This window comes from Pipistrellus kuhlii, unplaced genomic scaffold, assembly GCF_014108245.1.
Source record: "Pipistrellus kuhlii isolate mPipKuh1 unplaced genomic scaffold, mPipKuh1.p scaffold_m20_p_122, whole genome shotgun sequence".
NCBI lineage: Eukaryota > Metazoa > Chordata > Mammalia > Chiroptera > Vespertilionidae > Pipistrellus > Pipistrellus kuhlii.
Genome location: NW_023425430.1, coordinates 35,044 through 107,132, shown reverse-complemented (window position 1 = coordinate 107,132; position 72,089 = coordinate 35,044). Strand labels below are relative to the sequence as shown.

Sequence of the window (72,089 nt, the reverse complement as noted above, 5' to 3'; positions counted from 1 at the left end):
ATCCCATCACTGCAAGTAGTGACTGCCAATGCCTTCCTTTCTGGAGAACTCCTCCCAATGCTGGGCCTGGTTTTCAGTATGAAGGGCAGATGAAGGTGCTGGGTATGGAGCCATGTTTGTGTTCCACGGGCCCTAACCCCTCCCTAGCTACAGATGATTAGCCCAGGGAAACCTCTGAGCCAAAAGGATCCAACCAGATTCTGCTAAGAGAGAGCAATACCCAGGAGGGCTAGTTAGGCTCCACTCCATTTTATTTTATTTTATTTTATTTATTTATTTTTTTAGATGAAGGCTACTTTTATTAAATGACCGAACCATGTAACCGCCAAGGCCACTATGTACAGGTAAGAGAGGGGAAGCTTTATTTCTTGGTTTCTTCCTCCTTGGACAGAGTCTTGATGATCTCCTCCTTCTTGGCCTGGAGCCGCTCTTCCCGGTGCTTGCGGGCCTCCTTGGTCTTAGACCTGCGGGCCTCGGCCTGGTCAGCCAGAAGCTTCTTGCGAGCCTTGTCTGCCTTCAGCTTGTGGATGTGTTCCATGAGAATCCGCTTGTTTTTGAACACGTTACCCTTCACTTTGAGGTACAGGCTGTGGTACATGTGGCGGTCAATCTTCTTCGATTCCCGGTATCTTCTGATTAGCCGGCGAAGAATTCTCATCCTCCTCATCCAGGTTACTTTCTCAGGCATTCGAGCATTGGCAGTACCCTTTCACTTACCGATGCCCATATGCCGGCCCTTCCTGCAGGCCAAGGTGTTTTTCGGCATCGAGCCCGGGAGTGGACAGTCACAGGCTTCCGGATGATCAGCCCATCTTTGATCAGCTTCTGAATCTGCTGCCGGGAGTTGGCATTGGCGATTTCGTTGGTCTCATTGGGGTCCAACCAGACCTTCTTTTTGCCACAGCGGAGGACGCTGGAGGCCAGCCTCTTCTGAAGCCTGAGCATACTCATGGCTGCTGCCACAGCGGCGAAAGGCTATTTTTTAAATCTTTATTGAAAGTATTATGTATGTCCCACTGACCTTTTCTACCCACCCCAGCCCCTGCCCTAGGCCTTTACTACCCTATTGTCTGTATCCATGGGTTACACATAGATGCATAAAAGTTCTTTGGCTGACCTCTTCCCATCCATCCACTCTCCCTCACCTTCCCTCTGAGGTTCCCCAGTCTATTCCATGATGCTATGTCTCTGGATCTATTTCGTTCATTAGATTCCATATGACTGAGATCATGTGATACTCGACTTCCTCTAACTGACTGATTTCACTTAGCATAATACTCTCCAAGTCCCTTCATGCTGTCTCATAGGGTAAGAGATCCCTCCTTTTTACTGCGGCATAGTATTCCATGGTGTAAATGTGCCACAACTTTTTATCCACTCTTCTAGTGATGGGCACTTGGGCTGTTTCCAGATCTTAGCTATTGTAAATTGTGCTGCTATGAACACAGGGATGCATACATTCTTTTTTATTGGTGTTTCTGATTTCTTGAAATATATTCTCAAAAGTGGGATCACTGGGTCAAATGGCAGTTTCATTTTTAATTTCTTGAGGAAACTCCAAAATGGTTTAGACATTGGCTATACCAGTCTGCATCCCTACCAGCAATGTACTAGGGTCCCTTTTCTCTACATCATCACCAACACTTGTTTATTTGTTAATGACAGTCATTCTGACAGGTGTGAAACCTCAGTGTCATTTTGATTTGCATATCTCAGATGATTAGTGACTTTGAGCATTTTTTCATATGTCTCTTGGCCATCTGTATGTCCAGTTTGGAGAAGAATCTATTTAGTTCATTTGCCCATTTTAAAGTTGGATTGTCTTCCTTTTGGTAAGCTGTGTAAGTTCCATGTATATTTTAGAAATAAATCCTCATTGGATGTATCATTATCAAATACTAGAGGCCTGAAATATGAGGTTTATTTGCATACTCACTCCTGACTGGCCTGTGGATATAGCAGAGTGATGGTTAATTTGCATATTACTCTTTTATTAGATACGCTATTTGGTATTGAGAGCCCTGCAACTTTCATTCTTCTTTATCAGGACTGCTGTGGCTATTTGGGGTCTTTTTTTTTCATCCCATAAACAATTTTGGAGTTTATTTTATATTCTTTATATTCTCTCAAAGCTGATCGATCTGTGAAATATTCCATTGGTATTTTAATACAAATTGCATTGAATCTATAGATTGCTTTGGTAGTATGGACATTTTAATGATATTGATTCTACCAATCCATGAACATAATATATTCTTTCACTTGTTTATATCTCCCTCTATCTTTTTTCAATGTCTTGTAGTTTTCCGAGTACAAATTTTTTACCTCCTTGGTTAAATTTATTCCTAAGCATCTTAATTTTTTTTGTTGCAATGGTAAATTTATTTTTATTTCTCTTTCTGAGAGCTTATTATTGGTGTATAAAAATGCCATAAATTTTTGGGTGTTAATGTTCTATACTGCTACATTGCCAAATTCATTTATTAAATCTAGTAGTTTTTTCGGTGGTCTTTAGGGTTTCTATGTACAATACCATGTCATCTGCTAATAATAAGTTTTACTTCCTCTTTTCCAATTGGATGGCTTTTACTTTTTCTTCTTCTATGATCACTATGGCTAGGACTTCTAATACTATGCTGAATAAGAGTGGTGAAAGTAAGCATCCATGTCTTATTCCTGTTCTCAGGGTAATCGTTTTAGTTTTTGCCCAATGAGTATAATCTAGTCTGTAGGTTTTTTTACATATGGCTTTTATTATGTTGAGTTATGATTCCTCTACTCCCACTCTGCTGAGAGTTCTTATCAAGAAAAGGTGTTGAATTTTGTCAAATGCATTTTCTGCATTGATCGACATGATCATGTGATTTTTGTATTGCAATCTGTTTATGTGATATACATTTATTGATTTGAGGCTATTGTTCCAGCCTTGCAGCCCCAAGTGGAATAAATCCCACTTAATCATGGTGGATAATCTTTTAATGTATTGCTGGATCTGATTTGATAATATTTTGTTGAGGATTTTAGCCTCTATGTCCATCAGGGATATTGGCCTGTAATTCTCTTTCTTTGTATTACCTTTATCTGGTTTTGGAATTAGTGTAAAATAGAAAGAGCTTAGAAGTGTCCCTCTTAATTTTTTAATAATTTGAGGAGGATCAGTGTTAGTTATTCTATGAATGTCCAGTAAAACTGTTTACCAAACCAACTGGACCATGGCTCTTGTTTCCTGGAAGTTTTTCATTACTGCTTCAATTTCATCAGTAGTTATCATCCTATTCAGGTTTTCTGATTCTTCCTGAGTTTTGGAAGAATACATATTAATACATACATATTTTTCTGTATGTCCATTTCATCCAGATCATCCAGTTTGTTGGAATATAGTCATTTATAGTATTTTTCTTACAATCCTTTATATTCCTGTGATGTCAACTGTTACTTTTCCTCTTTCGTTTCTGAATTTATTTTGGTCCTTGCTTTGTTTTTTGATCAGTCTGGCTGAACATTTATCAATCTTGTTTATCTTTTCAAAGAACCAGTTCTTGGTTTTATTGATCTTTGTATTGTTTCTTTGGTCTCTATGTCATTTATTTCCACTCTGGTCTTCATTATTTCTTTCTAGTACTTACTCTGGGCTTTTCTTATTGTTCTCTTTCTAAATCTTTAAGTTTTAGTGATAGACAAGTTACCACAAGTTTTTCTTGTTTGTTTTTTTTTTAGTTTTGTTTTTTGTTTTTTTTAGATAGGACTGTAGTGCTATGAATTTCCCATTCAGGACTGCTTTTATTGTGTCCCATAGATTTTGGATTGTTGCGTGTACATTTTCATTTGTTTCCAGGATGTTTTTAATTTCTTCTTTGATATCTTTGGTAATCTAATTCATTGTTTAATAACATGCTATTTAACTTCCATATGTTTGTTTTTATTGTAGTTGATTTCTAGTTTTATGCCTTTTCATCTGAATAGATGCCTAATTTGATTTCAAACTTCTTGAACTTGTAGAAACTTAGCCTGAGTCCTAACATGTGGTCTATCTTTGAAAATGTCCCATGTGCACTTGAGAAGAGCATTTATTCTGTATCTTTGGGGTGAAATGTTCTGAAAATACCAATTCGAACTGATCTAGTGTGTTGTTTAGGATCACTGTTTCTTTGTTTTTTGGCTAGATGATCTTTCCAGTGATGTCAGTGGGGTATTAAAAGTACCCTACTATGATTATATCACTGTTGATCTCTCACTTGATTTTCTCCAGAAGTTATTTTTTGTATATTTGGATACCCCTGTATTAGATATACATTTATCTTTACCAGAGTTACAGCCTCTTGTATCAATCCATTTAGTATTATGAAGTGGTGCTACTTATCTCTTGTTATGCCCTTCACTTTGAACTCTATTTTGTCAGATGTTAGTATTGCTACTACCCCAGCTTTTTTTTCCATTTCCATTTGCTTGGAATATTTTTCTCCATCCCTTCACTTTCAGTCTGTGTGAGTCCTTTGTTCTGACATAGGTCTCTTGTAAACAGCATATATATAGGTCATGTTTTCTTAACCATTCTGCTACCCTATGTCTTTTGATAGAACTTAAGCCATTTATATTTAAGGTTATTATTGATAGGTACTTACTGCCATTCTTATTCATTTTTTAAAATACATTTTATTTATTTCAGAGAGGGAGGGAGAAGGAGAAAAAGATAGAAACATCAATGATGAGAGAGAATCAGTGATTGGCAGCCTCCTGCATGTCCATGCCTGGGAATGGAGCCCAAAACCCGGGCAAGTGCCCTTGACCAGACTTGAACCTTTAGTATGCAGGCTGATGCTCTATCCACTGAACCAAACCGATTAGGGATGCCATTCTTATTCTGTATGCCTATGTTCTATTTCTTCTTTTTACAGCAGTCCCTTTAGCATTTCTTGCATTGCTGTCTGGGTAGTATTAAAAACTCTTTTAGCCTCCTCTTTTTCCTGTGGCATTCTTTATTTCACTTAGATTCCTTTTAAATATATTGATTTTGGAGAGGAAGGGAAGAGATAGAAACATCAATGATAAGGAAGAATTATTCATTGGCTGCCTCCTGCACCCCTCCACACAGTGGGGATTGAGCCCACAATCAAGACATGTATTCTTGACCGAAATCGAACCTGGAACCCTTCAATCCACAGACTGACGCTCTTCCCACTGAGCCAGACTGGTTAGGTATCTTTTGATTTTGAATGACAATCTTGCTGAATAGAATAGTCTTGGGGTCAGTCCCTTGGTTTTCATTTTGTAATATATTTCATTACATTCCCTTCTGGCCTGAAGTGTTCCTATGGAAAATTCAACTGACATGCTAATGGGAGCTCCCTTGTAGGTAACTTTCTGTCTCTCTCTGCAGCCTTTAAGATTCTTTCTTTGTCTTTAATGTTTGCAATTTTAATTAATGCGTTCCTAGTTGTGGGCCTTTTGGGTTCATCTTGGCTGAGACTCTGTTTCCTGGACTTGAGTGACCTTTTCCTTTGCCAGGTTAGGAAAATTTTTCTGCCATTATTTGTCCAAACAGGTTTTCTATTCCTTGCTTCGATTCTTCTTCTGGCACCCCCATTTACCATCACAAGAAAAAAATTAAGATACTTAGGAATAAACTTAGCCAAGAAGGTAAAAGATTTGCACTCGGAAAACTAAAGGATATTGAAAAAAAAGGTAGAGGAAGATATAAAAACGTGGAAGAATATACCATGTTCATGGATTGGGAATCAATGTCATTAAAAAGTCCATACTACCAAATGCAATCTATAGATTCAATGTAATCCCTATTAAAACATCAATGACATATTTCACAGAGCAAACACTTCAAAAATTTATATGAAATTAAAAAAGACCCCCGAATAGCCACAACAATGTTGAGAAAGAAAGAGAAATTTGGAGGAATCACAATACTAGATATCAAGTTATACTACAAAGTCACTGTAATCAAAACAGCTGGTACTGGCACAAGAATAGGCATATAGATCAATGCAACAAAACAGACTTCAGAAATAAGTCAGTCACAGAAAGACAAGTATAACATAATCTCACTTGTATGGGTACTCTAATGAACAAAATTAAACTAATGAACAAAAGAGATCCAGAGGCATAGAAGCATGGAAAGATTGATGAATCTCAGAGGGAAGTGGGAGTGAAAAGAGATCAAAGAACTTGTATGTACAAATGCATAACCTAGGGGTGTCAAACTCAATCAGAGAAGGGGCCAAAATCGCGGTGCGGGCCACATTGCAAGGCCTGGCGGGACGGATTTGGCCCGCGGGCCTTGTGTTTGACACATGTGGATGGACACAGTGTGGTGAAGGCCTGGGGCAGGCAGTGGGAGTAGGTTAGAAAGGGGGGGGGGGTGGATATATGTAATAATTTCAACAATAAAGACTTAATTTTTAAAAAATGATGGTGGATGAGGTCAACACCACAAAAAAAATGGGCAGAGAAGAAACTGATTGATATAAATATGCAAGGGAAGCTACTGCTCTCAAGACATTAAAGATCCAGAAATATTGCCTGTAATTTTATGGAACAGGGATATCATTTAGGGAGGCCTTTGACAAAACTTACAGTTATGGGTTTCAGTGGGTGATAGTCTCCAAACTCCAATGGCACAGTCTCCAGACGGCATGTTGCAAATTCAGCCTTATAGTTCCTATTCCTGGAATGCCTGGTAAACAGCAAAACCCAGAAACCAATTAGGTAATGGAAATATATAACATTACAAAAATTTGTTGTTGAGCCTTTCTCAATAATGAGGTGGTTTATAGAAGATCAAGCAGAAATGCTAAATGAAAAAAAAAAATTTAATCAATGTGAAAGTAAAGGAGCTACTAAGGCTTATAAGACTTGCCAGGCCAGACACCAAAGGAAGTTCACCAAGGGGAAGCCAGCTTCCGCAGGGCACCTGTTTATTCTTGACATGGATGAGAGGCTGGAACTAGGAAGAGAGATGATCTCTCCAGTCCTGTAAGGTTTCCTTAAAGCCTCTTTCCAGGAAACCTTACAGGACTGGAGAGTTCATCTAGGGTTTGGGGCTATGGAGACAGCCAGGGCTTGAAGGAAGAGCTTATGAAAAGAAGGAAGTCCAGAGAACAGAGAAATCCTGGTTTCCCCACAAAGTATTTGCCAGTTAAGTTATGTAGAACAAAAGAGAGAAGCCAAGCAGAAAGTAGGTGAAGAGCAGTTTTCATCAGTCTTGTGAGGGCTTAACAAGTTGAGATGACAATATAAGGGAAGAGAGTATATACACTGAAGCAGGAATAAAACAAAGGCAGGAAGTACATATAAGAGTATAGAAGACATAGAGACATGAAGAAAATGTCTAACACAAATACAATTGGAAACCAAAGAGGAAGAGAGAATGGGCAGAAGCAGTTTTTAAGAGATAAGACTGACATTTTTCTCAAACTAAAGACAGACATCAAACTACAGATTCAAGAAACACCTGGTCCGCAAGTGAGCCTCAAAAACAAAACAACCATACTTACAGTCTTCGTGGTAAGAGAAAGGGGCATCCTTATCACTGCTGTGAAGGTGGGAGAGGCTCCCGCTACCTCCGCTGTGCTAGCCAGATGTAAACCCAGCTCTGGCTGAGTGGCATTCCCAATGTGGGAGTGCATTGACCAGCAGGAGACAGCTCCTGTATTAAGTGTCTGCCCCGTGGTGGTCAGTGCGTGTCATAAGGACCAGTTGTTCCATTGTTTGGTTGATTTGTATATTAGCCTTTTACCAATATATAGGATGTCAACCCAATAAATTGAATAAAAAAATAAAGTAATAAGAAAACCCCATAAAAAATAAATAAAAATAAATAAATAAATAAATAAATAATAAAAAAGGGGGGGGTGGGAGAGGAAGAAAAAAAAAAAACACCCAATAATAAATAAGTCAGAATAATAGCCCATCATGAAGTTTTTAAAACAGAATTACACTTGTTCTCCTTTCAGATCTCCTGCTTGATCAACAGAATGAGCAGAAATCTGACCTGAAATTCAGCTGCAGATATGATTTAATCCCTATTACAATTAACAAGTCAATCAACAGCTGAGAAAAGCACTACCTCAAAAGCACTATATGACTTGATATGCAACAGTATAATAATAGTTCCCATGTACTAGGTGATTACTGAAAACCAAGAACCAGGCCAACTTTTTTACCTCTATTTCCTCATGGAATCAACCCTAGGAGGTAGGTGCTGTGGAAGAAAAGGGGGCCATATACTAAACTTGACAGCTCAAGGGAAACTACACGGTGGCCTTAAAAACTCAGAGAAACAGAAGTAACAGTATAGGATGGGCTAAACAACAACAACAAAATCCTAACTAAAAGCCAGTCATGGCAGGTATTCACATGCTAAGCCTGCAGCTTCCTGACAAAGGTAAATCTTTACCTATCCTTTTGCAACTAAAATAACTTGTCTTTGGAATGTCAGAGTAATGACCTTTGTTTTTGTTCCAGACCTCTTAGGGCACAACCTCCCCACCAGAGCAAGAGACCAAAGAACCCCTCATTGTTACCTTGTTCTCTGCATACCATCTCTATTTGCTGTAAATGTTAAGTAACTATCCTGTACCCACCAAGTAAAAGCAGTATGCATCTCTCCTTTAATTCTGCTGTCCTCTGCCCCATTTTACCACCAATGAATTTCACGTAACCTTCCTTACATCTCCTCCTTTGATTCTATTGTGCAAAATACACTGTACCAGTCTCTGAAGCATTTTCTCAGTCTGTTGAGATTTTGCTTCTCAGCAATTGTTGTAAGGTTGGTTCAAATAAGCTCATAAAAATTCTCCTCAGGTTTGGGTGTTTCTTATGTCGACAATGCTATGATGATGCCCATTTTTCAGAGATGCTGAAACTTGTTAGTGTTGGTAACTTGTCAGATGACAGCAGCAAATGAGAAAGAGATGCAAACCAAGGTAGTCCAATTCTCGAATTCAAAAATTCGATAGATCACCTATTAGTTGTCTTCAGAACCTAAAAAAATTAAGCAACTGTCTACCTTTCTTTTAAAGGACTGAGCTGTGATATAAGTGTATGTATATACATATATATTTTAAGTTTGAGGGGAGACAAGTCTTTGGAAAATAAATGATGACTTCTAGGAAACCTTAAAAAAAATAAATGTTTATCCTTCCTAAAGTCCTGTCAAGCTGCTTATTTTTTTCTATCACTTCTTCCATTATTTCCTCAAATTTACTTTTTGCTCCTCAGCATTTCTTGCAGTTTGAGACATTACAGCATTTTCTATAATGCCTGGGTCTTTGGTAAGGTGAACAGCGACCTCTAAGTGGATATTTTCATAAAAAGCCTTTCCCTTTTCCTGCTAACAGAGCTGCTCAGCAGACACCCACCCATAATCCCAGGCCCCAGAGATGCAAAAGGCTCCTCTGGTTCCTTGTCAGATGCCACAGGAAAAAAAAAGGCCAACATCTCACACCTCTACTCCTGGCTGGGTCTAGCCCAAGGCTACTCCAAGTGTGGTCCCTGGGTCCCTAGGAAGGGCATCAGCTGGGGAGCGCTGAACTACCCTACAGAATCAGGAACTGCATTTTAACAAAATCCCTAGGTGACATATATGCATTAAAGATAGACAACACCCTATTTTTGAATAATTTACATCTGAGAATATGATATGTAGAAATTCTGCTACTCGTTACCAAGTTTACCTCCTTATACTGGAGATGCCAAAATCCACTACATACTTTTGTCAGCTATTTTAATTATTGAGTGACTTTTTAATTTACTAATGACAATCTGGCCACATAGTTTTGTTCTCCCACAATCCCAACCTCCCTCACCAACAGTAAAATTTTTAAATGATGTAAAAATTTAGGTTAACCAATTGGTGGCGATTTTGAGGGTGCTGTAACAAGGGAGTAAACAGGAAATGTTATGTGCATGGTTTTTTAAAAGTTTGTGAAAAGAGGGATTCTGAGATCCATGACAACACAGCTGGACTTGGGGAGCCCACAACTCAAAAGGAGTAAGGTCCCAGACTCTGGGCTGAAAAACTTCAGCACTCCTGCTGAGTGAGGCTCTCTGACTAAGTGAACAGACTCATCCTTCTGCTTTAATTTCCTCATCTGAAAAATGGAGTTGTTCTGAGAGTTAAATGAGGTAGTGTCAGGCACAAAATAAAGGCTTGATATATAATACGTCAAAAACAATGACAGACCCCAGATGCTAAAAGGCTAGTGGCTCCTCTCGTAATTTTAAAATGAAAAACAGTAAAGATAAAAATATACTGAGAGGTAAAAATGAAAACAGCAGCTTCTTAAATTTTCTGATGACAACATTCCAGATAACTGAGGCCAGATGTTTCTCCTGTTTTCTGTGCTTGAGCTTTAATAATTGCCTAAAAGCTGCTTGGCGTGACCAGGTCAAAGAAAAGTCGGGGCGAGAAGCTCAGTGGCACCTCATCCTGCTTTAGCGTGCCAAAGCTTTGGGAGGAAGACAATGAGCTGGGTGAAAGGAATGCAGGGAAGATAGCTGTGAATCAAGCAGGAAACCAGAAGGTTGTACAGGCAGACCTCATTTTACTGTACTTCACAGATGTGCTTTCTCTTTTACAAACTGAAGGCAAGATACTCCACTTACCACAGAGGTCTGGAATCCAATCACCAAAATCTCCAAGGTGTGCCTGCATCTGATTATTTCTAAGGTCTAGGGCTGTATAGTGTATATTCTTTCATTTGTTCACTCGATGTAAAACCACTTCACATTATTTGGAAAGAACTATCAGAAAAGTATCGCCCTTTTTGAAACATCCGGGAGAGCTCAATCCCAAATGTTTCCACTATCACCATCACAACTTGGTCGCGTTCTCCACACACTCGGAGCACCATGGGGGCCTGAAAGCCCCGAAAGCCCCGCTAAGCCTGGAGCCTTCGCAGATGCCACTTCCTCCATTAATGAGCTCCTATACATGCTGCAAAACCCAGTTTGACTCTGCCTCTCGGGAACCATCCCTGAGCCCCCGGGGGGCATCCAAATGCCTTCTTTGGACCCCCTTCTATCCTGTGAATCGTTCTCACGGGACTGTCAGCTCCGCGAGCAGAACAGTCTACGAGCCCGGCCTCCCAGTGCCCAGCACAGGGCCCGCACCCAGTAGGACGAGAGGCGCCTTTTTCCGGACGAGAAACCAAGACTCGGCGAGATGAAGAGGAACTCGGGGAGCAAACGGGTCTCCGGGCCGGCCAGCCTCAGGGCGGAGTCCGTCGTTCTTGGCCTCCAGCGCCCCTAGAACCCACCCCAGCTCGACTCGGAAAGCGGAAGCCGGGAACAGTTATCTCAGGGCCGGGGCTTGGCGCGGAGAGAACCAGGCCCTCCCGCCGGCTGCAAGGAGCTCGTCTGGGTCCACACGGCCGGGCCGGGGCTCCGCCTGCACAGAGACGCGCCGGGACCCGCACCGCCAACGACGACCCTCCCCGAAGCTCGGCGGTGGAAAGCGCTTACCAGGGAAAAACCGCCATCTTCCCAGTCACATGACCGCCTCTTCCGGGGCGGTAGGCCCTGTGCTCCCTGCCAGGCCCCGCCCCGCCCCCAGAGCGTCACGCCCCTTGCGTCGCTCACTGTCCCTGGCGTCGCGCCCCCACCGGTTACCCTGGGCCGCTCTCTGCCTCTCGGGCTGCGACCTCTGGGTGCCAGGCGGGGAGGGTAGAAAAGGCCTCCCGCCTCGCGGCGGGCGCTGGTCTCTGGCCTCCTGACCCAGAAGCTGGGAAGTGCAAGCGCCGGTCCCCTGGCTCCAGAGGTGTGGGAACAGGCTCCTTCCCCAGAGGGCGATAACCCTGAGCGAGGAAAGCCTCCAGCCTTGAAATGGGCCCCTCCTTAGGGAGAGGGGCTCCCCCAAAGCAAAGGGGAGGGTCTCCCTCTGTAGAGTGGATTTCCTCCCCAGAGAGGGTTCACTTCTTAGTGAGGGATAGGGAGCCCCCCAAAGAAGGCGCTGGCCTTCTGGAGAAGTGCTCCCACTAGAAAAAAGAAAAGAAAGACCCCCTTAGCCTGGGCTCACTCCCTGGAAGGGCCAAGGGAGTCCACCTCTCCAAAGAGTAGGTTTCTCCCTACACCAAGCCTGTCAGACTCCAAGGTTAACACGGGCCAGATAAACAAAGTGTAAGTTACGTGGGCTGCAAAAAAAAACCCAAAAGCTTCCATTTTCATAGAAACATAGGTTTATTCCAGGATAGAGACATGCTATATACAAAGGACTGAAATAAATGAATCCTTGTTAACATAAAATAATGGGACATTTTAATAAAAATTAACTTTTTTTTTCTTGAACATCAACTTACCAGACATTGAATAGCTACACAAATTCATAAATGTAACACAAATAAACCTATTTTTCTTGTTCTCCGAAAGCAAAATATTTCCTGTTACGTACACTGAACAGGTCAGTCCAAGACTAATGATGTGACCTGAAATATTCCCTGCTGGTATTAGTGGAGGGAAATGGTGCGCCTGCGAGTAAAGTGCATAAGGGAAATGAATGCAACGCGATTGTGTAATCAGTCATTAGCGAATGTTGTAGTTCGTTATTAATAATTATGTATAACAGGATATTATAAAAATTAAGTTACAAAATTTTTATTAAAACATTTCTTACATACCGTTATATTGGCTGGGCTGTGAAAATATTTGTTATGTGCTGCATGCAGCCCTTGGGCTGTGAATTTGACATGCTTGCCCTAGAGCCTCCTTTCTAGAAAGAAGCTCCTTTATTCAAGAAGTGGAGTGGCCTCATTTACTAGGAATGAGTTCTCCTTGCTGGGAGCTCCCTCTACCCTCCTCTCTAAGGGGAGATCTTCTCTAGGGAGGGGAGCTTCTCTATGGCAGGAGGCTCCCCTGTCCTCTATGGAGAAGGCCCTTCTGTGGAGCCATTAGAAGGGAGAGCTTATTCAATGGGCCATAGGTTCAGACCTTTACAACAAGAGGAAAGGCTCCCCATCCCAGGATTTGTCACACTTCTGCTACACACTCAGCACAGAGACTGGCAGCTAGGACCAGGGATGAGACACATGTCACGCCAGCACCACTGTGACAGAGTGCCCAGAACTTCCAGCAGGACTTAGTAGTGCACCCTGAGGGCATAAATGCTGCATATCTAAGCTAATGTTTCAAATCCAGAATCTCAGATCTCAACATCATTATTCTCAGTCTTTGGATACAAGATTGATTTTTAAATGACCTGTCCCCACTATCCAGTCAATAGTGAGCATTTCAAGTTGCAAAAAACAAAGAGAAAAACTGTGGCCCTATTATCAGTTTCAAGTACCATCAACACACATTCTTGCCATTTCTGTGCCACCAAAGTTCATGCACAAAGCATAAAATGTGTTTTATATTGGATGAATTACAACTAACAGATTAAGACAATTTCAGATTTAAGAAACTATATTTCTAAGAATATAATTATCGATTTCATAAGTCTCTCTCTCTCCTCGTGTATGTACATAGCTTTCTACGCTGGCTGAAAGTAGAACATTCCCAGAAAACCTCCCCTGAGCCAAGATGTTGTAAAGCAAAAATCAACCATACTCACACCATGCTCACAGATACACAGCATCTGTGGCAATAAAATACAGATGCTCACAGACACGTTCAAAACTAGTGCAGCCTGAGGCTGAGACGCTGAGTCTGGTCTTTCAGGAAAAAGCTTGAAGGGCCATTCTTAATCTTGGCAGTTTCATTACCTCTATAATGGGTTCTGCAAAGTAAATGCTGGATGCGATTTTTAATTTTGCCTCTTTTTTTCTTAAAATAAAAAAATCCTTTTTGAAATTATCTTGGCTTATTTTAAGAGATTATGAATGTCTCTGTGTATTGGGTAGAGCTGCTCTGTCTTCTGGAATTGTCAGAGCGGCCTTGTGTAGTAGGCGTTCTGCAGGGCCCAGTGGCTCAGCCTCCCCAGTCACCTGAGCTGGACACTCTACGTGCACCTCTGTGTGGGCTTTGCGCACAATCTTGTAGTTGAGCCTTGGTTTTTGTTTGTGTCACTGGGAGGAGTTGACCTCCAGGCCAATTGGCTGTGAGGACCAGCTGTGCCTACAGTGGGAGAGCTGCTGTGCAGGTGACACCCCTATGTAGCAGGACTTGCTTCAGAAAAACTTTTCAGGCCAGAGGGAATGACAAGAAATACTTAAAATGATGAATAGCAAGGATGTTTAACCAAGATTACTCTATCCAGCAAAGCTATCATTTAGAATTGAAGGTGAGTTTTTATTTTTTTTTATTTTTTTTATTTTTAAAAAATAAATCTTTATTGTTCAGATTATTATAATTGTTTCTCCTCCCTCCATAGCTCCCCTCCACCTGGGGAACTCCACTCTCTGCCCTTACCTCCCCCTCCCCCCACTGTCCTCATCCATAGGTATATGATTTTTGTCCAGTCTTTTCCCATACCCCCCACACAGACACCCCTTTCCCTGAGGATTATCAATCCCCTCCATTTCTATGCCCTGGATTCTATTATGTTCACCAGTTTATTCTGTTCCTCAGATTTTTAATTCACTTGACTTTTAGATTCACTTGTTAATAGATATGTATTTGTTGTTCATAATTTTTATCTTTACCTTTTTCTTCTTCCTCCTCTTCTTAAAGAACACCTTTTAACATTTCATATAATACTGGTTTGGTGGTGATGTACTCCTTTAGCTTTTTCTGATCTGTGAAGCTTTTTATGTGCCCTTCAATTCTGAATGATAACTTTGCTGGGTAGAGTAATCTTGGTTGTAGGTTCTTGCTAATCATCACTTTGAATATTTTTTGCCACTCCCGTCTGGCCTGCATACTTTCTGTTGAGAAATCAGCTGACAATGGTATGGGTGCTCCCTTGTAGGTAACTAACTGTTTTTCTCTTGTTGCTTGTAAGATTCTCTCTTTGTCTTGTGCTCTCGGCATTTTAATTATGATATGTCTTGGTGTGGTCCTCTTTGGATTCCTTTTGTTTGGTGTGCTGTGTGCTTCGTGGACTTGTAAGTCTATTTCTTTCAAGTGGGGGAAGTTTTCTGTCATTACTTCTTCAAATAGATTTTCAGTACCTTGCTTTTTCTCTTCTTCTGGCACCCCCCATAATTTGGATCTTGGAACGCTTGAAGTTGTCCTAGAGGCTCCTTATACTACCTTCATATTTTTGGATTCTTTTTGCTTTTCTGGTTGAGTGCTTTTTGCTTCTTTGTATTTCAAATCTTTGACTTGATTCTGTGATCCTCTACTGTGCTGTTAGATCTCTGTATATTATTTTTTAATTTTCGAACAGTATATGCTTAATTTCTAGTTAGTCCTTTTTCATATCCTCGAGGGTATCACTAAATTTATTGGCCTTTTCTAGAAAATTCTTTGAAAAAAACCTTTATAACCATGATTTTGAACTTTCTAGCCAGTCGTTTGCTTTCCTCCATTTCTTTCATTTGTGATCTGTTTCTTTGTCTCTGCAATTGGCTGCTTCCCTGAGTTGATAGTGGCTTTGTGCAAGAAGTCCTATAGGGCCCAGTGGCTCAGCATCCCCAGTTACCTGAGGTGGACACTCTTGGTGCATAGTCTTGTTCTAGTTAAGTATTGATTGTTGTTGATATCACTGGTAGGGATTGAATTCAGGCCAATTGGCTGTGAGGATCAGCTGTGTCTATGCTGGGAGAACTTCTGTGCTGGAGACACCCTTATGAGACAAGACTTGCAAAAGCCTCTATGTTCAGCTTGGATGGGGCAGAATCTCATGGTGGAGCAGACAGCATTGGCTTCCTGTCAGCCCTGCCCTAAGAGGCCCCTGTGTCTCTTGGTAATTGCTGCAAGCATCTCTAAGCAAAAGCCACCCTGGTGTTTGGTCCTGGTGATAGTAAAGTGTATGTTGGGCACAAGGCCACTCAAGCCAAGTCCCAGGAACACTCCTTCACTTTCTGCTAGTGATTTGGACTGACTGGTCCCCCTGTGCCATGATGATGGCAGAAATGCCCAGGACACAGACGTTGGAAAAGAGGTGAGCTGTGGCTGTGGAAGCAATAGAAAGAGTGACAGAGCCTAGGGACACACCTCCCATACTCAGGAGAGCAATCTTTGAATAATCCAGGATGGAAACTGTCCCAGAGACTCTCTATGAATGGCAGTAGATGGTGGGAAAGAGCCAGGCAGAGCTGAGGCAGAGCACTGCCCCAAGAACATTCCAAAATCACCTTCTGGCCAAAACTGGTTTGGCTCAGTGGATAGAGCATCAGCTTGTGGACTGAAAGGTCCTGGGTTCGATTCCAGTCAAGGGCATGTACCTTGGTTGCAGGCACATCCCCAGTAGGAAGTGTGCAAGAGGCAGCTGATCAATGATTCTCTCCCATCGGTGTTTCTAACTCTCTATATCTCTCTCTTCCTCTCTGTAAAAAGTCAATAAAATATATTTTTATTTTTATTTTTATTTTTCTCTTTTTTTTTTAATTTATTTATTTATTTATTTTTACATATTTTAATGATTTTTTTTTGCCCCCTCCCTCCCTCCCCCATATCCCCTCCCTCCCCATAGTTTTATGTCCATTGGTTGTACTTATATGCATGTATACAAGTCCTTCGGTTGATCTGTTATCTCCCCCAGATCCTCCTCCCCTCCCCGCTGTAATTTGACAATCTGCTTGTTGCTTTACTGTCTCTATATCTATCTTTTGGTTCATCAGTTTATAATGCTCTTTATTATCCACAAATGAGTGAGGTCATGTGGTGTTTCTCTTTCATTGATTGGCTTATTTCACTCAGCATGATGTTCTCCAATTCCATCCAGGTTGCTGCAAATGATGAGAATTCCTTCTTCTTTATGGCAGCATAGTATTCCATTGTGTAGATGTACCATAGTTTTTGGATCCAATCATCTGCTGACGGGCACCTAGGCTGTTTCCAAATTCTGGCTATTGTAGATTGTGCTGCTATGAACATAGGGGTGCATATATCCTTTCTGATTGGTGTTTCTAGTTTCTTGGGATATATTCCTAGGAGTGGGATTACTGGATCAAATGGGAGTTCCATTTTCAGTTTTTTGAGGAAACTCCACACTGTTCTCCACAGTGGTTGTACCAGTCTGCATTCCCACCAGCAGTGCACGAGGGTTCCTTTTTCTCTGCAACCTCGCCAACACTTGTCGTTTGTCGATTTGTTGATGTTGGCCATTCTGACAGGTGTGAGATGGTACCGCATTGTTGTTTTGATTTGCATCTCTCGTATAATTAGTGACTTTGAGCATGTTTTCATGTGCCTTTTGGCCTTCCTTCTGTCTTCTTTTGAAAATATTCTATTTAGGTCCCTTGCCCATTTCTTAATTGGATCATTCATCTTCCTTTTATTTAGTTGTATCAGCTGTCTGTAGATGTTAGAGATTAAACCTTTATCAGTGGTGTTATTTGCAAATATGTTCTCCCACACAGTGGGCTTTCTTGTTGTTTTGTTGATGGTTTCTTTTGCTGTAAAAAAGCTTTTTATTTTGATGTAGTCCCATTTGTTTATTTTCTCTTTAGCTTCCATTGCCCTAGGGGCAGTATCAGTGAAGAAGTTCTTTTGGCATACGTCTGAGATTTTGCTGCCTGAGGATGCTTCTAGTATTTTTATGGTTTCCCGTCTGATGTTTAAGTCCTGTATCCATTTTGAGTTTATTTTTGTGTATGGTGTAAGTTGGTGATCTAGTTTCATTCTTTTGCATGTGTCTACCCAATTTTCCCAACACCATTTATTGAAGAAACTGTCTTGACTCCATTGTATATTCGTGCCTCCTTTGTCAAATATTAATTGAGCATATTGATTTGGGTTGATATCTGGGTTCTCGATTCTATTCCATTGATCTATATGTCTGTTCTTGTGCCAGTACCAGGCTGTTTTGAGAACAGTGGCTTTGTAATACAGTTTGAAGTCCGGTATTGAGATCCCTCCTACTTTACCCTTCTTTCTCAGGATTGCTGTGGCTATTCGGGGTCTTTTATTGTTCCAAATGAACTGTTGGAGAGTTCTTTCTAGGTCAGTGAAATATGCCCTTGGTATTTTAATGGGGAGTGCATTGAACCTATAGATTGCTTTAGGAAGTATGGACATTTTGATAATGTTGATTCTACCAATCCATGAACATGGTATGTTCTTCCATCTCCTTACATCATCCTCTATCTCTTTTTTCAATGTCGTGTAATTTTCTGCATATAGATCCTTTACTTCCTTAGTTAAATTTATTCCTAGGTATCTTAATTTTTTTGGTGCGATGGTAAATGGAATTGCTTTTTTAGTCTCTGTTTCTGTAGTTTCACTGTTGGTGTATAGAAATGCCATGGATTTCTTGGCGTTAATTTTGTATCCTGCTACATTGCCAAATTCATTTATTAAGTCAATTAGTTTCTTAATGGAGTCTTTTGGGTTCTTTATGTACAATATCATGTCATCTGCAAATAAGGATAACTTTACTTCTTCTTTTCCAATTTGGATGCCTTTTATTTCCTCCTCTTGTCTAATTGCAATGGCTAGTACTTCCAGTACTATGTCAAACAGGAGTGGCGAAAGTGGGCATCCCTGTCTTGTTCCTGTTCTTAGAGGGAATGGTTTTAGTTTTTGCCCATTGAGTATAATGTTGGCTGTGGGTTTATCATATATAGCTTTTATTATGTTGAGGTATGATCCTTGTACTCCCACCTTGTTAAGAGTTTTTATCAGGAAAGGGTGTTGGATTTTATCGAATGCTTTTTCTGCATCAATTGATATGACTATATGATTTTTATCTTTCAATTTGTTTATGTGATGTATCACGTTTATTGATTTGCGGATATTGTACCATCCTTTCATTCCTGGAATAAATCCTACTTGGTCATGGTGTATGATCTTTGTGATGCTCTGCTGGAGCCGATTTGCTAGGATTTTGTTGAGGATTTTGGCATCTATGTTCATGAGGGATATTGGCCTGTAATTCTCTTTCATTGAGTTGTCTTTATCTGGTTTTGGTATTAGGGTGATGCTGGCTTCATAGAAGGAGTTTGGAAGTGTTCCTTCCTCTTGAATTTTTTGGAAAAGTCTGAGGAGGATAGGTTTTAGTTCTTCCTTGAATATTTGGTAAAACTCTCCTGTGAAGCCATCTGGCCCTGGGCTTTTGTTTGCTGGAAGCTTTCTGATGACTGTTTCAATTTCTTCCCAAGTCACTGGTCTATTGAGATTTTTAGATTCTTCCTGATCGAGTTTTGGAAGTTTGTATTTTTCTAGGAATATGTCCATTTCCTCCAGGTTGTTCAGTTTGTTGGAATAGAGTTGTTCGTAGTATTTTGTAACAATCCGTTGTATTTCGTTGGGGTCTGTTGTTATTTCACCTCTTTCATTTCTGATTTTGTTTATTTGGGTCCTCTCTCTTTGTTTCTTAGTTAGCCTGGCTAGAGGTTCATCTATCTTGTTTATTCTTTCAAAGAACCAGCTCTTGGTTTTGTTGATCTTATGTATTGTTTTTTTGGTCTCTATGTCGTTTATCTGTGCTCTGATTTTTGTTATTTCCTTCCTTCTGCTTACACTGGGCTTTTCTTGTTGCTCCTTTTCTAACTCTTTGAGTTGTAGAGTTAGATCATCTGTTACCCTTTTTTCTAGTTTTTTGCAATAGGCTTGTAAGGATATGAACTTCCCTCTTAAGACTGCTTTTGCTGTGTCCCATAGATTTTGGATTGTTGTGTTTTCATTGTCATTTGTTTCCAGGATGTTTTTAATTTCTTCCTTGATTTCTCTGGTAACCCAGTCCTTGTTTAATAGCGTGCTGTTTAGTCTCCATGTGTTTGATTTCTTTGGATTATTTTTATTGTAGTTAATTTCCAGTTTTATGCCATTATGGTCTGAGAAGATACTTGATATGATTTCTATCTTCTTGAATTTGAAGAGACTTTGCCTATGACCCAAAATGTGGTCTATCTTTGAGAATGTCCCATGTGCACTTGAGAAGAATGTATATTCTGTGGCTTTGGGGTGGAGTGTTCTGAAGATGTCAATTAATTCCATCTGGTCTAGTGAGTCCCTTAGGATTGATATTTCTTTGCTGATTTTTTGTTTAGATGATTTGTCGAAGGGTGACAGTGGGGTATTAAAATCTCCTACTATGATTGTATTGCTATTAATCTCTCTCTTAATGTCCTCCAGCAGTTTTTTAATGTATTTGGTTGCTCCTGTATTGGGTGCATATATATTTACCAGGGTTATTTCTTCTTGTTGGATTGTTCCCTTTAGTATTATGAAGTGGCCTTCATTATCTCTTATTATGTCCTTCACTCTGAGATCTAATTTGTCAGATATAAGTATTGCTACCCCAGCTTTTTTTTCATTTCCATTTGCCTGGAAAACTTTTTTCCATCCCTTCACCCTCAGTCTGTGTGCATCTTTTTTTCTGAGGTGGGTTTCTTGTAGACAACAGATGTATGGGTCTTGTTTTCTTATCCAATCTGTTACCCTATGTCTTTTGATTGGAGCATTTAATCCATTTACGTTTAAGGTTATTATTGATAGGTACACATTTGATGCCATTTTTATTCTATACCCGTGTTCCTTCTTCACTTCCTATTTCTTTATTTTTACAGTAGACCCTTTAGCATTTCTTGCATTGCTGGTTTGGTGGAGATAAATTCCTTCAGTCTTTTTTTGTCTGTGAAGCTCCTGATTTCCCCTTCAATTTTGATTGATAGCCTTGCTGGGTACAGTATTCTTGGATTCAGACCCTTCCTTTGCATGACTTTGTATATTTCATCCCATTCCCTTCTGGCCTGGTAAGTTTCTGTTGAGAAATCAGTTGCTAGTCTGATGGGGGTTCCTTTGTATGTAACTTCCTGTCTCTCTCTGGCTGCTTTTAAGATTCTTACTTTGTCATTGTTGTTTGCCAATTTGATTATAATGTGCCTTGGAGTCTGTCTTCTGGGATTCATTTTGCTTGGGACTCTGCGAGCATCTTGGATTTGTGTGGGTTTTTTCTTCTCTATTTCAGGAAAGTTTTCTGTCATTATTTCTTGAAATACTTTTTCCATGTCTACCTCAGTTTCCTTTCCTTCTGGAACCCCTATTATTCGAATATTATTTTGTTTTGTAATGTCCCAAAGCTCCCGTAGGCTCTCCTCCTGCTTTTTAATCTTTTTTTCTAGAAGCTGCTCTACTTGGGTATTTTTTTCCATCTTATCTTCTAGCTCACTGATGCGGTCCTCTGCTTCCTCTAGTCTACTCTCAATGCTTTCTATTGAGTTCTTCATGGTAGCGATGTCATTTTTCATTTCTTCTTGGTTCTTCTTCAATTCCTCATGGTTCTTCTTCAGTTCCTCATGGTTCTTCCTCATTTCTTCTTGGTTATTGTCAAATTTCTCTTCCATTCTTTTTAGCCATCCTATGATCATTATTCTGAATTCTTGCTCTGGTAGGCTGCTTACCTCGGGCTCGTTTACTTCCTTTTCTGGTGATGCCTGCTTTTCTTTCATGTGCGGACTATGTTTTTGTCTCCCCATGGCCTCTCTTCTCAGGATGTCTGGTTATGTGGTGTTCCTTCTCCTGCGTTGATTTAAAATTTCAAAATACAAACACTACCTGGTACAACACAAGAGGCACTTAACAGGAATGTACTTACAATATTAATAACCTTTAGTAAAGGTGACCACTAGAGAAAGGCAACTTAGGGGATAGGAGAGAAGGAAGAAAGGTAAAAATAAAATAAAGAAAAATTTTAAAAAGTAAAAATTAAAATTAAAAAAATTTAAGTAAATAAAATAAAAAAAAGAGGGATAAAGAGATAGAAAAAGAGGAAAAAAAGTAATGACAAAATAAAGTTGGAAAACAGGGAAAAAAAGAAAGGAGAGAGAGAGAGAAAGAGAGAGAAGAAGCAAACTAAAAGAGAAATGGGAAACAAACTATATATATGTGGAGAAAACTGCCATAGAACAACCACTGAACCCAGCCAATGCCAGTAACAATACTTGGAGATTAATACAAACTACAATATCCCCTATTATTAAGTAAGGCTATGATATACAGAAGTAAAAGATACAAACAAAAACAGAGTATTTAAAAAAAAAATACAAAGCAACAATAACAACACAGTAATAAGCATAACAATTTCACTAACAAGCCTAAAAATTCACAATAATCAACCTTCACACAAACAATGCGAAAAGGATAGAGGGGAGAACAATTTTTCTTTCTTTTTTTTTTTTTTTTTTTTTTTTTTAACTAGTTAATCTAGTGCAGAGATTGGTATTTATACACTTGGATCAGGGGTTGGAACATAGGTCTATACGTATAGTGAGAGTTTTAACAGGGGGTATACAGAAAGAATAGAGGAAAAACTAAAGCCAGAAAGGGATAGGATAAACTGTAGACTAAAAGGGTAAAGTTTAGCAAGAGAGTGATGGTGTAAAGATCGAGTTGAGATAGGGTTGAATGATGCTATAGTAGAGATTAAAATAGAATGAAGGTTACTCCCAAGGTAAAATAAAGAAAAAAAATAAAATGGTACTGAAGAGGGAAAGAAAAAAAAAATTTACAAAATAGCAGTAGTAATAGTGATGATAGAGATTGAAAAATGTAATAATTAAAAAGGTAAAATCAAGTAAGAAAAAAAAATCGTTTCTTAAGTAAAAGATATAAAAAATGAAGATTAAATAAAAGAGGTAAAAAATGAAAATAAAATAATAGTAAAATTAGCATAAAAATGTCCAGTAGTGGTCATTCACTTCCTCTGTTAATGTATTTGGCACTCCTGATTCTCGGCCCAGAAAGTCTTGCAGTTCCCAGCATTTCACTGCACCTCAGATTTGTAAGGTAATCCTTAATTTTAAGTAGACTATATCTTAGTTATTTGTGTCCATTTATTTTTGATTAATTAAAAGATAAAAGAAAAGAAAAGAGAAGGAAAAAAAAAAAAAAAAAAAAAAAAAAAAAGGCAGTTTGTAATTCAGCTCTTAGGTGTCAGTGTTACTGGTTTGACCTCCCAGTCTTTTGGTTGCTCTGGCCTTCTTTCTCTATGGCTCTAGCTGGCAGGGTGCCAGCTGGCTCCCAGACTATCTCTTCTGGTACAGATCCCTTGTTTCCAGGAAGGCAATTTCCCCCTGCAATTTCCCCGGATATGCCCAACTGGGCAGTCCTTCCCTAGTATTCAGAAGCAAGGGGGTGAAGGGGATCAGGCACCAAGGTGTCCAGATGTTCCGCCCTTGGCGAAACAGCCGAGATTCTTAACGCTCTGTCCAGTGACCTGTGGCGTTTTAAACAAGTCCCGCTTCTGGGGAGGATTACGTCAAACCCAGCACTAGGTGTCGCTGCAGCCTTCTTTGGGTGCTGCTTGCGGGCGGTAGTGCGCGCTCCCGGCTACCCTGAGGGAGGGATTGGAGCTCCCCGGCTACCGTAGCTGTCTGGGCCGCGGGACCCCGGTCCCCTAGGCTGTCCCCGCAAACTCTGACCTTTCCGTGGGTGACCGAAGAACTCCCCGGATTCCACGCGCCCGTGTCGATTCGGGCGTCTCAGCTGCTCAATGGACCTCCCCGCTGTGTGTTTTTCCAGGCCTCAGGGATGCTCCTCCTTTCCTGGTAAGATGGCGCTGCCTTCTCTCCGCGAGAGCTCGCTGGGAGAGCCGCCGCAGCCGCGGCAGTGCTGGCCTCTTGGTCGGAAATCCTGTCCAGCGGACCTTTCCTTACCTTCCTAGAGAATTCCGAAGCCCCTTAGCTGCCAATCAACATTCCCTGAGCGACTCAGATGCTGTTTCTATCTGTTCTGGGACCAGAGTCAGAACAAGTCCAACTGTTCGGTCGCCATCTTCAAGCTCCGCCAAAATATATTTTTAAAACAAAACAAAACACTTTCTCCTACAGGAGCCGTGGAATACATATTTGGTGTGATCATGTTGAGTCCCAGGAAGAAAACAGCACAAACCCACGCAGGGGAGCCCAGTTACAGCTGCTTTCTGTATGGATGCGGGAGATGCTCCTGGAAGAGGGATGGGTGGCTTATGGCCTGAGGCAGTGCATCGCAGTTCTTCAGCCAGACAGGGAGCACATCATACTGATGGCGCACCAGGTCTCTTCCAGACCTCACACATGAACTTCTCCATCTTCTCCAGGGCATGGAGTGCATGCAGCAGAAGGGTGAGGACCGCACCTCCTCCTCCTTGGCATGCTTGCTCTTCCTTATGTGGGTCATTGATTTCCCATTTGCAGTTCTTCTCTATCAGTGGCTCCAGTTTTACCAGCTCCACTGTGTCAGTTTCCCTAATACTAGCAGGATTGCACTGTGCCACCACCAGCCCTTTGTGAGTAGACATCTTACTGGTCCCTCAATACCCTGTAGCTTCGGCATGTTAACAGGCTGGATGTCTCATTCCCAAGAGGCAGAGATCTCTCTCTCTGAAGGTAGACACACCTAGTGGCAGGCTCAGCTGGAAGCTAGGGCCCTGCACCACACTCCAAAGCCCAGCAGGTGATTGGTTGCCCACTGGCTGGGATCTTCGCACTCTCCCAGGCTTTGTTCCTGTGCTGGCAGGGGCCACTTACAGTGAGGCTAGAGTTTCTGAGCACCAGATAGGCCTGTGCTCATTCCAGCTCCCATTCCCTCCGAGCTCCATCAAGGACTTGTACAGAGAGCAGCAGCTGCAGTGGGCTGCTTTCATGTGAGTTACTCCAACTTCACAAGGATTTATGAAACATCGTTACAGACATTTTTATAATCAGGAATTGTTACTTAGTATGAACAAATTATCTTTATAAAAACTGGTTTCTCCAAAGTACTTAAATGGCTATGCAAAGGTTATAAAGAAAATTCAAGATCCTACACCAGTGGTTGGCAAATTCATTAGTCTACAGAGCCAACTATCAACAGTACAATGATTGAAATTTCTCTTGAGAGCCAAAATTTTTAAACTTAAACTATATAGGTAGGTACACTGTTATTAATTTAATTAGGGTACTCCTAAGCTGGCCTTTGGTAAAAACTCAAGGGGCCAAAGAGCCGCATATGGCTGAGAGATGCAATTTGCAGACCACTGTCCTAGACCAAAGGTCAGCAAGCTGTTTCTTGACCAGCCAGAGTGTAGATAAATGGTGTTTGGCCTGTTTTAAAACTGCATTCAAATAAATCTTTAGTTGTGGATACTAGAGTGTGAATTTCATATAATTTGGATGTATTAGGCTACAAGGCATCATTTGAACTTACAGGATAGATGCCCAGGGTGCAGGCTGCCCAGGCACTAGGCCTCATTAGGAATCTCTAAGAGAGAGGCCAAAGGCCAGGGATGTTGTGGCCCTGAGCATCTCTGGGACTCTCCAAGAGTAAGGCCAACAGCTGAGCTACTGGGACCCCATGTTCTTTAGACTGTCTGAGAAGAAATCTTGGTCTTGGGGACTATTTGACTATGACAGTTTAGACACCAAGACTAACATCAGTCTTTTATGATATCATGAAACACATTGACAAGTCACAACACAATTCTTGTGTTGTTAGTGGCAACTTACAATGAGTATAAATGGTCTGAACATTATATTGGCCTGCAGGGACCAGACACTCATTCAAACACTCCCATTGCTTCTGAGATCCATCATGAGCCTGTACAGCACATGTGTCAAACACAAGGCCCGCGGGCCAAATCAGTCCCTCCAGGCCTTGCAATGTGGCCCGCACCGCGCTGTCATCACTGCGCTCCGCTGCGTTTCCATCACAATGACAGTTTATGACTGTTCAGTAAACCATTCGGCCCGCGATTTAGGCTGGATTTTAGATTTTGGCCCCTTCTCTGATTGAGTTCGACACCCCTACTGTACAGAGAGCAGCAGCTGCCATGGACTGGTCCACTTGAGTGTACACTACCATCACATGAAATTATAAAAGCATATGCATAGATTAGAGGCCCAGTGCATGAAAATTCATGCACTGGAAGGGTGGGGGGGGGGGGTCCCTCAGCCCAGCCTTCTCCCTCTTATAGTCCAGGAGCCCTCAGGGGTGGGAGGCGACCCAGCAATCAGGGGAAGGCGATGCCCCATCACACCTCTGCTGCTGCCACTGCCAGCCCTGGTTACCTGAGCTTTGGGCAGCCCTAGGTGGCTGGGCAGCTGCCATCCAAGGCTAGCCTATACCACAGGCTGGCCCTTGTGGGACTAGGGGGCTGATAAGACAGGGGAACTTCAGAGGCAGGTGGGGCTGAGGGGACTATATGTCTCCATCATATGGCTGTGGACATCACCATTTTTTAGGGCAGGGCAGTCAATTAGCATATTCCCTCTTTATTGACTGTGGGTGCCGCCATCTTTGAAATGGTGTAAGGGTCAATTAGCATATTCACTCTTTATTAGGTAGGATGTTCCAGAATGTTTCTATATCCATGAAAGTCAAAAGCATAGTTATCTATCATGAAAATGATTGTTTCTAGTAAAACAGACCTCACCAATGTTTCTAAAGAGCTATGTAAAAATTATAAAGGGAATTCACAATCTGAGATCAGATGTCAGCAACCTTTTCTGCATCATAAAGTAAATGGCTATGGTCTCTTTATTTTTTTTTCTTGTTTAAGATCTTTATTTAAATGCACACTAACGTAATTTACATTTTCAATGGCTGTTATGATACAGACCTCTGTTGGATTTTTATTACCTAATGCTTTACTAAATAATGAGCTAATGAAATCTTAAGTCCTCAGGATCAATATCTAGAAATTGGACAGTAAGGACAAAGACTTCTGATTCAATACCAAAATGCCTTCTGAAAACCAAATGGTTGCCAACTTATTTCCAGTAGCAAAGTTCTTGAGCTAGCTTATAGTCTCTTTAAAATCCAATTCTTTTTTCATAGTTTGACTGTCATAGACAATATGCAAACAAATAGGTGTGACTCTATTCAAATAAAATTTGTGGACAATAATCTGCAAATTTCATATAATGGTACTAGTTACCACGTGCACGAATTCATGTACAGGTGGGGTCCAGCTGGCCCGCCCTAATCAGGGCCAATAAGGGCCAGGATGGGAGGGGGAAGTGAGGGCCCTGCAGGAGACCAGCCAGCCCCAACCTGGTGTGGGGGCCAATTAGGGATAGGGCCAAATGGAGGAAGGGGCTGCAGGAGGTTGGAGGGCTGGCTTTGCCCCCGATTGGGCATCATAGCAACTGGTCATTCCTGTCATTCTGGTCTTTCTAGTCGCTTGGCTTTTATATATCTACTAGTGGCCCAGTGCACAAAATTTGTGTATATTAAAGGGGAATATATATACATTTTAATTTTTTTATTGATTAAGGTATCACATATTTGTCATCATCCCCCCATTTCCATCCCACACCCCTGCCCACGCATGCTCCACCCCCTTGTTTTCCTTGACCACTGCTTAGGCTCATATGTATGCATGCACCCAAGTCCTTTGGTTCATCCCTCCCCCTTATTCCCACCCTCCCCTACCTTCCCTCTAAGGTCCAACAGTCTGATCCATGCTTCCTTGACCCTGGGTCTGTTCTTATTCATCAGTTATGTTGTTCATCATTTCCTCTAGATGAGTGAGATCATGTCTTACTAGAAATACACTTATAAGAACCGAAAATGAGACAAGCAATAATGGTTATGCTGAAAGGCAAATGAATTTGTCTATAGTGTGTTTTTTTCTGGGCCAACAGTTCTTTTGAGACCCAATTTCAATGCCAAACAGTTCCTTATGAGTACATGTCAGCAATGATATTTCAGTTCTGGATGGTGGACAAATGGTAGTATGTAGGTCTGACCCTCTCTGATTTGGTCCTGAGCAACCTGCAGTGACACACTAGTTTGGCAAGGTGAAATGTCAGTGTCTTCCATCTCTGGAATGCTTCTCTTTTGAATTCATGGCTGGAGTAGTCCTGTCAATTCCTCTCTGTTGCCAGAATCCACAGGGTCTCAGAGTTGTTTTATGAAAATATACAAACATATTCTCGACCAAAAGTTAGTAATGGAATATTTTCTATAAAATTGGCTTAGGATCATGTTTCATTTCTTGCCCAAATGATTTCCCTCTGTATTGTTTTGATACTGTAATTGTTTTTCATGGGTGTCTTACTGTGAGCATTACACTAAATTTTCTAAAGTAAAAATTTTCTAGATGTAATTTACTTACAGGATATTTTTCCTTACATGATATTCTTCTACCATCCCCCCTTTTTTGATTTAAATTTTAGGGGGCTTTTGAAATTTTTATAATGTAGTCTTGATAGCTTTTAAATTTTAATTTTTTGCACTATAATATCACTGCTTTAGGTTCATTACATGTTATGCAATTTTATCATGAGATGAACTACCAATAAAAATTTTAGTTAACACTTTAGGAACTGTTTTGTCCAGTACAATTAATTTTTCTAGAATATTCACTTATTTCAATTATCCTATTTAAATTAGCCTGAAAACTTGTATACTATTTACCATGTAAATATTAGTGGAAAGGATTATTTGCCTTCTTGATCAGGCCCTAAGCATTCCTGGTGGTAGGCTGGATTTAGATATCAAAAACCACTTCCCCTCACCATGGGTACAAGACAACTCAAACAAGTCTTAATGCAGTAAGAGAGTAGCTGCTGTCAGCCAAGTCTCTGTCTGTTACCCAGGTCACGATTTTAGCTGGGCATGAGAAGGTAAGCAGCCGTGGGGGCAGGAGACTTTCCTCAGAAGGTGTAAGGGTTGAAGCCCTTGCAAAGTTGGGGAGGTCGAGGGTCTGTGCCCCACCTTTGTTGCTCCCCAAGTTCTCTCCTGATGGTCCCTCTGCGACTGTGCCTGTCTTAGGTTGTTTCTTCCTTGGTGAATCTTACCCATCTCTGGCTAACCAGCCATCCTCCTGGGCTAAGCAGGGTAATGTGAGGTTCAGTTCTATTTCCTGAGTAGCCTATGGCCTCCATGCCAAGCATCTGCCTTGGGATCGCCTTGCCTGCTGGTGAGGCCCCAGCACTGATCACATAACTTGTGAAACCCAGGTTTCTTCTCCAGGGAGGGCCCTGCTCACCCCACTGGGCCAGGCAGATCCATGATACCAGCCATCACGAGGTTTCAAACTCGGCATAAACAGAAAGCTCAGGCAACAGTTATGAGCACCTGGATTGTGAGAAGGAGGTCCCTCTTGGCCAAAAGGACAAGAGGGACTAATATAGAATGCACAAGTGCCTTCCTAAGGGTCTCTCTACACAGTGGAAAGGATTAAATCCATTCATGTCCTTTTCAAATTGCTGCCAGATATTCAAAGAATTTAGTTTGTAAGTTTGTTTGGGATAATATGCTATTGTAATTCTAAAATATCTAGAGATGTGTTACCTTTGTCTCCAAGTACCAAAGAAAAGATTTTTTATTGATACCCAAGGGTCCGAGGTACTATTATAGGTAATGGGGGTAATACAAATCTGAGAAAAAAATTATAATGTCATTGTAGAATAATATCATGTAAGAATATTCTTTGCTCTAGGCCATGGCAATTTCCATTTAAACTGGCTGCCAATTTCTTTTTATATAGACAAGGTATTTGTTACATTGTCTATACCTCTCCCAGGAGCAAGTAATGACAGTCCCTTCCTTTGGTGTCTGCACAAGCCAAAAATCTCTCTTTAATTTTACATACAAAGGAGCAATGGTTTGGTTTTGTGTCATACAAAAGGGAAGCTGGATGGAGACACTTGTGTAATTATATTTCCTTGTCTCACCCAAGGTCTTCCTGTATGACCAAGGTGTTTGATGTTATTGGTGACTACATCAGGAGGGGGATCAGCCCATGTAAGGGGTCTTAGCCATGAAGGGTCAGGAGCATAAGTCCAAAATATTTCCTCATTTGCCCCAGGTAATATTACCATAGGTCTGATGATTGCTAGCATGGCTAGGAAGGCATTCTCAGGCATTCTTGGGTTTTTGATTAACTCACAATTTCTTCCCTGAGGTTTGATGTTCTGATGGATGTTTCTCTGTCTCTGGATCTATTTTTTCCCCGCATCAGTTTATGTTGTTCATTATATTCCACAAATGAGTGAGATCATGTGATATTTATCTTTCTCTGCCTGGCTTATTTCACTTAGCATAATGCTCTCCATCTCCATTCATGTTGTTGCAAATGGTAAGAGCTCCTACTTTTTTACTGCAGCATAGTATTCCATTGTGTAGATATACCACAGTTTTTTTTTAATTCATTCATCTGCTGGTGGGCACTTAGGCTATTTCCAAATCTTAGTTATGGTGAATTGTGCTGCTATGGACATAGGAGTGCATATATCCTTTTTGATTGATGTTTCTAGTTTCTTGGGATATATTCCTAGAAGTGGGATCATTGGGTCAAGTGGGAGTTTCACTTTTAGTTTCTGGAATAAACTCCATACTGTTCTCCACGGTGGCTGCTCCAGTCTGCATTCTCACCAGCAGTGCACGAGGGTTCCTTTTTCTCTGAATCCTCAGCAGCATTTGTCATTTGTTAACTTGTTGATAATTCTGACAGGTGTGAGATAGTACCACATTATTGTTTTGATTTGCATCTCTCTGATGATTACTGACTGAGCAGGTTTTCATATGTCTCTTGGCTTGCCTTCTGTCTTCTTTCAAAAAGTGTCTATTTAGATCAGTTGCCCATTTTTTTATTGAGTTTTTTTTTATCTTCTTTTTTAAAGCTGCTTGCATGAGTTCCCTGTAAATATTGGAGATTAAACCCTTATCATTGATATAATTTGCAAATATGTTCTTCTATGCAGTGGGCTTTCTTAATGTTTTATTGATGGTTTCCTTTGCTGTACAAAAGCTTTTTATTTTGATGTAGTCCCATTTGTTTATTTTCTCTTTAGCTTCCATTGCCCTAGCAGCACTATCAGTGAAGATGTTCTTTCGGCATATGTCAGAGACTTTTCTGCATAAAGATTCCTCTAGTATTTTTATGGTTTCCCATCTTATGTTTAAGACCTTTATCCATTTTGAGTTTACTTTTGTGTATGGTGTAAGTTGGTGGTCTAGTTTCATTTTTTTGCACGTATCTGTCCAATTTTCCCAACACCATTTATTGAAGAAACTGTCTTGACTCCATTGTATGTTCATGTCTCCTTTGTCAAATATTAATTGAGCATAGTGATTTGGATCAATTTCTGGGTTCTTTATTCTATTCATTGATCTATATGTCTGTTCTTGTGCCAATACCAGGCTGTTTTGAGAACAGTGACTTTTTAATATAGCTTGATATCTGCTATTGATATCCCTTCTTACTTTGTTCTTCTTTCTCAGGATTGCTGTAGCTATTTGGGCTCTTTTTTTAATTCCGGATAAATTTTTGGAAAGTTTGTTCTAGGTCTGTGAAATAGGCTGTTGATATTTTAATGGGAAGTGCATTGAATTTATAAATTGGTTTGGGTAGTATGGACATTTTGATGATGTTGAATCTACCAATTCATGAACATGGTATGTTCTTCCATCTGTTTATATCTTCCTCTATCTCTTTTTTCAGTGTTGTGTAGTTTTCCACATATAGTTCCTTTACCTCCTTAGGTAAGTTTATTCTAGGGGAAATGGTGAATAAAGACTGATGAATAAAAACAGACCCAGGGTCAAGGAAGCATAGATCAGACTATCAGACCTCAGAGGGAAGGTAGGGGAGGGTAGGAATAAGGGGGAGGGATGAACCAAAGGACTTGGGTGCATGCATACATATGAGCCTAGGCAGTGGTCAAGGAAAACAAGGGGGTGGAGCATGCGTGGGCAGGGGTGTAGGATGGAAATGGGGGGATGATGACAAATATGTGATACCTTAATCAATAAAAAATTAAAATGTATATACATTCCCCTTTAATATACACAAATTTTGTGCACTGGGCCACTAGTAGATATATAAAAGCCAAGCGACTAGAAAGACCAGAATGACAGGAATGACCAGTTGCTATGATGCCCAATCGGGGGCAAAGCCAGCCCTCCAACCTCCTGCAGCCCCTTCCTCCATTTGGCCCTATCCCCAATTGGCCCCCACACCAGGTTGGGGCTGGCTGGTCTCCTGCAGGGCCCTCACTTCCCCCTCCCATCCTGGCCCTTATTGGCCCCGATTGGGGCGGGCCAGCTGGACCCCACCTGTACATGAATTCGTGCACTGGGCAACTACTGTGTTTCTCTGAAAATATGACATCCTCTGAAAATAAGACCTAGCGCATGGAAAGATAAGACATCCCCTGAAAATAAGACCTAGCGCAACTTTGGGAGATAAAATTAATATAAGACACTGTCTTATTTTCAGGGAAACAGGGTAGTACAATTAAATGGAATTTGCAGGTTATTGTCAACAAATTTTATTGGAATAGAGTCACACCTATTTGTTTGCATATTGTCTATGACTGTCAAATTATGAGAAAAGAATTGGATTTTAAAGGGACCATAAGCCATTTATTCTCTGATGCAGAAAAGTTGCTGACATCAGATCTCATTTGTTTATTTTTTCTTTAGGTTCTATTGCTCTAGGAGCAGTATCAGTGAAGTTCTTTCAGCATATGTCTGAGATTTTACTGCCTGTGGATTCCTCTAGTATTTTTATGGTTTCCCATCTTTTGTTTAATTCCTGTATCCATTTTGAGTTTATTTTTGTGTATGGTGTAAGTAGGTGATCTAATTTCCTTTTGTTTTTTTTTTTTGTATGTATCCGTATATTTTCCCCCACACCATTTATTGAAGAAAATATCTTAACTCCATTATATGTTCATGTCTCCTTTGTCAAATATTAATTGAGCATAGTGGTTTGGGTTGATATCTGGATTCTAGATTCTATTCCATTGATCTATAAGTCTATTCTTGTGCCAGTATCAGGCTCTTTTGAGAACAATGGCTTTGTAATACAGCTTGAAATCTGGTATCCCATCTACTTTACTCTTCTTTCTCAGGATTTCTGTGGCTATTCAGGGTAATTTTTTTATTCCAGAGAAATTTTTGGAGAGTTCTTTCTAGGTCTGTGAAATATGCCATTGGTATTTTAATGGGGAGTGCATTGAATCTGTAGATTGTTTTGGGTAGTATGGAAATTTTAATGATGTTGATTCTACCAATTCATGAACATGTTCTTCCATCTGTTTACATCTTCTTATAGCTCTTTTTTCAGTGTCCTGTAGTTTTTCAAGTATAGGTCTTTTACTTCCTTAGTTAAGCTTATTCCTAGATATCTTAATTTTTTTGATGCAATGGTAAATGGGATTGCTTTTTTAGTCTCTTTTTCTGTAATTTCACTATTGGTGTATAGGAAGGCCATAGATTTCTTGGCATTAATTTTGTATCCTGCTACATTCCTGAAGTCATTTATGAAGTCTATTGGATTTTTGATGGAGACTTTCAGGGTTTTTTTTTTTTTATGTACAATATCATGTCATCTGAAAATAAGGACAGCATTACTTCTTCTCTTCCAATTTGAATGCCTTTTATTTCTTCTTCTTGTTTAATTGCAATGGCTAATACTTCCAGTACTATGTCAAACAGGAGTGGTGAGAGTGGACATCTCCTGTCTTTTTTCTGTTCTTAGAGGAAATGATTTTAGTTTTTGCTCATTGAATATGATGTTAGCTGTAGGTTTATCATATATAGCTTTTATTATGTTAAGGTATAATCCTTCTATTCCTACCTTGTTGAGAGTTTTGATCAAAAAGGGTCTTGGATTTTGTCAAATACTTTTTTTTTTTTTTGCATCAATTGATATGACTATGTGATTTTTATCTCTCAGTTTGTTTATGTGATGTATCACATTTGTTGACTTGCGTTATTGTACCATCCTTGCATTCTGGGGATAAATCCTAGTTGGTCATGGTATATGATCTTTCTGATGTACTGCTGGATCTGATTTGCTAGAAATTTGTTGAGGATTTTGGCATCTATGTTCATGAGGGATATTGACCTGCAATTCTTTTTCATTGTGTTGTCTTTATCTGGTTTTGGTATTACTGTGATGCTGTTTCATAGAAGGAGCTTGGAAGTGTTCCTTGCTCTTGAATTTTTTGAAATAGTATGAGGAGGATAAGTTTTAGTTCTTCTTTGAGAGTATCTGGCCTCAGGTTTTTGCTTGCTATAAGTTTTTTGATGACTACTTCAAGTTCTTCCATAGTTATTGGCTTATTGAGTTGTTTACCTTCCTGATTGAGTTTTGGAAGGTTATATTTTTCTAGCAATATGTTCATTTCCTCCAGGTTGTCCAGTGTGTTAGAATAAATTGGTTCATAGTGTTTTGTAATAATCCTTTGTATTTCTTTGGGGTCTGTTGTTATTTCACCTCTTTCATTTCTGATTTTGTTTATTTGAGTCCTCTCTCTTTGCTTCTTGGTAAGCCTGGCTAGAGGTTCATCAATCTTGTTTATCCTTCCAAAGAACCAGCTTTGGTTTTGTTGATATTTTGTATTGTTTCTTTGATCTCTATGTCATTTATCTCCATTGTGATCTTTATCATTTCCTTCCTTCTGCTTACACTAGGCCTTTCTGGTTGCTCCTTTTCTAACTTTTGAGTTGTAAGGTTAGGTGATTTATTACCATTATTTGTTTGTTTGTTTATTTATTTATTTGCAGTAGGTTTGTATAACTATGAAACTTCCCTCTCAAGATTGTTTTGCTGTGTCCCATAGATTTTGGATAGTTGTGTTTTCATTGTCATTTTTTGGCATAATGTTTTTTATTTCTTCCTTGATCTCTCTGGTAATCCATTCATTATTTAATAGCATGCTGCGTAGTCTCCATGTGTTTGATTTTTTTGGATTGTTTTTATTGTAGTTGGTTTCCAGTTTTATGCCACTGTGGTCTGAGAAGATGCTTGATATGATTTCTATCTTCTTGAATTTGGAGAGACTTTGCCTATGTCCCAACATAGTGTCTATATTTGAAAATGTACATGTGCACTTGAGAAGGATGTATTTTCTGTGGCATTGGGTTGAAATGTTCTGAAAATGTCAATTAATTCCATCTGGTCTAGTGAGTCATTTAAGATTGATGTTCCTTTGCTGATTTTTTGTTTAGAGGATATGCCCAATGGTTATAGTGGGGCATTAAAGTCTCCTACTATGATTGTATTGCTGTTAATCTCTCCCTTGATATCCTCCATGAGTTTTTTTTTTTTTTTTTAATGCATTTGGGTGCTCCTGTATTGGGTGCATATATGTTTACTAGAGTTATTTCTTCTTGTTGGATTGCTCCCGTTAGTATTATGAAATGGCCTTTCTTATCTTTTGTTATGTCCTTCACTTTGAGATCTAATTTAGTTAGATATATGTATTACTACCCCAGATTTTTTTTTTCCATTTTCAGTCGCCTGGAATAACTTTTCCCATCCCTTAACCCTCAGTCTGTGTGCGTCTTTTTTTCTGAGGTGGGTTTCTTATAGACCACAGATATATGGGTCTTGTTTTCTTATCCAATTTGTAACCCTATGTCTTTTGATTGAGGCATTTAATCTATTTACATTTAAAATTATTATTGGTAGGTACTTATTTGTCACAATTTTTATTCTTTTCAGCTGTGTTCCTTCTTTTCTTTCTTCATTCCTTTCTCTTTCTTTTTTCCTTTCTCTTTCTATCTTCCTTTCTCTTTCTTTCTTCCTTTCTCTCTTTCTTTCTTTCTTTCTTTCTTTCTTTCTTTCTTTCTTTCTTTCTTTCTTTCTCTCTCTCTCTCTCTCTCTCTCTCTCTCTCTCTCTCTCTCTCTCTCTCTCTCTTTCTTTCTTTCTTTCTTTCTTTCTTTCCTTTTTTACAGCAGACCATTTAGAATTTCTTGCATTCCTGGTTTGGTTGTAATAAATTCCCTTAGTCTTTTTATTTTATTTTATTAATATGAAGCTCCTGATTTCAGCTATAATTTTGATTAATAGCCTTGCTGGGTAAAGTATTCCTGGATTCAGAACATTTACTTGCATGATTTTATATATTTCATTTTATTCCCTTCTAGTCTGATGAGTTTCTGTTGAGAAATCAGTTGCTGGCTTACTCATGGCTTGCAGAGAGGGCGGACTGAGTTTGCTACTGGCTTACTCCAGGCATGCAGAGAGGGGGGGCAGATAATATGCAGCTGGCTTTCTTGTTCAGGAGGAAAACAGAACCACCCTATAGCTCTGATAAACGACACCAGTCAGGGAGAGGCCAGACTGCCATGCAGTGGGCAGAGATCTCTCGGAGGCATGTGAAGCAAGTGGCCATTACTGCGGGGCTGACAAAAAACTGAAGCTTGTCGGCACCATCTCGAGACTCTGCCCCATCCGAGTGGAGCATGGAAGCCCTCCCGGAGGCTGGCTTTTTCTTTCGCCATGAATAGGACTCTCCTGAGGAAGGACGAATCCAGAGCTTGTCTGCACCTATACCAAAGAGGTGCACATGCCTGCAACCAATCTTGTGGGACTCACTTGCTGTGCCACCCTGAGACTCCGTCCCATCCAAGAGGAATACAGAAGCACTCCTAGCTGAGACACTGCTGATCCTCACAGCCAATTGGCTTGGAGATCAACCCTTCCCAGTGATATCAACAACAAGCAAGGCTTAACAACAAGACTGCACACAGCCCACAAAGGGCTACACCAACACTGTCCACCTCAAGTAACTGGGAAAGCTATGCTACTGGGCTCTACCAGAACACCTACCACACGAAAATATTCTAATAAATTAGGGAAGAAGCTAAAATGCAGAGGAGAGGCAGGATGCAAAGGAAGGAGATGGAGGGGAGAAAAAAAGAATGGGCATTAAGTTCAAAACTACAGTTATAAGGTTTTTCAAGAATATCCTAAAAAAGGCTGATAAAATAAATGAGACCTATGAGGATATGAAAAGGGATCAACTAGAAATAAAAAGGGATCAACTAAAAATAAAGAAAACATTGTATGAAATAAAAAATATTGCACAGAGTCCTAAAAACAGTCTGGAAGATCTCAAGAATCAAAACAAAGATTTGGAACACAAAGAGCCAGAGGACACTCCTCCACAGAAGCAAGAAGATAAGAGAATCCAGAAAGTAGAGGATAGTGTAAGAAATCTCTGGGACAATTTCAAGCAAGCCAACATCAGAATTATGGAGGTCCCAGAAGAAGAGATACCAAAATAATACTGGAAGAAATAGTGACAGAAAACTTGCTCCACCTGGTGAAAGAAATAAACTTACAAGTCCAGGAAGCGCACAGAACCCCAAACAAAAGGAATCCAAAGAGTACCACACCAAGACACATCATAATTAAAATGTCAAGAGCAGCCTGAACTGGTTTGGCTCAGTGGATAGAACGTTGGTCTGTGGACTGAAGGGTCCCAGGTTTGATTCCAGTCAAACGCATGTACCTTGGTTGCGGGCATATCCCCAGTAGGGGGGGTGTACAGGAGGCAGCTGGTCAATGATTCTCTCTCATCAATGTTTTTAGCTATCTATCTCTTTCCCTTCCTCTCTGTGAAAAATCAATGAAATATATTTTAAAAATAAATAAATAAATAAAATGCCAAGAGCAAAACACAAAGAGAGAATATTAAAAACAGCAAGAGAAAAGCAGGTAGTGACCTATAAAGGAGCACCCATACGATTGTCAGCTGATTTCTCAACAGAAACCATGCAGGCCAGATGGGAATGGCAAGAAATATTCAAGGTGATGAATAGCAAGAACCTACAGCCAAAAATAATCTACCCAGCAAAGCTATCACTCAGAAAAAAAGGCCAGATAAAGAGCTTCACAAATAAAAAAAGCTAAAGGGGTTCATCACCACCAAATCAGAATTATATGAATTGCTGAAGGGGGTTCTTTAGGAAGAGGAAGAAGATAAAGATAAAAATTATGAACAACAAATACATAAATATCAACAAGTGAAAATAAAAGCCAGAGGAATTAAAAAAATCTAATGAACAATATTAACTGGTGAATATAATAGAATAAGAGGTATGGAAGGGGAGTGGACTGACGATTCTCAGGGAAAAGGGATGTGGGGGTGTGGGAAGAGACTGAATAAAAACTGTGCACCTATGGATGAGAACAGTGGGAGGTGGGGAAAGGACAGAAGGTGGGGTGGGAACCTGGTGGAGGGGAGCAATTGAGGGGGGAAGAGGAACATTTGTAATAATCTGAACAATAAAAATTTATTTTTAAAAAATGTATTTGAAACATCAGGTTAGGGCTAGGGCTAGTAGAGAACTGAGTTGGATACTGGTTACAATTGTAATTCAGTCTGAATGAGTTGGCGTTTTTGAAAGAAGGTTCGATAAAAATTTAAAAATTCATATTCGTAGGCCTCAGATGTCTTAAAAAGTAATTTTCATACAGCTGATATGACAGTATGAAAGTATTCAAGACTCTTAGAAATCAAAATGATAAGCTAGTGTTCAAAGTAGTAATAATTTATGTTTAAAGAGTGGGTATAATTGGTTGCAGGCACATCCCCGATGTGGGGTGTGCAGGAGGCAGCTGGTTGATGTTTCTCTCTCATCGATGTTTCTGCCTCTCTTTCTAATATACCCTTCCTCTCTGTAAAAAATCAATAAAAAATATTTAAAAAAAAAATAAAGAGCAGGTATATATGGAAAAAAAACGCTGTATAAACACTTGGAATTCACAATGAATGAGCTTGAATCACTCGGTAAAATAAATCACTGAGAATTCACAATGTAGACCAGGGAAATATATGGGAATGTGCTTCATACACTATGAATACATGTTTAAAGAGGTTTAATATCTGAAGGACACAATTTAGTCACTGAGAAATCTTATTCAAAGAGCTGAGAAGTGAGTGCAATACTGTTTACATTTATTATTCTGTTCAATTGAGTTGGCATTTTTGGAAGAAAGTTGATGAAACACTTAAAAACTCATTTTCATAGATCTGTTATAACAATATGAAAGTGTTCAAATCTCTTAGGAAACAAAATGATAGTTAGGTTAGGGTTCAAATAAGTACTCATTTATGTTTAATGAGCCGGTATATATGGGAAAAGGCTGTATAAACACTTGGAGTTCACAATGAATGAGCTTGAATCACTGCGCAAAAGTGAATCAAACACTGAGAATTCACAATGATAGAATAGGGAAATATTTAGGAATGTACTTAAAACACTACGTATATTTGTTAATAGAGTCCTAATATCTGATGGACACTCTTTAATCACTGGGAAATCATGTTCAAGGTGTAGAGAACTGAGTTGGATACTGGTTACATTTATAATTCAGTTTAAATGAGTTGGCGCTTTTGAAAGAAGGTTTATTAAACACTTAAACATTCGTTTTCAAAGGGATCAGATACCTTAAAATTATTTTCATACATCTTATATGACAATTTAGGGTTAGGGCTAGGGCTAGGGCTATGGTTAGGTTTTGGGCTAGGGCTAGCCTTAGCACTAGGTTAGGTTTAGGATTATGGCTAGGGTTACGATTAGGTCTAGGGCTAGGAGTGGCCTTAGGGTTATGGATAGGACTAAAGTTGGGACTAAGGCCAGGTTTGTGGGTAGGGTTAGGATTAGGGTTAGCATTAAGCCTAAGGTTATGGCTAGGGCTAGGGCTAAGTTTAGGTGTAGGGTTAGCTCTCAAGATAGGGTTAGCAAAAGATAGATATAGAGACAGTAAAGCAACAAGCAGATTGTCAAATTACAGCGGGGAGGGGAGGAGGATCTGGGGGAGATAATAGATCAACCGAAGGACTTGTATACATGCATATAAGTACAACCAATGGACATAAAACTATGGGGAGGGAGGGGCTATGGGGGAGGGAGGGAGGGGGGCAAAAAAAAATCATTAAAATATGTAAAAAAAAATAAATAATTAAATTAAAAAAAAAAGAATATGGAAATAATCTAAATGTACATCTAGTGGGAAAATGGAAAAAAAAAAAAAAAAAAAAAAAAAAAAAAGATAGGGTTAGGTCTTGGGTTAGGGGTAGGGCTTGGATTAGTGCTAGAGTTAGGGCCAGGAGTAGGTTTAGGGTTAGGAATAAGGTTAGGGTTAGGACGAGGGTAAGAGAAAGGACTAGGAGTTGTGTTAGGGTTAGGTTTAGGGATAGAGCTATGGTTTGGGACTAAGGCTGCTGTTGGGGGTAGGGTTTTGGTTAGCATTAGCATTAGGCATATGTTTATGGCTAGGCCTAGGTTTAGGGTTAGGATTAGGGATAGGTTTAGGGATCAGGTTAGGGCTAGGGCTAGTAGTAGTGTGAGGATTAGGGTTTAGGGTTAGTGTTACAATTAGGGCTAGCTCTAGAGCACATGTGTCAAACACAAGGCCCGCGGGCCAAATCCGTCCCACCAGGCCTTGCAATGTGGCCCGCACCGCGCTGTCATCACTGCACTCCGCTGAGTTTCCATCACAATGAGAGTTTATGACTGTTCAGTAAACCATTCAGCCCGCGATTTAGGCTGGATTTTAGATTTTGGCCCCTTCTCTGATTGAGTTCGACACCCCTACAGAGGTATGGTTATGGTTAGGGTGTATAAAACACTTGGAATTCACAATGAATGAGTTTGAAACACGACAAACATAAATCAAACATTGAGAATTCACAATGATAGACTAGGGAAATATTTATGAATGTGCTTCATACACTAGGAATATATGATCAAAGAGTCTTTCTATCTTAAGGACACAGTTTAGTCACTGGGAAATCTTGTGCAAAGAACTGAGAAGTGAGTGTGATACTGGTTACATATAATTCAGTCTTAATGAGTTGGCATTTTTGAAAGAAGTTCCATTAAACATTTAATCATTCATTTTCATAAGGCTTAGATACCTTGAAAAAAATATTTTCATACTGCTTATATGACTGTTTATTGTTAAGGTTAGGGTTAAATCTAGGACTAGTGTTAGGCCTAGTGCTAGAGCTAGGACTAGAATTAGGGCTAGAGCTAGGATTAGGTCTATGGGTAGGTTTAGGATTATGGTAAGAATTAGAGTTAGGACTAGGTATAGGGTTAGGGTTAGAGTTAGGGTTAGGGCTAGGGTTAATTGTAAGGGTTAGGGTTAAGTTTAGGGTTAGGGCTATTATTAGTGCTAGGGTTAGGGTTAGGCCTGGGGATAGTTAGAATTAGTGTAAGCATTAGGGTTAGGGTTAGGGCTAGGGCTAGGGTTAGGGCTAGGGCTAGGACTAGTGTTAGGGTTAGGGTTATTGCCAGGGATAGAACTAGGGCTGTAGGTTAGGGTTAGGTTTATGGTTAGAGCTAGTATTAGGGCTCAGTCTAGGGCTAGAACTATGATAAGTTTAGTGTTAGGGTTAGGTCTAGGGTTAGGGTTAGGGTTAGTGATAAACCCTTGGAATTCACAATGAATGAGCTTGAATCATTGTACAAAATAAATTAAACACTGAGAATTCACAATGATAGACAAGTAAATATTTAGGAATATGCTTCATACATATGTTCAAAGAGCATTAATATCTGAAGGAAACTATTTAGTCACTGGGATATCAGGTTCAAAGTGCAAATAAATGAATTGGATACTGGTTATATTTAAAATTTAGTGTAAATGAGTTGGCATTTTTGAAAGAAGGTTGGTTAAACATTTAAACATTCATTTTCATAAAGCTCAGATACCTTAAAAAGTTATTTTTATACAGCTAATTTGACAGTTTAGGGTTAGGGTTAGGGTTAGGGTTAGGGCTAGTGTTAGGGTTAGGGTTATGGTTAGGGGTAGGGTTAGAATTAAGGTTAGTTCTAGGATTATGGTTAGGGTTAGGATTAGGATTAGATATTTGGCTAGAGTTAGGGCTAGACTTTGAGTTAGGCTTAGGGCCAGGGCTAAGTTAGGGTTTAGGCTAGGGTTAGGTCTAATTTTATGGTTATGGTTATATCTATGGTTAGGGTTATGTTTGGGCTAGGGTTCATGTTAAGTTTAGGGCCAGAGCTAGGGCTAGGGCTAGTTCTAGGGTGAGTGCTAGGGTTATGGTTGGGGTTATGGCTAGACATAGGGCTGGACTAAGGTTAAGGCTAGGGTTAGGTCTAATGTTAGGGTTAGGGCTAGGGTTAGGGTTAAGGTTAGGGCTAAGGTTAGGTTAGATTTAGGGCTAGGGCTAGGGGCTAGGTTAGTTCTATTGTTAGGGTTGTGGTTAGGGGTAGAGTTAGTGTTAGGGTTTGGGTTAGTGATAGACTAGGTTTAGGGCTAGGGTTAGAGTTAGGGATTGGATTTGGTTTAGGGCTAGGGGTAGGATTATGGTTAATACTAGGGTTAGGTCTATGGTTAGGGCTAGAGCTAGGGTTAGGACTAAGGCTAGGTTTATGGTTAGGCCTAGTGTTAGGATTAGGATTAAAGGTAGAGTTAGGGTTAGAATTAGTTTTAGGGCTAGGGATAAGGCTGGGTTAGGGTTAAGGCTAGGGTTAGGGTTAGGTGTAGGGTTAAGGCTAGGGTTAGGATTAGGGTTAGGGTTAGGGTTATTGCTCAGGCTAGGTCTAGGGCTAGAGTTAGGGGTAGGGTTAGAGTTAGGGCTAGGCTTATGGTTATGGTTATGGTTAAGGTTAAGGTTATGGTGTATAATCATCTGGAATTCACAATGAATTAGCATGAATCACTGAACAAAAGTGCACACAACACTGAGAATTCACAATGATAGACTAGGGAAATATTTAGGAATGTGATTGAAACACTAGGAATATATGTTTAAATAGCTTTAATATCTGAAGGAAACTGTTTAATCACTGAGAAATCCTTATAGAAACACTGAGAGCTAAGTTGGATATTGGTTAAATTTATAATTTCATCTAAATGTGTTTGCGTTTTTGAATGAAAGTTGGTTAAACTCTTAAAAATTCATTTTCATAGACCTGATATAACAGTATGAATGTATTAAAAACTCTTAGAAATCAAAATGACCATTAGGCTAGTGTTCAACGTAGTAATAATTTAGGTTTAAAGAGTTGGTTTATATAGAAAAAAGTTCTATAAACCCTTTGAATTCACAATGAATGAGCTTGAATCACTGGATAAAACTGATTTAAACAATGAGAATTCACAATAATAGACCAGGAAAATATTTTAAAAAGTGCTTTACATACTAGGAATACATGTTCAAAGAGCTTTAATATATGTAGGAAGCTGTTTAGTAATTGGGATATCAAGTTCAAAGAGCAGAGATATGAGTTAGATACTGGTTATATTTAAAATTTAGTCAAAATGAGTTGGTGTTTTTGAAAAAAGGTTGCTTAAACATTTAAAAATTCATTTTCATAAGGCTCAGATACCTTAATTACTTTTACACAGCTAATTTGACAGTTTAGGGTTAGGTTAGTGTTAGGGTGAGGGTTATGGTTAGTGTTAAGATTAGAGTTAGGGTTAGAATTAAGGTTAGGGCTAGGGCTAGGGTTATATTTAGGTTTAGGGCTAGGGCTAGGGTTAGGATTAGAGTTATGGTTAGGGTTGAACTAGGGATAAACCTAGAGTTAGGGTTAGGGCTAGGGTTAGTGCTAGTTTTATGGTTACAGTTAGGGTTAGGGTTAGGCCTAGGCTATGGAAATCCCTTTCATGTCCCGCATGGTCCAGGTTTCCGGTTCAGGGTCCCAGTTCTTAAGTGGGGCCACATAAAGAGAGACTAGAAGAAATTTTATTTGGTGATATGGGAGCCAGCTCTGGCCTTGCTATCCCTTTTATTGAGGCTATGGGATACACCCATTACCCTTAAGCAAGTTTGGGAGACACCCATCACCCTTAGGCAGGTAATAAGTGGATTATCATATCAGTAAGGGTTTACATGATTACAAGATGGGGAAGTTGCCTCAGTTACCATTGACTCAATTAGATAGGGAGTGGTTGGCTCTGCCCTTTCAGAGCTTCAAGGTTGACCAGCCTTTGATATTTTTCTATTAGTGAGACAATGATTGGTTACAGGCATCTCCCCCGGTTCTTCCTTTTAAAAAAAATCTTGCCTCTGCAGACCAGAAATAAACATATAAGAACAAAAAATGGCCGAAACTTGTTTGGCTCAATGGATAGAGCGTCGGCTTGGGGACTGAAGGATCCCGGGTTCGATTCTGGTCAAGGGCATGTACCTTGGTTGCGGGCATATCCCCAGTAGGGGGTGTGCAAGAGGCAGCTGATCGATGACTCTCTCTCATTGATGTTTCGAACTCTGTGTCTCTCTCCCTCTCTGTACAATATCAATAAAATATATTTTAAAAAAAGAACAAAAAAATGTTTGAGTCTCAATTTCAATGTTCAACAGTTCTGAGTCCAGTTTCAATGCCAAACATTTTCTTATGTGTATATATCAGCAATGATATTTTAGTTCTGGATGGTGGACAAATGGTGGTAATGCAGGTCTGACTATCTCTGGTTTGGTCTTGGGCAACCTGCAGTGACGCACAGCTACTGACTTCTAGCATGGCAAGGCATCGTCAGCATCTTCCATCTCTAGACTGTTTCTCCTCTTGTCTTCATGGCTGGAGCATTCCTGTCAATTCCTCTCTGTTGCAGGAATCTGCATGGTCTTGGAGTTGTTTTCTGAAAACATACAAATCTATTCTCCACCAAAAGTTAATAAAGGATTTTTTTTCCTGCAAATTTGAATTGGAATCCTTTCTGTCCTTGTCCAAATGATTTTTCCTTTATCTATTTTAACACCATATGTGTTTTTTCATGGGTGTCTTGCTATTAGCATTACAAATGAAAATTAGTTTTCAAAGTAAAAATTTCTAAATGTAATTGACTTTCCGGAATTTTTTCTTACATAACATTACTCAACTATCCCCCCCTTTTTTGATTTAATTATTAGGATGCTTTTGGAAAATTTTTATAATGCAGTCTTGATAACTTTAAATTTTAATTTTTTTGCACAAAAATATGACTGCTTTAGGTTCATTGCCTGTTAAGCAATTTTACCCTGTTTCCCCAAAAATAAGACAGTGTCTTATATTAATTTTTGCTCCCAAAGATGTGCTAGGTCTTATTTTCTGGGGATGTCTTATTTTTCCATGAAGAAGAATATGGTACACATTTATTGTTAAATGAAAATAAAGGAAATTTTATTACCTGTACACCATACAGTAGTATGGTAGTTGTCAACACAAACCAGACAAACTGTGAATCCTACAGTATCAAGAATTTACTCATTTATTCAATGACAATCATGTCATCATCTTCTGGAACATCATCATAACAATCCAATTCCTGAATTTCCTGGTGAATTTCTTGTGACTCCATTTCTTTCAGAATCAGTGGACCAAATCTCTCATGTTTAGCAATAGCACTCTCTTTAATTGAGTACTTCTTGTCAAGGTAGCCTGCTCACAGTGCATTTGCAATGCAACTGTCAGTGATTTTATCTCAGGAATTCTTCACCCAAGTCACAACTTCTTGCAGTTTAGGTTTCACAAAGTTTCCACGCTGATTTCTCTCTATTCTATTTTCAATGTAGTCATTAATTTCTGTGCACAAATTGTCTTTGAATGGCTTGTTTATTGCAATATCAAGAGTCTGGAGATAGGCCGTCATTCCTGCAGGAATCATTATCTGATCTATTTTTCTTTCGTGAAGAAATGTCTTTATGTTTTTAGCACGGTGAGTGCTGGCTGCATCCCAGACAAGCAGACCTCTTTGGCTCCCTCGCATAACAAGCAGCAGCATTAAATCGACCCACTTCCTTATAACTGCTTGTGTGGCCCAGGCTTTTTCAGTTTCAAGAATAAAAACACCCAAAACACATTCAACCTTTTCCTTCTTGCCCTTAGAAATGATTAAAGGTGGGATTTTAGTGCCATCCAGATGAATTGCCAAAATACAGGAAACATGTGCACTTTGGTAAGCAGTGGAGGGAATGTACACTATGGAGGCACCCCGCTGTCCAATTGTTGTTTGAGATGATTGGCCCATAAACACTGCAGTTTCATCCTTAGCAATCATGTTGGAAAGATTGTATTTAGAGAAGTCAGCATAATTAATAAAGGACTTGAATGCAAGTGCTCGCTTAATAGCTTGAGTATCTTCCAACCCAAACAATGTAGATCTTCTTAAAGACAGTTCACTTCACTGAAGGAAATTATCCAGCCAGTGTTGTGATGCTTTGAAGTCTTCAGGGGCTATGTCAAACTGTGGTGCCATTGCAAGGGCAAATTCTTGGATCTGAGCCCTATTCACAACCAAAGCCTCTGTTCTGTCAACAACCCATTCACAGATCAGGTCTTCCAGCTCGGAAAATAATGGTTGCCGACCTGATCCACACTTGTGCTTTTTAGCATTTCCCTTGTCCATTTGTTCAATAAGGTTACCATACTCTGCTCGCCATTTTCAGACCAATTGGATACTCAACATCTTCTCTTTGCAGAAAGCAGTAAGATTTTGGCCCCAAGGGTCTTCCACAATTTCTTTCTTGTACTCCACGTAGTATCTTTTTCTTTTTCACTGGTTGCTAGACCAGTTGGGGCAACCCTAGCGACCAGTTTACAGTAAATTAATTTTCATTCTGAGACAGAGCCTAGGGGGGCCTTATTTTCAGGGGGATGCCTTCTATTTCACTCAGAAGGAAACCTGTAAGTAGGTCTTATTTTCGGAGGATGTTTTATTTTGGGGGAAACACGGTAGAAGTAACATTCCTCTCCTAAGGCCGTACAAAGGCCCCCTTGCTGTATGAACAATAAGTTTAATTCTCTTCTATTTTGTAATACTACCTCCGATAAGGAAGTGAGTGATAAGGAAGTGAGCAATTGCTATAGATGGGAGATTGACTTTTTTACTTTTTCTATATCTAAGTCTATGGCTGGCTTTAGTGTTCCATTATTCTTGTCCTGGATGACGAGAGAGGACAAGAGCATAGCCATAGTCAGGGTGGTAATAGGTTCTCTCTTGCTTCTGGGATTGGCAGAGCCAAATCTGTTAAGTATCTCGTCCCACGTATGATATAGGAGCCTGGAGATCAATTGGACGATTATGTAAAAGCCTTCCTTCGGGGAGTTGAGGATTCCTGAGTGGATGCAGGCAGCAAGGCCACTGGAACAGGCCCACCATGCATTCTCAGGGGGAAGTAGATAGACTGTCCTATTGGGAACAGTAAGGGCCTCATTACAGAGATGCAACTGTTCAGGGAGCACGTGGCCTATGCAAGTGCCCTGCCCGGTTCTTGCCTGGAGGGTTAGTTTTGCAACAGATTGCTGCCATCTACAGGAGCCGGAATTAATGGCTGTGGTATACTTGCTGCTAAGAGTAATGCCTTCATAGTATGATGGCTGGATATCTAGACAGAGCCAACATGACTTAGTCAGGTCAGGCTTTGAAGCATCTAGAATATGGTATGTCCTGACAACCGTGCTTTACAAGGGGTCTGCATCAAGTGGAAGGCCGTGAGTCGGGGTAGAAGATGCAGGTGATGTCCTGATAGGGACTGGGAATGCAGAGGGCTATGAAGCCAAGGGCATGGTGTCCCTGGGCGGGGATGCTTGTGTTGGGGCAGACCAGGGGGCCAGTTTTTGGTTTGGCCGTACCCCCATTGAAGGCTGCCGGGCTACCAGTACCCGGATGGTGAACAGCATCCCTATGTCTCGGGCCCCCTTGATTCCCTAGATTTTTAAAAAAAATCTTTATTGTTCATATTATTACAAAGGTTACTCATTTCTTCCACCCTCCACCAGGTTCCCACCCCACCCTTCGCCCCCTCCCCATCCCCCTTTGTCCTCATTCATAGGTGCACAGTTTATGTTCAGTCTCTTCCTCTCTCCCTTTCCCCAATAGTAAATCCCTTTTCAGATAATAAATCAGTTACTTAGCATTTTCTCATATCAATAATACCTCCACATGCCCAATGATACACTTCACACAAAAGACATTTCCAAATAGGTCAACCAGCCTCATCCAGGCCCCACCCAAGGCACTCACAGATCAACGCCCCAGCACTATATTAACTCAACACATCCAGATCTAAGCCTTCATCACTTGATTCAGCAGACCCTCAAGTTCCCACAAAAGTTTCCAGCCATGTCTGAGAGGCAGCCGTGGGGCAGGGGCAGGCGAGGAGAGAGCTGCTCCGGGCCTGGCCTCTGTTGCTCTGGTTCGTTCCACAACCAGCTGCTCCGGGTTTGGTCACTGCCGCTCCCGACCTAGTTGCTCTGGACTTGGCAGCTGCTGTTCCGGGCCTGGCCGCACCCGACCCAGCTGCTCCGGGCCTGGCCGCTCCCAGCCTGGCAGCTGCTGCTCCGGGCCTGGCCGCACCCGACCCGGCTGCTTCGGGCCTGGCTGCTCCCAGCCTGGCAGCCGCTGCTCCGGGCCTGGCCACACCAGACCTGACTGCTCCGGGCCTGGCTGCTCCCAGCCTGGCAGCCGCTGCTCTGGGCCTGGCCGCTCCCAGCCTGGCAGCTGCTGCTCCAGGCCTGGTCGCTCCCAGCCTAGCAGCAGCTGCTCCAGGCCTGGCTGCTCCCAGCCTGGCAGCCGCTGCTCCGGGCCTGGCCGCACCAGACCCAGCTGCTCCGGGCCTGGCCGCTCCCAGCCTGGCAGCCGCTGCTCCAGGCCTGGCCGCTCCCAGCCTGGCAGCCGCTGCTTCGGGCCTGGCCACACCAGACCCGGCTGCTCCGGGCCTGGCCGCTCCCGGCCTGGCAGCCACTGCTCCGGGCCTGGCCGCACCCGACCCGGCTGCTCTGGGCCCGGCTGCCCCGGGCCCGGCCGCTCCAAATCTGGCCGTTCCCGGCCTGGATGCTTCGGGCTTGGCTACTGCTGTTCTGGGCCTGGCTGCTCCCAACCTGGCTGCTCTGGGCCCGGCTTCTCCGGGCCCAGCCACTCCAGGTCTGGGTGTTCCTAGACTGGCCACCCTGGGCTTGGCCGCCTCCGTCTCAGGCCTGGCTGCCACTGCCCCAGGTCTGGCTGCTCCAGTGCTTGCTGTTGATGCTCTGGTTCTGGCTGCTGCTGCTCTGGGGCCTGGTGGTTGCTGCTCTGGGCCTGGCTGCCACTGCCTTGTGCCTGGCCACTCTAGGCCTGGCCGCTGCTGTTCCAACATTATGTCCTTTTTTTTTTTTTTTTTTTTTTTAAACGCATTTATGTTGCAATGTTGGCTCGTGAGTTGAGTTCTGACTTAGTCTTTGATTTTTTCAAGATCTTCTTTGTATTCTTTCTTAAGTAATTTGACTATCTTTTGCTTTCACTTGATTTCTTCACATTGAGAACTTCTTTGGTTTCTTTCTCCTTGTCCTGGGAGCTCAGTAGGTTGGCCTGTGGCACCCCTTTGTTCTCCGCGGGCTCCTGTGCTGCTTCAGCCTGTTGCCGGGGTCGGCGCCGCCCAGGAAGCAGCCCCCGGCCTTGGCTCCGTTGCCCTCGCTCAGTGGTCGAGGGCTCAGGGGCACCTCCCCCCTGGGGACCCCGTCGCCCAGCTCCTTGCTGGTGCCCAGCTGGCCGGTGTCCGGCAGGGGCTCCTGCTCCTTGTCGCGTTCCTCCAGTCTGGAGCTTTTTTTTCTCCTTCCCGCTAGGGGAGTCTAGGATCAGAGTCAACAGACTGTCCTCTGCGTGTGTGGGCACGCAGCATGTCTCCATACCTTAGGCTTTTTTTCAGCACCTCTGATTTTCCTTCTGGTTTTCTCTTTCCTTCTTGTTGTAGAATTTTCAGTCAGTCGACTACCTGTAGCTCTGGGCAATGTCCACTCTACATTTTAGTTGTATTCCATTGAAATTCTTGTGTGTTGCTGTGGTTAGATGTCTACCCGAGCAGCCATCTTGGATCCTCTCCTGTCAATATATTCCGATTCCCTAGATTTTACCAGTGTCCCATCATGTCGCTTTCTTTCCCTGTTCCATGAAAGATATTTGTACAAGGTTATAGTGGTCCTTCTGGACATAGTAGCCAATACCCTGCCCAGGATAAGAGCGCCTCCAGTCGTGTCACGGTTATCAGGTCCCCAGTTTTCAGTGGAGTCCACCAGATGAGCGTGGTCGAGACACACAACCAGGAAGCACAGAAGTAGTCCTCTGCCCCTCCACTTGAGTTCTGGGTGTAACCCTGTGAAAGCCTGGGGCAAACATAGAAATGGAACACACTGAAGTCCTTAGCCCCCAGGCTACGGCTGTTATCTGGAAAAAGGGTGAGGAGGTCTACGTAGAGGTCCGGGAACCTAGTGTCTTTGGGATGGATTTGGGAAGTTTGATTGAGTACTGTCCCTGAGTTAGTGTCTATGATCTGCCAGGTAAGATTGTAAGGAGTATGGGGACTCCCGGCGGTATGGATGACAATGAATAGAGTCAACAGAGTTACCAATGTCAGGCGAGTTGGGTGTGTGATAGCTTGAGCGGGTTGTGTTGATCTTGATCAATGCTCCATTTGGTGACGAAGTCTTCCTGGATCACAGCCAAACGTAGGTGTGATGGACTCAGGTTGCAACACCGTCTACTTTGAGAGCAGTGGGGGTCGTCAGTACCACGGCATAGGGGCCCTTCCAATGTGTCTCGAGGGTCTCCTGGTGGTGTCTTCTGACATAGATCCAGGGCTTATGCTGATGAGGAGTCAGGGCTGGGCTGGTCTTGTAGATAACATGGAGGTGCGGCCAAATGTCCTCATGCACCCTCTGGAGCCCTCTCAAGGAAAGAAATAGTTCTTGACTTTCAAATTCTGTAAGAAATTCGGTTTTAAGGTTAGGGATAACAGGGGGTGGCCGGCCGAACATGATCTCAAAAGGAATAAAACCTAGGGTATAGGGGGAGTTCCTAACCTGAGTATATGGAAGGAGAGCTACCCAGTCCCTGGTCAATTTGATAAGTGGTTTTTTTTTTTAGAGTTCTATTCATTCTCTCTACTTGCCCTTACCTTTGGGGCCTATAAGTGCAATGTAATTTCCAATTTGCCCCAATGGCCTTGGTCACTGTCCGCGTTACCTGTGAGACAAAGGCTGGTCCATTGTCCAACCCTATCTCAGCAGGAGAACCTTACTTGGGTAAGATGTCCTCCAGTAGCTTTTTAGCTACCGTCTGAGCTGTTTCTTGCTTAGTTGGATATGCGTTTACCCATCCGGAGAAGGTATCTACGAATACTAAAAGATATTGATAGCCATACTTTCCTGGTTTAATTTCAGTGAAGTCGACCTCCTATTGTGCTCCAGGTTTGGTTCCTCTGAGTCTGCTTCCTTTTTTACTTGGTCTGGTTCTTGTATTTGTGAGTTGATAGGATTTGCAGGCAGATACAACTTGTTCTATTTTAATGTCCTGCTGGTGGATCTTAATTCTCGAGTGTCGGATTAAGTCTTTTAATTTACGAGCCCCCAGGTGAGTGGACCGGTGCATGTGTTTTATTATGGAGACTCCAAGCTGGTCTGGCAGTATGGTTTATACCACCACCCCTTCTCCTCCTTTGCTTGGGAAAGCTTCCTAGTGTATTGTAACTCCTCCAGGGAATATCCTGGCTGAACTGGCAAAACTGGGTCCCTTGGGTCTGGGAGCTGTAAGGCCATGGTGAGGATCAGAGAAATGGTTATTGCCTTGGCCACCTTGTCAGCCTTGTGATTTTCTCTTGGCACTCGGTCATCAGCCTTCTGGTGCCCTTGGCAGTGTATAATGACCAATTTTGCGGGGAGCCATAAGGCTGAGAAGAAGTCTAGTATCTCTTGTTTATTCTTTATAGTCCACCCTCTGCTGTTAGTAACCCTCTCTCTTGGTAGATTTTCCCATGAACGTGAGCAGTGGCAAATGTATAATGGCTGTCTGTGTAGATGTATAGCCGCCTCCCAGCTCCCAGTGTCAGGGCCTTGGTGAGGGCCATAAGTTCTGCTCTCTGGGTTGATGTCGCGGAGGGCAGTGTCTCTGCCCATACAGTGTCTGTTTCAGTGACTATAGCTGCACCTGCATACCTGCTTCCTTCCCATATAAAGCTGCTTCTATTGTATCTGTGAACCAGGCGATGTCTGCATCTGGAAGGGGCTGGTCGGTCAGGTCCTTCCGGAGCCCATGCACTTGCTCTAGGGAGAAACTGTACTCTGGGAGGGTTGAGAAGGAGACTCTGATAGTGGGTTATATAGGACTCTCTTTCACGGCCTGCGTAGAAAGAGTTCCAATTCAGGGTTCAGCTTCTGGAGAAGGGTCGCACACAAATGAAGAGACTTGAAGAAATTCACTTTGGCAATTTGGGGGGCCAGGCGGTAGTCCAACTCTAGTGGGAGAACTACTACTGCTCTGGCCCTGCCATCCCCTTTTATTGAGGCTTTGGGGAAAACATCTTAAGCAACATAAACAGAAATTTACATGTAGCCCCTGGGCAGGAAATAACAGAAACTTACACAGGACAAATAAGGTAGATTCTGCTTCAGCTAACATAATCTCAACTAAAGGTTAGAGCAATTAAGGTTGTTGACCAGCCTTCCTGGCTTCCTGTCAACATCTCTTTTTCAGTGAAACTGATTTGGTTTCCAGCAGGGTTATACCGTGTGTTGCTCATCATTTATCAGAAGGCTGTTTTAGGACCCCCTCAATGGCGTGTGGGGTGGTGATCCAGACTTCCTGCCCCAGAGTCAGCTTGCCAGCGCCTTTGACCAAGAGCACTGTTGCTGCGATAATCCTTAGGCACAGGGGCCAGCCAGCAGCTACAGGGTCTAACTTCGTGGACAAATAAGCCACTGGGTGGTTCCAGGGGCCCAGGGTTTGAGTCAAGACCTCTTTTGCTATTCCTTTGGGTTCATCTACGAAGAGATGGAAGGGCTTTGTGATGTCTGGCAGGCCCAGGGCCAGAGCGCTTAGGAGGGCTTTCTTCAATTGCTTAAAGATTCTCTTCTCTCTCAGTCTATTTAAATACCTTTCCTTTCTTGGTTGCCTCATATAGGGGCCTGGCAATCTCTGTGAACCCCGGTCCCAGAGGCGGCAGTAGCCAGCTGATCTTAGGAATTCCCTTATTTCCCTTCGGGAGGTGGGGGTTGGGATTTCCAAAACAGTCTCTTTTCTGGCATCTGACAGCTGCCACTGTCCACCCTCTAGGATGGATTCCAGGTAACTCACCCTTTCTTTGCATATCTGGGCCTTCTTAGCAAAAGCCCAGTACCCAAGGGCCTCCAAGGAGGTCAGCAGGTCCCTTGTCCCCTCCTTGTAGTCCGCAGCCATGTCTGCTGTAATCAGGATTTCGTCCACATACTGAAGGAGAGTGAGGTTGGGGTGTGTTCTCTGGTACTTACCCAGGTCCTTGTGCAGGGCCTCGTCAAAGATGGTGGGTGAGTTCTTGAACTCCTGAAGGAACCGGGTCTACGTCAGTTGTAGCTCTCTTCCAGGTCATGCCACTCGAAGGTGAACAGGGGTGGACTGCAGGGTTCCAGTGGCAAACTGAAAAAGATATTCTTCAAATCTAACACAGTATACCAGACACAGGGGGGGAGGGGTGCGGGCTCAGAGAACTTAGGGGAGTGTATGGGTTGGGGATCGTTGGATGTATATCCATACTTTTTTAATTTACTTCCCAGAGGGCTTGTACCGGCCAGTAGTCATTCATGTGGGGCTTCTTGACCAGCAGGAGTGGGTATTCCAGGCAGATTGGAAGGGGACCAGTACTCCTAGGCCCCTCAGTCTCCGAATGTGTGGCTGAATTCCCTTCCGGGCTTCCTGAGGTATGGGGTATTGTTTAATTCTCACTGGGCCTCCCCCTGGTTTTAATTTTACTAGGACTGGGGCCCTGTGGGCGGCAAGCCTCACTCACCCTGTATCCGCCCAGGACCTGGGGAACTCCTGCAGCCATTCGACCATGCTGTCCTCTACTGGAGAGGCTTTTTGGTGAAGCCAGTACTCATCCTCCAGCCTCATGGTCAGGACCTGAATGGGGTGGCCCTCGCCATCAGTAACCTGTGGCCCCCCTTGTCTAAAAGTTATTTGAGCTCCGATCTTAGTGAGCAAGTCTCGCCCTAACGGGGTAGGGGCATTCCAGAATTACCATTAAAAGAGTGGGATACCTGGCCTGTCTCTAAATCCACTGTTCTTCGGATAGTCCATGAATACTGGCTCATACCAGTTGCCCCTTGTACCCAAGATTTTTTGTTTGCTAATTTTCCTTGAGACGTACAGAGGACCGAGTATTGTGCTCCGGTGTCGACAAGGAAGTTAATAGGGTTCCCTCCACTCTAAGAGTTACCCTGGGCTCGGGGAAGGGGTTCGAACCCTGACTCCTCTAATCACTCAGTTCATTCAGCTCCAGGTCCTTCACTCGATCTGCTTCGCCTCCCTTTTTCCGACACTCTTATTTCCAGTGCCCATCTTCCTACAGTAAGCACACTGATCTTTCTGCAGCTTCTGTCTCCCACCCCGGTGGTCCCCTTCCCGTCCTCTTGGTTGCTGGAGAGTTGGCGAAGACAGCAGTTCCGTTCCTCGAAGAGTCCTCGATGGTGGCGAGCAGGATCTTAGCTAGGTCTCGGGTTTGTCTGCTGCTAGCAGCCGCCACAGCAGGAGCCTGCCTTTCTTCCAGGGGCTCCCTGTTATTGTACCCTTCTTAGCTACCTCCAATAGGTCCTTTAAACTCTTCTCCCACAGCCTATCTACCTTCTGCAGTTTCCTTTTAATGTCTGCAGCCAATTGGTTTACAAAGGCCATGACCACAGCCGCCATCCATGGGGGTGTAGGTACAGAATGCCTCCATGATACGCTTCAGAAAGGCAGCCGGGAACTCATCCCTTTCCTGTTGAACATTCCCTACCTTGGCCAGATTAGTCGGCTTCCTAGCAGCCATGTGGAGAACCCCCCATTAGAGTCTGGTGATAGACCTGGAGCGTCTCCTTACCTTCTACTGTGTTGAAATCCCATTCAGGCCTAGTCAGGGGAAAGGAAGCATCTATTTGGGCTATGTTGGTGGTGGTATTTCCATTCATGCCCGGAACTATTTCCCGGGCTTTGTTGAGGATCCTCTCCCTCTCTTTGGTGGTGAACAGAACCTGTAAAAGCTGCTGACAGTCGTCCCAGGTTGGTTGATGGGTAAAAAGGATAGAATCTAACAAATCAATAAGCCCTGCAGGTTTCTCAGAAAACTTAGGATTTTGAGCTTTCCAATTGTATAGATCACTAGTGGCGAAGGGCCAGTAGTGAAAGGCTGGTTGCCCTCCACATCTGGGAACCCTGCCGCTCGTAAAGGCAAAGCCTTTACTGTGGAGTCTGCGACCAGACTAAACAGTTCCCTCTGAGCCCTTTGTCTGGTGAAGGGTGGCTCCCCACAGGAAGCGGAACTCCTCCCCTCTTCGCCCTGGAACTCCCCCCCCACCCCCGCCCCTAACTGTGTCTGCCTCTCCCAGCGGTGGAGGAACGCCCCCTTGTGAGCTCCTAGAGGGCTGGTATGGTGGAGGAAAGATTAATTCCTCTTCAGTTCCTCCATGCAAGATGGGGTAGAGGGATGTTGAAGGCAGGGTGAGATCCTTTTTCTTTACCTTCTCTGTTTCCTGCAAAGCAAGTATAGGTTTCAGCTCTGGGGAGCACAGGGACAGAAAGGGCTTAAGCCAGGAGGGTGAATCTTCCATGAGGTCCTGCCAAGTAATAATGTAAGGGAATTGATCAGGATGTCCCTTCTTGGGTTGAGAGATGATGTCCCTCACCAGGTGGATGGTGGGGAGATTGAAGGTCCCCTCCGGGAGCCACCCAATGCTAAAAGCTGGCCACTCCCTAGAACAAAAGTTTGCCACCGGCCCTTCCGGACCTCCACACTGAGGTTGCTAGCTCTCCCTTTAACCTCTTTGAGATGATGTTATAATGCTTAAAGGAGTGGTTTGAGTCTGTCCTATGATGTCTGTCTAGAGTCCACAAAAACAAACAGAAAATAACAGACACAAACAAACAAAGGGCCATTAACCGAAAGTGCGGACAACGGCCTCGCTCCGAACTGTGGGAGTGACCCACCTCGTCCCAGAAGTTCGAGGGGAGTACACGTCCCTCTGGATGGATGGAGGATTGGAATGTCTCCGGATTCATCCCACTCATAGACTTCAAGCAGTGCATCCACCTGGGCCGTGTTGGACACTATAGATTTCAGAAGTGAGCTTACACAAAAGAGACAAAGAACAAAGAGACACCTACCTTGGCCAGTCAGGCTCTCCGGGTCAGGGGTCTCTCCAGATCAGGATCCCTGCGGGTGTTGGGAATTCCAGACGAGCCCCCAAATGTTATGCCCAGATTTCAAGATCTGCAAGGACCACCAGGGAGCCGAGTCCGATGCAAAAACAAAAGAGTCTTTTATTCTATGCTAACATGGGCTCCCATCACCAACCATCACCAGCACAATGGAGAGAGAGAGAGAGAGAGAGAGAGAGAGAGAGAGAGAGAGAGAGAGAGAGAGAGAGAGAGAGAGAGAGAGAGAGAGAGAGGGAGGGAGCGCACCTTGAGAGGAAGGGGCTTTTTTTTTTTTTTTTTTTTTTTTTTTTTACTAAATCTTTATTGTTCATATTATTACAAAAGTTCCTCATTTTTCCCCCTCTCCACCAGGTTCCTACCCCACCCTCTGCCCTTTCCTCACCCCCATTGTCCTCATCCATAGGTGCACAGTTTATGTTCAGTTTCTTCGCACACCCATCACTCCTCTTCCCCAAGAATCATCAGTCCACTTCCCTTCCGTACCTCTGATTCTATTATATTCAGCAGTTAATATTGTTCATCAGGTTTTTTAATTCCCTTGGTTTTTAGATTCACTTGTTGATTGTTACATATTTGTTGTTCATAATTTTTATTTTTATTTTCAGGAAGGGGCTTTTTATAGGGTGTCCAAAGCAGTAGGCAGGGGGAACGTATGTGGCCCCATCGATTGGTCAGGGGGCAGGATCTGGGGTCTGGTCACACAGGAGCACTGTGCAGTTTGCCTAATGTGGACTGAGTCCACTTCCTTGCATTTTTATTGGCAGGTTTGTGTAATTGTTATATTTTCGTGGTATACAGGGAAGGACAGTAGGAGGAGTTGCAGAACGGCAGCAGGTACAGAACAAAAGAAACATTATAGAAGGAAGCATTATAAAAGTAACAAGAAAAACTTAATGAAGAATCAGTTTAGTTTAGCTCTATCATTATATTGGTTCAAAGCGCTGAGAACTGAGTTGGATACTGTTTACATTTATAATTTAGTCTAAAATATTTGTGGTTTTTGAAAGAAGGTTGGTTAAATATTTAAACATTCATTTTCATAGGACCCAGATACCTGTATGAAAACATTAAAAGTCTCATTGCTAAAAATTACAGAGCAGGTAAATGTCTAGGAATGTGTCTAAAACACTTGGAATATGTTTGTGGAACTTTAATCCCTCTAGTGCACAGTTGAAATACAGACAATTTGTATTCCAAGAGCTGTGAAAGGTAGGATAGTCTTTCAAATAGTTATTCACAATAATAGAGCTGGTATATGTGGAAAAACACTGTAAAAACACGTGAAATTCATAATGAATGATCCTGAATCACTGGACAAAAGACAATTAAACACTGAGAATTCACAATGATAGACTAGGGAAATATTTAGGAATGTTCTTGAAACACTAGGAATACATGTTCAAAGAGGTTTCATATCTGAAGGAAACTTGAAAATGTGTTTAATCACTAGAAAATGTGTTCAAAAAGCAGAGGACTGAGTTGGATACTGGTTATATTTATAATTTAGTCTAAAGGTCTCTGTTTTGGAGATATGATTTATGAGTATAATAAATGTGGGAAAGTGCGTGCACACACAAATCTTTAACCACCTTCTCAACATGGGAGAGTTCACACTGTAGAAAAGCCCTATAAGTGAACTGATTGTGGGGAGGTCTTCAGTGACAGCACTGCTCTCATTAAACACAACAAAGTTCACATTAGAGAAATGTAGTATGAGTGTAGTGACTGTGGGAAATCCTTTAGTCCCAGGTCTTACTTCATTAGACATCACAGAGTTCACACTGGAGAAAATCCATATGAGTGTAGTGATTGTGGGAAGACCTTAAGATACATGTCTAACCTCATTAAATGCCAGTGACTTCACACTGGAGAAAAGCTCTGTGAATATACAGAATGTGGAAAATCCTTCAGTGAAAGTAAAACTGTCATTAAATACCAGAGAGTTCATGCTGGTGGAAATCCATATGAGTGTAGTGATTGTGGGAAGTGCTTCAGTCAAAGTGGTAACCTCACATAACACCAGAGAGTTCACACTGGAGAAAAACGTTATGAGTGTAGTGAATGTGCAAATCTTTTAGGTAAAAGAGTCACCTTCTTATATACACAAAAGAGTTCACACATGAGAAAAGCCATATGAGGATAATGACTATAGAACAAGCATGTCAAATTCAAAGGCTAACATGGGCCAAATAAACAAGGTTTAAGTGTATGTGGGCTGCAATAAAACAAAAGTTTCAATTTTCAAAGATATGTAGGTTTATTTCTATAGAGACATGCTGAATACAAAGGACTGAAATAAATGAGTAATTGTTAACATAAAATAATAGAACATTTTAATAAAAATTTAATATTTTTTTCTTGAACATTAACTTACCAGACACTGAATAACTGCACGAATTAATAAGTGTAGTGCAAATAAACATATTTTTTCTTGTTCTCTGAAAGCAAAATATTTCCTGTTGTGCATACCAAACAAGTCATACTATGACTAATGGCATGGCAATTGGCTGCTAAAATATTCACTGCTAGTATTAATGTAGAGAAATGGTGTGCTTGCCCATAGGGAAATGGATGTAATACAAATATAGTCATCAGTCCTTAGTGAACATTTATATTATCAATAATTATGTATAACAGGATATTGTAAAAATTAAGTTATGAATTTTTTATTAAAACATTTAAAATATATATATTTTATTGATTTTTTTTTTACAAAGAGGAAGGGAGAGAGATAGAGAGCTAAAAACGTCGATGAGATGAGAGAGAAACATTGAACAGCTGCCTCTTGCACACCCCCTACCAGGGATGTGCCCACAACCAAGGTACATGCCCTTGACTGAAATCGAACCCGGGACCTTTCAGTCCGCAGACCAACGCTCTACCACTGAGCCAAACCGGTTTCGGCTAAAACATTTCTTACATACCATTATATTGACTGGGCGACAAAAATATTCATTGTGGGCTGCAAGTTTGACATACTTGCTATAGAAAATCATTCTGGCTTATCTATGTACTCATTCAACATCAGAGAGTACACATTGGGATAAAGCCTTTTGAATGTACTGATTATAAAAAATCTTTTAGCCAAAATATAACCTTACTAGACACCTGAGTGTTCACACTGGAGAAGAGCCTTAAATGCGCAGGGAATTTTATTTGTCTTACTGAGAATAACAATGAAGAATCTGTGATACACATTTACCTTAATATAAAGCCCCTTTATCAGGACACACACCCTGTTAGATTCTGTTGTGGGTTTGAACCCTGGGTTCAAAATAAGACCACCAGAGGCTGATGATTAATTAAGAAAGCAGGCAAGAATTTATTAAAATATCTGGCCAGGGCAGCCCCAAGAGCACCACACGCAGGCGGACTCCAAACGACTGAGCAACTTTAGGGGCAGGTAGTTATTTTTAAAGGTTCTGAGAAGGAAAACATCCATTCTGCAACAAATTGTTGTTTGGAATTTTCTGCTGTTCTTCCTAGATAAAATGTTGCTTTCTAGTTTGCTTTAGCCCATTTGAAGAATGATGAAGATAAACTTAGCTGTCTGACCTTGTAGGCCAGAGACCAGATATGCCCACAATCTCAATACCATGCCAGGTACACCTTCTCAATTGGATAGAACAGCATTGTTTTTCAAGGCCAGCATCAAGATAACCACTAAGTGCACATAGGGCTGGCTCTTTAATTAAAAAAAAAAGGAAGTTCTGCCTGTAACCTTGCTTAGAATTTGAATTCATCCTCCCTAAGCTCATCACGTGATGAATAAAGCAAGTAAGTGAAGGTTGAAGTCAGAACAGTAGGGTTAAAATTCAAACAGCAGTTTTTACCTAAGTATGATTGTTATTATATTTCAGATTCCTCATAACTTTCATATACAAGTGAGACTTTAAGGAGGTGCTTGCACTTGTGATCCTGACCAGGCCATTGATGTCACTGTGAGTGCTTGTGGCTGAAGTGAGCCTCCACCACCTGGCTCACCTGAACAGTGTGAATCAGTCACAAACCCTGCATGCTCACTTGTGCTTGAGAAAATTCTGAATATTCTGAACTCTTGGCAGAATCTTCATTCCTTTCTCTCTGACTAGAAAATGGACATGATCCAGGGTTTTCCCAGAACACCCATAGTCAGTTAAGAAGTGGTACCTCTTTTAGAGACATTGTGGTTTTCATATTATTCTGTGATGATTGGCTTAGGACCTATTTCACCAATATGAATTGGCTTGCTGTACATGGTTCTGGTTTATGATACTTTTGTAAAGGTGTTTATTTTTTTTTTTGTATATTTAATTATCTTTGCTCTATTCACTGCCTGTGATGATTTGAAAGCAAAGTTGTAATCTGTCAGCATGTAGATGTGAACTGATATTATGGGGCCATAAAACTTTCTGTGCTTCTGAAGGAAGAGTATGCTGGTAGAAAATCACACTTTGTTCAAAATGGGCTTATTTTTCATTGCTGCCCAAAGCCTTGAAAGAAAGGCTTCATGACTTTGTGGTTTTAATTTGGAGCCTGATACCTTGTTTATGAGGTCAATGGTCACCCTGAAGGAAAGGCCTTGTATTGTGATTCTGTGAACAATATGAATTATGTTCTCTGTTCACAGTATGTACTACATAAATCTCAGCAATGATGAGTGGAACTCTTCCCCACATACTGCAAAGGAGCCACATGCTGTGAAATACAAAATTATATGGGTTGCTGGCATTTGTTGCAAGACTCTGAGGTTAAACTACTATTGAGACAGAAACTCTTTTCATAGTGATAGAAGAGACTTCTATCTAAATTAGATGAAAAATGCCTCATCTGAATGTAAATCCAAAATGTTCCGGGGTGTGTGGCTTGTGTGACCTTTGTGAAGAGATATTATCAGGACCTCTATAACTATTTCCTATAGCTGAAATCATTGGCAGAGTAAATAATTTAATGGTTTTGTGGGTTTCTGTGGCCTCTGTAGCATGTTCACCTCAAGGTCATTTCTCATTTTGTAAGAACTCAAAGCTAGAGGATGGATAATCCTGTAATCAGCCCCAGGATGTGTCTTTTGTAACCAGTCAGCATTCCTGCTGTTTCCAATGGCAATACTCTTCACTGCTTGCCAATATTTGCTGCCAGTGAGGTAATGATGTTCCTCCTAGGATATAAGAGCGTACATGCAAGAAAGTGCATTAAAGCTGTGAAGCCATCACATGTGAAATAATCTTATATGTCACTATATACAAGGTGTGGCAAAAGTAGGCTTTCAATTGTGTGTACACAAAACACATCTCTTGTTCTTTTAAAAAAATATATATATTTAAAATACCTTTATTTTATTTTACTTAGGAAGAGAGAAAGGAGAGATAAATATCTATGAGCTCCATCCCACACATTCCTTACTGGGAACCCAGGCAGGTCTGTGTACTGACCTGGAATTCACCAGGGACCATTTAGTTCACTGGATGACACCCACCCAACTGAGGCACAAGGTGAAAGCAGAGTTTATTCCTGTATTTTTATTTGTTAATTATTATTTTCCATACCAACAACTCTAACTCTACATTTCCCACATTCTTCATTTTCCTTCTGCCCGTTTATAATCTCTCTTTCTGACTTTCCCAGTCTTCCATGCAATCATTCATTTTCCATCCTTTACATTAGATTAGTTTATATTCTCCATAATTTAATATATACTATAAGGTGCATACTTTTTAAGAAACACTGGTCTTTATAATGCTACACAGATACATTTTTAAAATATACTTTATTGGTTTTCAGAGAGGAAGGGAAAGAGAGGGAGAGGGAGATAGAAACTTCAATGATTAGAGAGAATCTTGATCAGTTTCCTTGTGCATGCCCCCTACTGTAGATCAAGCCATCAACTTGGGCATATGCCCTTGACTGGAATTGGACCTAGAACCCTTCAGTCTGCAGGGTGACACTCTATCCACCGAGCCAAACCAGTCAGGGCTACACAGATATTTTGATATTCAACACAAATGCTTATGTGAATATTTTTTAATGATCATTATATTTATTTATACACAATGTACCTGACAAAGCATGTCATGCAAACAAAGGTTAGAGGTCATATGAATCGAGGAAAGCAATGCAGTAATTTATACATTCATCTCGCCCGCGATACACTCAGCTCCATCAGGCAGCTGATGGCCTATAACTGTCAGTAGGTGCTGATACAGAAGAAAGAAACCTCCATCCCTATCTCTGTCTTCCTCCTTCACCCGAACCTGGGGTCTTACACAATGGTTTCCAATAAACGCTTCACACATGGCAGGACCTACAAACACACACACACACACACACACACACACACACACACACACACACAATATTATGTAGCTAAAGCAATGATTTCAAATGTTTCTGACCACCTAAAAATACCCTAAGAGAAGGGAATATGAGTTGAGTTTTTATTATTATTATTTTTTTCTTTTTTATTTATTTTTAATTTTTAAAAATAAATCTTTATTGTTCAGATTATTACAATTGTTCCTCCTCCACCCCCCCCCCCACCCCGATAGCTCCCCTCCACCTGGGGAACTCCACTCTCTGCCCTTACATTCCCCTCTCCCCCCACTGTTCTCATCCATAGCTATATGATTTTTGTCCAGTCTCTTCCCGTACCCCCCACACAGACACCCCTTTCTCTAAGGATTATCAATCCCCTCTAATTCTATGCCCTGGATTCTATTATGTTCACCAGTTTATTCTGTTCCTCAGATTTTTAATTCATTTGACTTTTAGATTCACTTGTTGATAGATATGTATTTGTTGTTCATAATTTTTATCTTTACCTTTTTCTTCTTCCTCCTCTTCTTAAAGAACACCTTTTAACATTTCATATAATACTGGTTTGGTGGTGATGTACTCCTTTAGCTTTTTCTGATCTGTGAAGCTTTTTATGTGCCCTTCAATTCTGAATGATAACTTTGCTGGGTAGAGTAATCTTGGTTGTAGGTTCTTGCTATTCATCACTTTGAATATTTCTTGCCACTCCCATCTGGCCTGCATAGTTTCTGTTGAGAAATCAGCTGACAATGGTATGGGTGCTCCCTTGTAGGTAACTAACTGTTTTTCTCTTGCTGCTTGTAAGATTCTCTCTTTGTCTTTTGCTCTTGGCATTTTAATTATGATGTGTCTTGGTGTGGTCCTCTTTGGATTCCTTTTGTTTGGTGTGCTGTGTGCTTTGTGGACTTGTACGTTTATTTTTTTCAACAGGTCGGGGAAGTTTTCTGACATTATTTCTTCAAATAGGTTTTCAGTGTCTTGCTCTCTCTCTTCTTCTGGCATACCCATAATTCTGATGTTGGTATGCTTGAAGTTGTCCCAGTGGCTCCTTACATTATCTTCAACTTTCTGGATTCTCTTCTCTTCTTGCTTCTCTGGAAGAGTGTCCTTTGCCTCTTTGTATTCCAAATCTTTGACTTAATTCTTGTGTTCCTCTAGTCTGCTGTTGGGTCTCTGTATAATATTTTTTATTTCAGTCAGTGTATGTTTAATTTCTAGTTGGTTTAATTTCTTTTTCATATCCTTGAGGGTCTCATTAAGTTTATTGATCTTTTCTAGGAAATCCTTGAAAAACCTTGTAACCCTGGTTTTGAACTCTATATCGTCTTTCATTCTCCTCCATTTCTTTTGTTTGAGATCTCCTTCCTTTTCTCAGCATTTTTGCTGCTTCCCTGAGTTGGTAGGGTGGCTTTGTGGGCCTGGGTGTCCTATATGGTTCAGTGGGTCAGCCTGCCAGTTACCTGAGGTGGGCACTCTTAGTGCACCCCTTTGTGGTCTGTGTATATACCCTTGTTGTAGTTAAGTCTTGATTGTTGTTGGTATCATTGGGAGGAATTGACCTCCAGGCCAATTGGCTGTGAGGACCTGCTGTGTTTATAAGGGAAGAATTGTTGTGCTGGAGACATGTTTATTGGGGAGGACTTGTTCCCGTAGGGCTTTGGTGCTCACTGAGTCTGCCTCTTGAATGTGTCCCTTATGAGAGTAGTTGAAATCTGGTCTTGTCTCTCACTGACCACTAGATACACTAGTTTCCAGATCTCTGGGGGGGGAGGAAGAGGGGGTGTGCAGTTCAGCTACTGTCTGAGGCCACCCAGCAGGAGCTATGGCAAGAACTACAGTTTTCTCCTCTTTCCTTGGGATTTGACAGTTTTGGAGCTGGAGCTGCAGTTTATTTTGTTAAGCTGTCACAATACAGGCCATTTATATGCAAAAGCAGCTGTGTGGAGCCTGGGCCGATTTGTAGAATGTGCGGGGTGGGGCCTCAGGGAGGGGCAGGGTTTCAGGATGTCACTAGGCTGGGGCCTGGCAAAGAGCAATGGCTGCTGTCAGCTGTCTCTGCCTTTTCATGTTTCCAAGTCCCCATGTTTCAAAGTCCCCATTATGAGAGAGAATCATCAATTGGCTGCCTCCTACACACTGGGGATTGAGCCCCAAACTCAGGCATATGCCCCAACTGTGAATCAAATCTGGGACCTCCTGGCCTAAAGGTCAATGCTCAATCACCAAACCACACCAGTTGCCCCCCTGGTTCCCACATTTTAATTGTAAAGTTATAAAGGCACCAAAAGGTTTGCAAGTAAAATCATTTCTTTAAAATTACCTAAAGTTTTTTTAAGAAAGCTGCAGTGGCTACATTAATATTATAAGAAAAGTAAAGTGGTTGTATTAATTAAATATTAATATTTCATTAAAGAAATATTACAACAATGAAAATCATTAGTGTTAAAGGGATATTCCATAATAATGAAAACATAATTTCAACAAAAAGATATTCCTAAATATGTATGATTAAATAATATAACTTCAAAATACACAAAACTAACAAAATTGAAAGAAGCAATAGACAATTCCAGAAAACCTTGAGATTTTAACACTCTTCTCTCAGTGATTGATAGAACAAATTAGGGGGGGAACCAACAAGAATATCTTTACCTGAGAGTTATGGTTTATTACTTGATTTAAGTTCATTGTCATTTATAGAAACCTCTACCCAACAACAGTAGAGAGCATTTTCCACTCAGATGTATTGGGAGTATTCACCACGACTGACTACATTCTATGCCACAAAAATGTCTCAATGGAAAAGAATTGAAATATATAGTGTACATTCTTTCATACAGAATAATTAGTTTAGAATTCAGTCACAAAAATTGTTGGGAATAAAACTACAATCTTCTACATCAGAGTTGGGGAAGGTCTGTTCTGCAGGTCTTTTATAAGGCCCGAGAAATCGCTGGGTCTGGCCCTGCCATGGCATTAGTGGAGGGTTAATTAAATGTGTGACAAAATATAGCAGGCTAATTTTTAAGTTCATAACTTTGGATGTTAAAAATATCCAAATGGCCCTTGGTGGAAAAGGGTCAAAGAAGAAACTCACAAAGAAAATTAGACTATATTTGAAACTGAATATAAACACAACCCATTAAAATTTGTGGAATAAAATCTTATCTAATAAAAGAAAATTATGCAAATTGACCATACCACTGCTACACCCACCAGCCACGCCCACCAACCATACCCACCAACCAGAGCGAGTATGCAAATTACCCCAAATCAAGATGGCTGTGGCCACAGAGAGCAGGAGGGAGGCTTGGGTTTCTCTAGCAATGGAAGAAGCCAAGCTTTCCACCTACCCTAGCTGGCCTAGGCCTGCACTCAAGGCTACAAAGTTTCAATTGTAGAAGGTAAATAAATTTCAGATACCAGGGCCTCCACTTGGGTCGCCAGAGGGTGTGGCCAGCCTGCAAACCACCACAGGCCCCTCGCCCAGGCCACCCCAAGCCCCACGCCCCAAGGGATCCCCCACCCTGATCTGGGACACCCTTCAGGGCAAACCAGCTGGCCCCTACCCATGCACCAAGCCTCTATCCTATCTAATAAAAGAGTAATATGCAGATTGACCATCACTCCAACACACAATAGCTACCCTCATGTGGTCAAAGATCCTGCCCCTATGTGGACACAAGATGGGCCACCACAAGATGGCCAGCAGGGGAAGGCTACTGGGAGGGACTAGGCCTGCAAGGGAGGGCAGTTGGGGGTGATCAACCCTGTAGGGGAGAGCAGTTACGGGTGACCAGGCTGGTGAAGGAAGGAAGTTGGGCCAAACAGGCTGTAAGGGGAGCAGTTAGACATCAATCAGGTTGGCATGGGAGTGGTTAGGGGGTGATCAGGCTGGCAGGCAGAAGTGGTTAGGGGCAATCAGGAAGGCAGGCAGGCGAGCAGTTGGGAGCCAGCAGTCCTGGATCGTGAGAGGGATGTCAGACTGCCCATTTAGGCCTGATCCCTCGAGGGGTCCCAGATTAGAGAGGGTGCAGGCTGGGCTGAGTGACACCACCACCCTCTTTTCCCCATGCATGAATTTTGTGAACCAGGCCTCTAGTTAAATAACTAATTAAGAAAAATTTCAAGTCATTAGACACAAAGGAAAGCATAGTCAGTAGCCCTAACTGCCACCTTAAGCTAGAAAAACAAGCAAACTAAGTCCATGGTATATGGCTGAAAGTGTTGAACAAAGAAATGAGTACTTAGGAAAGGATAAATAAACACTATACAAATGTACTAAAACCAAATATTTATTTTTTTTGGGGGGGGAGATCAATAAATGTTATTCAACCCTAACTAGACTAATCAGGAAGAAAAAGAGAAAACGCAAATTACCAATTTAGGTTTGAAGTAAGTGACATAAACAGTTTTCTAACAATAAACTTGTTAACTTAGAAGAACTATACAATTCCCTCACATTTCCCAAGTGCAGAAACTGCCTGAAGAAGGAAGAGAAGGAAGCAGCATGGTTGGGCTCTGAGGGGAGAGGAAAGCAGGGGGAGGAGCTGAGGGGAGAGGGGAACATAGGAGGAGTTGAGGGAAGAGGGGAGCAGGGGGAGGAGCTGAGGGGAGAAAGGAGCAAGGGGATGAACTGAGGGAGGAGCAGTGGGAATAGCAGAGGGAAGAGGGGAGCAGGGGGAGGAGCTGAGGGGAGAGGAGAGGGGGGAGCAGAGGGAAGAAGGAAGCAGGGGAGGAGCAGAGGGAAGAGGGGAGCAGGGAAAGAGTTGAGGGGATAAGGGAGCAGAGGGAGGAGCTGAGGGGAGAGGGGAGCAGGGGGAGGAGCTGAGGGCAGTGGGGCTGGCTATGGGGATATGGTCAGGATGAGAGCTGGGCCACAAGTGAGGCCAGCTTTCTCTGCTCACTTTTGTCACCTGGAGTTTTATTGTATTTCTCCAGGAGCCAATGTGCCCCTCCTGGCTCTCTCCTGTTCCTTCTGTGCTAAGCTGCTTTTTGTTTCCCTCTCCCCAGCTTTACAAGAACAATGATGCTGTGTGTTAGCTATGTATAATAGAAACCTGTGTAGAGCTGTTGGTGGCTTGACTGTCCTCCTATGCACAACAAAGGGTGAAGCTGGGATCCCAGCTACCAATCCACATTTCTCTGACTCATGGATGTGTCTCTGTCTGTCTCCCTTTGTCTCTCTCTCTGTATAATTAGTGATGATTAAATGCAAAAAAAAACAAAAAAAAAAAAAAAAAACCCACACAAAAAACAAAAACAAAAAAACCTGCCACACATATGTAGGCAGTTTAAGCTTGGGAAAAAACATGAAGAAATATATAAGAAGGTAGAAAAATTCTTTTTCTTAGTTTTAAGTTTTTTAATGATTCAATGAAGTAGGAACAACTTTCTTTGCATTTAAAATGAAGTCAGGGTCTGGACGTATAGTGTTCTAGAAATCAGAAGTTTATGTAAATGAAATTGTGTCTGCTGTAGATAATCTGAGAAAGTCACAATATGACAAATATTACAATTTCAAAGAGGGAAACTTGATGGTGAATTCTGGAAACTACTATAAAAGGTCAAGATTATTGATTCTTATTTACAGTACAGAGTGATCCTTAGAAAGTGACGCATGAGCATTGAGAAAAAACACACAACAATATCCAGATGCCTGCAGTGGTTGTTGTGGAATTCCGTCTCCCAGGGTGTCACGTTCTTTGCAGGGAGCACCTGAGTTTCCTCTCTGACCCACATGGCGCTTGTGCCTTCAGCCTGTGATGCTGGCGTCCAGTGAATGCGCAGGCAGCTCAGCCCTATCAGAAAGTGAGCCTGAGACATTTGCCTCTGCGACACCATGTTGCTGAGGCCGCTCCACGTACCTCAGCAGACATTTGGGGCATTTCCATAGGACCACAGGCATCTCCACAAAACCTGAGGAAAGATGAGGCAGAAAGAGTGTCCACCTACAGAGGACCAGCAGGGGATAGCTGTTGTGGGAAACGGTTTGTTTTAGTTTATTGTGTGTGGTGATATAGTGAGAGTTTTGGTGAGGAGTGGGGTTACTGAACATAGATGTATACATGTTTGCTACATCTTATATAGGAACTAAAGACATTAGGACTGTTAGCAAACATGTCCTGTGGGACATTAAAAAACTGTACCATGAGGAAGTATACAGTATTTCTAGAAAGGAATTTGTTCATGCATTTGCCAATCTAAAGAATACTGGTGTCACAGACAATTCATATTCCTTATGAAGGGATCATCATTCTGCCACGGTGATACTGCTTTATGGAATTTTTATCTTAAGCTGTTTATCAAGACTCAGACAAAACTGGTGGCCCCACCCCTTTTCCTGCCCAAGGAAATAGTCATCTCTGCTGCCCCTAACGTACATATTAAGAATAGCAACTCTCTACTAAAGCTTCTCTCCTGTCATTTTGCAAGGACTTGAAGGCCCCAAGTTCCGAATGCCTTGTGTGTGTACCCATATTTTCTTTCTGTTTCAGCCTCTCCTGCAGGCAGGGTCTCTAACTCATGTATGTGAGGGGCCCATCCATATGTATGTCTTACAGGTGGTTATTTCTGTTGCTAATCTGTGTCATATATGATTATTAGACCATAGGAAAACCTTGAGTTTAGAAGGAAGTTTGTTTCTCTCCCACTTAAGAAAGTAACCAGATATTTTATAGAATGTAGACTTTGGAAGTACATCTACTTTACCCTATCCTGAACTAAGATTTATCAAGTTATCTAAAGTAACTTTTTTGGGACTGGGTGATTTTATTAATGTAATTTGGAATAATCTACTAGTTTAGTTTCTGGATGTAAAGCTTTTGTTTACCATTCCAAAGTTGGGAATAATGAATATGACCACAGCTTTGCATTGTGCATGTTGATTTTAAACTGTTAGGTAAGTTGAGAAAGAATCTATAATTTCCCCCATTGTTTTCTAAGAGATTTCCATGGAAATACCTGGTTTCAGGCTAATTGCTTCAGTTTTAGACCTTTAGCAGGAGCCTGTTGACTACCCACAACTGTGCATGTCCCGTTGTCTTGGAGTTGTCTTATAAACATAACCTGCCAAGTGTGCTGCACTTTTCCTAGACATCACCTGCTCTTGTTGTATAGTAAATCAGTGAGCTACACAAGAAGACTTCATGGGTCATTTAGTTAGGAGTCATCTTCATTTCATGCAGGTTCAGAGCAGAATACCTCTGTCAAATTCTGAACAAACACAGGAAGGAGTATTCTCTTTCTATATCATTCTAGGTCTTTGTGTAAGTTATTTTTGCAGACAGCTTATAACCTTGAGTATATATCATATCTAATAAACACCTGTCACATCTATTGTATATAGACAACTTGTAACCTTGAGTACATATCATATCTATACAGACACCTGGTATGGGAGTACATATGAGTATCACTGTATCAGCCCCTTATGTTGAATGGATAGCTTGCCAGTTCAGGCAGTTAAATTTATCTTCCCTATTATTTAAGCTAAAAAGCAAAGTTATTTTATGGAATAAGAGACCATCTAAAAATGACAGAGTTCACTTACAGAGCAAGGGACTATCTAAAAATAGCAGAGAATTTCAAATAGCAGGTTTTCCAAAAGAGGGATTACTAGTATGCTTCATTTCCCACTAGTTTTATGTACTGAGTCAAATCATTGACTATTGAGGGTCATTGTTGGGGAGAGGATCATATCTACCCCTGAGGACCATGAACTTAAATAGAATCAATTTTCTGTTGTATAAAGTTAATAAATCAGTTTATAAAATAATGGCCCAGAATGAGCACCAGGAATATATACAAGAGACTCAACTTTAGTGGGTCTGTTAAAGAGTTTTGGATTCTTTATTCTTCTTGGGCTGCATTAAGCCCAATGTGCTGAAGCCACATCTGGATCCCATTGACCTTGACTCCTGTTGGGGTGGTCAAGATGACAGTGTGGGGTCCTTTCCAGGTAGGAGTTAGTCCTTGGGTGGCAAATTTATTTACCTATATAGAGAGGTACAGGGTTTGAAAGGATGGACAGGATCAGAAGTTGGTACAGGCAGAGCTTCTTGACTGTGCTTCTGGACTGCTTTCTTGGTGGACTGTAAAGCCTATAAGGACTTGAATAAAGATTGGTTATGGCCCTAACCAGTTTTGCTCAGTGGATAGAGCATAGGCCTGTGGACTGAAGGGTCCCAGGTTCGATTCCTTTCAAGGCCATGTACCATGGTTGTGGGCACAACCCCAGTAAGGGGTGTGCAGGAGGCAGCTATTAATGATTTTCTCTCATAGATGTTTCTAACTCTCTATCCCTCTACCTTCCTCTCTGTAAAAAAAAAAAAATCAATAAAAATATTAAAAAAAAGATTGGTTATGGATTTCAGCTTTTTTAGATTGAGTTTCACATAAGCTGGTGAGGTGGGTAGGTCAGGGTCTAAAGAGTCACTAGAATGTGTAGAGGCCCCACTACACATTCTAGTGCAGTTGGGGCCTCTACACATTAGGGCAGGCTTCTGGGCTACTTCATCTGCTTCCTTGACAAGTATAGTAGCAATTGCTACTGTCCAGAGGCAGGCAGGCCACCCAGATGCAGCGGGGTTGAGTCTTTTGGACAAGTAGGATACTGGCCTATTCTAGGGGCCAAGACTTTGGGTGAGAATCTTGTTTGCAATGTACCTTGTATCACATACGTAGGAGTGAAAAGACTTAGTTACTTCTGGCTCATCATCTTTGCTCTGCTCATGTCTGCCTTACTGCCTAATATATCACCTCAAGGATCTTGGCTCTGAATTCTTTCAGAGAAAATGGTCGTCAGTGGGGTTCCTCTGGTTACTTCTATGCTGAAGAAGGATGGAGTTTTCTTTTCAGAGCAAAGAGATCCTTGCTGTCTGTCATAGGGACAATGAGGCCTGGGCACAGAAGGAGGTGTGCTTGTGACCTGGCAGAAACAAACTGTAACAAATGGTCCAATGCAAGGGAAAGAAAACATTTCAGTTTTAATAACCTCTATTGAAATATAAATTTTTCTCCTTAAAATTACCCTTATGTGTATTCAATTTGGCCTGATAGTTTGTATAAACACAATAAGAATGGTAACTGACTACATTTGCTGGAATTTCGTGATTGAATCTTAATGTGCCTCACAGGGCTGGGAAGCCAAGCTATTCAGCTGCCCTCCTACTCCTCATTGCCTAGAGTGTTTGGGGGTTCTGCAGCAACACAGAGGTGCCCTTATTGCTCTCCTTCTGCTCTGACTAACCATCAGTGATGGTAGGGTATGGGCCTGATGCTCTAGCACCAGCTATTTTCAGAGCTACCAAGCAGGATACCAGGTTTTCTCTGTGGCACTCTTATTGGCTTCAAGTCTTTAGAGATCAGAAAGGGCTCTTTAAAACATGATAATTCAGTAAAAGTTTTCAGTTAATAAAACCACTCTTGGAAACCAGTCTTATTGAATTTATGCAAAGGAATGTATTATTTATTTATTAAGAATTGTCAAATTTCGGAGGAATTATATAAGGAGAAAAATATACTGACCTGCTTTAAGATTTTCTGATTTTCCTTGCCCATTTGGGTACCTGCTTTTTTGGCAGCTAGGTACGCTTTATTTCATTTGGATTTAACCTTATATAACCCTTTTCTAAGATAGCTAACATATGGCTATAACAATGACAGTTAGTGTCATTTTCCAACTGGACATTTGCCAGTTACTCCCAAAGATTACTAAAGCCTGTGGACCTACATAGCTCTATAATAATTGGTGGCAGTTTCATTTAAATATGTAAGGGAATTAAAAGTTAATACAACATCCTTTATAATAAAGAGGTAATATGCAAATTGACCATCATGCCCTTGCATAAGATGGCCACCCCGCTGTGGTCACAAGAAGGCCACTCCCATGTGGTCACAAGATGATCACCACAGATGGCTGACAGGGAAGGGAAGTTGGGG

At 41.6% G+C, this 72,089-nt stretch overlaps 1 protein-coding gene, 1 long non-coding RNA gene and 1 pseudogene across 7 annotated transcripts in view; 1 reads left to right on the top strand and 2 right to left on the bottom strand.

Annotated features, from left to right (window-relative positions):
- Window positions 1-11,552, bottom strand: part of VPS35L (VPS35 endosomal protein sorting factor like) — a 122,072-nt gene extending 110,520 nt beyond the window's left edge. For 5 of the 6 annotated variants that reach the window (XM_036434423.2, XM_036434426.2, XM_036434425.2 and 2 more), the window contains exons 1-2: window positions 11,476-11,552; window positions 6,586-6,685 (exon numbers count right to left, since the gene is read on the bottom strand). In XM_036434423.2, coding sequence (XP_036290316.1) covers window positions 6,586-6,685; window positions 11,476-11,492 — 117 coding nt within the window. In that variant the 5' untranslated portion in view covers window positions 11,493-11,552. Of the gene's footprint in view, window positions 1-6,585; window positions 6,686-11,124; window positions 11,421-11,475 lie in introns of those variants that run through there. The other variant, XM_045580365.1, reaches the window with a different exon arrangement.
- LOC118716923 lies at window positions 277-980 on the bottom strand (annotated as a pseudogene).
- An 11,686-nt stretch (window positions 11,553-23,238) lies between the features above and the next one.
- Window positions 23,239-43,644, top strand: LOC123652191. Its single transcript, XR_006741357.1, has 3 exons — window positions 23,239-23,250; window positions 40,885-40,891; window positions 43,449-43,644. It is a non-coding gene; the product is annotated as an uncharacterized LOC123652191 (long non-coding RNA).
- Window positions 43,645-72,089: the final 28,445 nt, after the last annotated feature.